Source organism: Lycium barbarum, chromosome 4 (genome assembly GCF_019175385.1).
Source record: "Lycium barbarum isolate Lr01 chromosome 4, ASM1917538v2, whole genome shotgun sequence".
NCBI classification, from domain to species: domain Eukaryota; kingdom Viridiplantae; phylum Streptophyta; class Magnoliopsida; order Solanales; family Solanaceae; genus Lycium; species Lycium barbarum.
The window spans coordinates 89,126,587-89,198,675 of NC_083340.1; positions in this window are offsets into that span (position 1 = coordinate 89,126,587).

Below are 72,089 nucleotides of genomic sequence, written 5' to 3' on the forward strand. Positions count from 1 at the left end.
CATAAGACCCTCTAATAGTTTCGAATTTGTCATGAATAACTTCTAAAGTTGCGTCAAGTTGAGGAATTAATAAAATTTCACTTAAATCTTCAAATGTTAAAATGAAGAACAGGGCAAGAAACAAAAAAGGGAACCTTTACCAAAGGAGCAAGGTAGTTAGTAGTACAACTTGCATCATAAATAATGTTGGGGTTTTACTAGTATTCCTTCTCATTGACACCAACAACAAGCATAGGAGCAGAACATGCTTGGCTTGTATTCCTTTTCACTGTTCTGCTTATTTTGCAATGAAAATAATTTTTTTCTTCTCAAATCTAATTGTCCAATTTCACATTCCAATAATTTTTTGCCCTAAAATCATTGCTTTAGACTGCAAAAATTGTAAGACTAAAGATTTGACCACAACAGAATCCGATTAAACACACGGATACCACAAAGAAATCAAACTAGAGTATCTCTAACCACTCCTTTAGACTGAAATCTTTAGCTTTTTCACATTTTTAATTTTGCAAAGATGGTACAAATCTGAACACGTTCAATCAACTGTTTCAAAATTAAATCGAAGAATTCAGAAAAGAGTAATTACAAATACCTCTCCCATGGAGTAATTAGTACTAAGATAGTACTGATTTAGATTCAGAGACAAGTCCACCGGAGTTATGGCCTAATTCTGCAAGAATTTCGAGAATTAAACCCTAATGCCAGATTTTGAAGCTTCCAAAATCACCATATGTGAAGAAATCCGCACCCATAACCCCAAAATCGGCTTCCATAAACCCTTCGCCCAAAAACAAGATTCGTTAGAAGATGGGTGTTTCAACTATGAGTTTAAGCAAGTGATCTATACCGTGAAATCTTCTCATCACCAAAATCAATTATGAAGATATTGATGAAAGAGATCAAATTGATGAAAAGACCAAACCCTAGACAGAGATGAAAGAGACAAATATGTTTTAACATTTAGGAGTGAGCCACTGTGTATTGTATTAGATGATACTAAAATAAAAAATTACAACACTAACGACGGATACTTTCCGTAGCAATTGCTTTTAAAGTATTTTGAAACTTAAAATTAATTAGCGACAAAATATTTGTAGCTAAATCTGTCGTTAAAATTTAATAAATTTAGCGTCCAACATTTTGTCGCTAAATCCGCAGCTAAAAAGTGGGCGTTAAACTTTTGCGCGCTATTTAGCGACAGATGTTAGTTTCCGTCGCTAATCCGTAGCTATACTACATGCCTATTCTTTTATTTTCATATTTTACGACAAAATCACAATTCTGTAGCTAATCTGTCGCTATCTAGTGACGGAAATTGTTTTGTCACTAAAATCCGTCGCTAAACGGTGTTTTTTTTGTAGTGATTATTAGTATAATAAGTGATAAATATCATGTATGGAGAGTTTCGGAATATTTCGAGATCGAGCAAATTGAAGAAAATAAGTTCGATGAAAATTTGAGAAATGCTGGAAGGATTTTTAGTCAACTTTGGAGGGGTATATCTCCATGTATAGTTGGAGTTTTAAGGCGTTTCAAAAGCCTAAAATGCATTTCGTCGAGTCTAGTTTATTATGTAACAAACCGTTCGTTGATAGGACAACGGAGGAGAGAATTATAGACGTTACAAACTGAACTGTCGCGTAGAAACAGCACTGCTACAGCACTGCTACAGCACTGCTACAGTACCGCTACAGTACCGCTACAGTACTGCAGCAGTACTGTAGCTACAGTACCACCGACCCAATTTATTATAAAAGGGGCTAAAACCCATTTTTTATTCATCAAAAATATGCTCCAACATTCCAGAAATTTCAGCAGAAAAAGGGGTCCAAAATCCCACTCAAAAATGAGAATTTTGAGTGAAAATTCAAGCAACGAAATACCAATTGAAGTCCGGGCAACGCGGAGACGCGATTATAGTTTAGATTGGTGTTGGATTTAGCTTGGGAACAAGTAAATGTTGAAGATTTGTCTACCTTCATAAAAATAAGGTATGAATCATTAAATCTCTTTCTTTATCAAGTTTGATTAAGGAATATTTGCAAGAAATAAAAGTTTTAGTTGTTGTGTTGATGTTTTTGATTTATAGATTGAGGGTTGAAGAGAAATTTGGATGGAAATACTTATATTTATCTTGTAGGATGTTGGGGATGTTGCTATTGATGTTCTTAGTGTTAATTTCAACTTCCTTACGAAAGTAAAGATTATTAAATAGTTGTATCACAAGTGGGTTGGTTGAGAAATTTGGAAAATAGTGTGTGGGTTGTTTTATGGCATATGTTGGTGTTGGAAATGATATTACGACTATTGGTATTGTTGTTGATGTTGTTGGTTAGCGAATTGGAATTTCGGGCGAGGCATATAAACAGAGGAAATGCTGCCGAAATTTCGGTAGCCAAGTGTTTCCTTAAGATTTCAACTCTAAGTATACTAATGAGAGTTTTGGTAAAAACGACCAATTTGCAGATTTTGACGAAATTGTGACGTGAATTTGGAATAGCAAAAGGAGCGGAAAGAGGTATGTAAGGCTTCACCCTTCTTTCTATGGCATGTCTTAGGTGTAATAAGTCGGGTACGAGCCTCGGGGACAACTCTGTTCCTCGGAATCCGCACCTAAAGTTTTCTCCTTTTTGTTCAATAGAATTGAATTAGAAAGTGTGCCAATTGTGGGAAAAACCTCCTAAACCCTTAGCACTTGTATAAATGGGACCCGATTACCCTAAGATCCTCACAAGTAACGCTATGACACGTAATATATGTAAATCGTATACGCTACCTCATCCGGCCCGAGGTGGGCCCGTTACTCTCGGATTTTCCTTATAGTCTTGCTTGACTTACTTGAAGTGAATCTAAAGGGAAACTTTAATCCCGATTTCGTTACCAAATGATAAGTACTATGACTCCTCTAACGAGGATACTTCCATGACGATAATGATAACAATGATGTTAGATAAGAGGATATGCCTATGATACGTACTACCAGAACGACTCTATGACTAAGATGACTAAGCTAAGTATCTTATGTAAACATGAAAATGATAAACTAATTTTCCTATGAACTGTCATCTATGACGCCCACGATTTCATTCTACGTTTACTTTAATACTATTCTCCGTTGACCATCTCACCTTAAAATATTCGTCCCTTCGAGGTGAGACAAGAGCGATCATGAGTATTCCATAATGTACTCGGAGGTCACCGACCTTACGTCACTCCGATGGCTACATGATTTTCCCTTGGGCTCCCTTGTGTGCTTATATGATGTATATTTATATAAAATATGTATATGTATATAAGATAAGTAAATGTATATAAGACATGTATATGTATACAAGCTATGTATATGAATACAAAAATATGTGTACGTATATAAGATGTGTATATGCATACAAAGTACATATATGCAAGCTATGTATATGAACCTGGGCTGGGGGGAAGGGATACATGGGGGAATGGGAAGGGAAACATGTTTCATTGCTACCTGATCAGCTGGCTTATCATCCCGGACGCTGGATATATGGGTGAGCCGGTGTATATCGGCGCTATGTGGGTGAGCCGACATTGTTCGGCGCTATGATATGACCTACCATGTCATGACCAGACATGCTATGATAAGATATGCTATGGTAAGCTATACTATGACATGATATGCTATGATCTACCACGACAGGACATGATATGACAAGCTATGCTATGCTATGATACGCTATGACATGCTATGCTATGATAAGCTATACTATGACATGATATGCTATGATCTACCACGACAGGACATGACATGACAAGCTATGCTATGCTATGATACGCTATGACATGCTATGCTATGGTGAGACATGCTATGACACGCTATGCTATGACACGACACGCTATAACATGCTATGCTATGATATGATGAACTATGATATGATATACTATAGCCTGACATACTATGACACGATATACTATAACGCGATATGCTATGACAAGACAAGATAAGATATGATAATACATGACATGGTATAAGTTCTATTTTCTATGTCCTATGACTCCATGACATTATTAATTATACACTATGTTATTGCTTGTGTTATCTTGCATGTCTTACATACTCGGTACACTATTCGTACTGACGTCCCTTCTTGTGGACGCTGCGTTTCATGCCGCGCAGGTCAGCAGACAGGTGGACTTGATCCTTAGGAGCCCTACCAGCGGTACTCTACAGCGCTCCAGTTATTCCGGAGCCTCACTTCAGTGGTACTATTTTGTGTATGTATTCTTGGGCACGACAGTACTCGGCCCTTTCTATGTATAAGCGTACTATGTGTAGAGGCTCGTAGACAGATATGTACAGTCAGTCAGGTATAGATAGATATATGGTGTTTTAGCATGTTAATGTTGTTGTATAAAGTGATAACGAAGTTTACTAGTCTATGTTCATAATGACGCTGCTAATGTTAATGTTCAAAAAAAAATATGGCACCGTTCATACGGCTTGCTAAGAGGTAAAGGGAAAACGATAGACAAGGGGTGCTCGGTACAAGTATCGGGTACTCGTCACGGCCCCTAATTGGGTCGTGACAGACACCACTAGTAGGCGGCATGATATGGTACCCCGGACGCGGGAGGCCTGGACGTGGCCTAATGTTATTGATTATCACTCCGTTCCGGTATGGACAGGCAGCTTACATATTATGCATCTATGATATGATGATGAGTATGAGTAAGACAACATGCATTACTTCTCTTATGATTGTCATTCAGATCCAGATGTTTCCTAATGATGTTCTCATGATACTATTGTTGTCCTTCTTCATTGTTTATGCCTCTCATACTCAGTACAATATTCATACTGACGTCTGTTTTCTTTTGACGCTATGTTCATGCCCACAGGTAGACAGGGAGGTGAGCTTGATCCAGATCCATAGTAGCTGCCAGCTGATTGAGAGCACTCCGTTGTTTGGAGGTCCTTGTGATTCTACTTTTGGTATATATGCATATTTTGGGCACGACGGAGTATTGTTCCGTCTATATATATATACAGTCTATCAGTAGAGGCTCGTAGATACGCAGTGTGGGTTAGATGGTCTCACAAGATGTTATTATATGTTTTTCCTATAATTCATGTATGAAGTTGATAAAAAGGGCCTTAGGTGAGTAAGATGAGTGGTAGAGCGAGTGGTGCTCGGTGGCTAGCCCAGGGTATCCGTCGTGGCCCCCAGCTGGGTCGTGACAGCTAAAGGATCAGGTACATCTCGTAGCATGATATATGAGGTAAGTTTAGACATCTTTGTGCTTTTACTTGAAAGTGGGAGCCCTATGTGGCTGAGATATGTCGTATATATTTATTGGCCCTGTAAGGCATTGCTGGTATTTGCTGCGTGCAGGTTTTGGGATAGTAAGAAATATAGAGGAAACTTTGCCGAAATTTTTCTAGAATCTAAAGGAGATAAGATATAAGCTTGTAATATGTCCCAACAGGAAAAGATGTTGTGCAAAAAGAAATGGCAGGACGAGATTAAGTTAGGAGTATCGTTGGAAACTACAAGGGATAAGTTAAATACCATTGAATTGACAGTAACAGTAGCTATAAGATCGACATTGATACGGTAAAGAGAAATGCTTGGTAGTACTAAAATATGACATAGAAGAGGAAGGGTAACTCCTATAGAGTGTGATACTGAAGTATTGATTGGATGGATAAGTACAAGTAAAATACAACAAGTCTATTAGCAAAATAAAGTAACAACATGACTAAGGCAGGGGTATGACGAATGTGAATCCATTGGTAAAAAAATTTATATGGTAAGTGTAATAAGGCTGATCAAAAAGAGTAATAGGTTAAGTATGCTTACTTCACGAGGTTTATTCTATTTCATAAGCGGGATTGCGAATGAGATCAAGAAGTGTCACTCTATAGAGTTGATTATGATCAGGGTATAATGAGAACGTAGCAAGAATTGTAATACAAAGTATAGCGAGGAAACGACTAAAGATGTGGCATGGTCTATATGAATAAAGAGTGAATGCAAGTGTGAAACCAACAAGCGAGCCATGGGGCAATAGATGAGAAAGCTTATAAGACCTTGTTAGGGGAAAAGTCCAGCATAGAGGTTTCGCAATGACATAAATGATAGCAAGTAAGCTTGAAAAAGGAATCAGAGAAATGTGATATGGAAAAGTAGTGGTAGTTTGTGATTTGTACAATTGAGAGCTTGAGTAATATCTTTAGCTGGATGTAAAAGACCAAGACTACGGAAAGATGAATAATGAAATAGGACGATCGTTAGAAAAAGGATTAACACAATAAGGATGAGAGGGGATGATCAGAATTAACAGAATAAGTTCTGATGCGACAAAGCGCTACGGAGTTAAGTATAGGATTCCTTGTGCGAGGAATAAAGGATTTATTATAAAAAGGGAGGTAATAAGATAAATTAAGGAGGAAAAATTATATTGGAATTTAAAGCACAAACGGTAAGGTCGTAATTAATGATATTGCGATTTATAAACGACAAGTAAGAAAGGGACCTAAGATTTTCTATAGTAGAACCTAAGACATGATAATCAAGGGAAAAATAAAGGAAGGAAGAGAGCATGACGAGATAAGTTACTATAGATAGAGAAAAGAGTTTAGGTATATATAATCACCGATCCTAGCCATGGTGGGGTACGCGAAACACCGAACCTTCATGGTCGGATATGCTATGTAAATGTTATGTGTATGAATATGTATATGAATATGACTATGGATACGATATGTAAATGAGTACGATTATGAAAATGGATACGGATATGGATACATGTATAGGTATAGATGTGTATGTCCACGAATCACACAAGAACGATTATGTAACTTGCAAGTATTTATGCATCGCAAATGAAACCAAGGGGTACTCAAAAAGAGGAGTAAGAGGTAAGCAAGAATAGTGTGGTCATGATACTTCGGGCCAGTTAAAGGAAAATATATGGTGAATTGAGTTGAAATGTTGAGTTGGGATTATCGTTAAGGATAAATAGGATAATTACTTGGGCTATGATAAAAGTACATGCTATATGCTTCCTACGGTAGCCCTGGGGGTGCGACAACTTATGAATGCAATAAGATCATTGAATGATGAGGGGCACGACATGATAGACGAGTCCTATTTATAATTGATTCGTTATAAGATCATCATAACCAGTATACTTGTACAGGGTCGATTCAACATTCGAGGACGAATGTTCCCAAGGGGGGAAAAATGTTACACCTCGAAATTTTTTTTGTTCATGCACAGTGAATAGACTGACAAAGGGCGCGACGTATACGATGTTTTGATAAGTAATAAATAACATTTGATGATTATAATTGAGATTTCAAAGACATTCGAAGTAAGAGAAGAAAGTTGCCAATAGGAGGCAAGGAATACCAGATGTATCGAAAAGAATTTACGAGTAACGAGACGTGAGCATTAAAGGAGAATAATCAAGTGATAGAAATTGTTAAACGAAAGAGGTATGTAAGACTAGTCCTGTTATATCCTGCATTTTATGCAATCGGATAATTTAAGACAATCGCGGGAAAACAACAAGCAAGGCAATATTTTATTTTGTTTGGCACATGAGTTGCTTATGAAAAGTCTAGAAGTGGAAATATGGAGAAAGACGAAGGGCAAATTTGGAAGTTGGAAAAATGTTTCATAAATTACAAGAATTTGCCAAGAATACAAAATGGGCTTGAACTATTTTTTTTGAGCAAAAGAGAGGCCCAACCGGCCATGCATAGGGTCCAAGCCCATATGGAATAAATTTTGGTCAATAAATAAGATGACTAAGTCATCTTTATCACATTAAGCTCTAGAATTTTCTAGAAAGGGAGAACAAGAGAAAGAGAGAGCTAGGTTCTAGGGCCTTTCGGCCAAGAGAGAAATCAACAAGAAAAATTGATAAAATTTCTCCAAAAATCATTTTCTACCAAGTAGGGGGTGCACAACAAGGTGGAGTTGTTGTTGGAGCAAGAAAGGTTCAAAATCATACAAGTTGCCAAGAGTTAGGCAAGTGAGAAGTTGAAGAAGAAAGGTAAATTCTAGTCTTGTTTTATGTGTTATACATGGTTTATATGTGTTGTAGTATGCTAAAATGGATGAAATTCATGAAGGAGAGGAAATTAGTATGTGGCCGTGCATGTTCATATATGAATAAGAATCATATTTCAATTATTTTGTTTAGTATTTGGTTGTTATGGTTGTGAATGATATGTGGAAGATGGAAGTTGAATGAATTTGGAGAGAATGTAGTTGTGCATGCATGAAGTGTGGCCGTGAGTGTTATGTGTGTGTGTGGCCGTGAGGTTGTGGTATAGTATGGAAGTGAATGAGTTAATTTTATGTAGTGGTTTGGTTGTTGTTATATTGTGAATCCTATGTTGCTAATGAATGTCTAGGAACCTTAGTTGAGTTGTAGAAGTTGGAGACTTATTTTAGAAATCATGCATATTGAATGTGATGTTCTTACGCGTATGAAAGACAATGATATTGGTATGGGGTTGTTGGAATATATATATATATATATATATATATATATATATATATATATATATATATTAGAAGATTGCATTGTTTTATTGGAGTTGGAAGGTTTTGAAGAAAATAGTAAATTTATATCATGTATCTTGAATTGAATGTATGGACCGCTAGTGTGATTGTTGAATTCATGTTGATAGTTTGGCCGGGTTTGAATTCCCGGATTGTGTTTGATGAGGATTTGACTAAATTGAATGTCGAGGATGGTATATTTGCAGAGGAAATGCTGCCGAAATTTCGGTAGCCAAGTATTACCTTAAGATTTCAACTCTAAGTATACTAATGAGAGTTTTGGTAAAAAACGACCAATTTGCAGATTTTGACGAAATTGTGACGTGAATTTGGAATAGCAAAAGGAGCGGAAAGAGGTATGTAAGGCTTCACCCTTCTTTCTATGGCATGTCATAGGTGTAATAAGTCGGGTATGAGCCTCAGGGACAACCCTATTCCCCGGAACCCGCACCTAAAGCTTTCTCCTTTTTGTTCAATAGAATTGAATTAGAAAGTGTGCAAAATGATGGAAAGACCTCCTAAAACCCTAGAACTTGCATAAATGGGACCCGATTACCCTAGAACCCTCACAAGTAACGCCATGACATGTAACATATGTAAATAGTATACGCTACCTCATCCGGCCGAGGTGGGCCCGTTACTCTCGGATTTTCCTTACAGCCTTGTTAGACTTACTAGAAGTTGAACCCAAGGGAATCCTTTGATCCCGATTTTGTTGCCAGATGATAAGTACTATAAGTACTCTAATGAGGAGACTTCCATGATGATAACGATGACAATGATGTTAGACAAGAGGATATGCCTATGATAAGTACTACCGGAACAATTCTATGACTAAGATTTCTACGCTAAGAATTCTATGTGAATATGAAAGTGATAAACTAATTCTTGAATCTTATTTATATCCCCTAGCTATGACTTTACTTTCTAAAGACTCCCAAGCCTATGAATTGTCATCTATGACGCCCACGATTTCATTCTACGTTTACTTTAATACTATTCTCCGTTGACCATCTCACCTTAAAATATTCGTCCCTTCGAGGTGAGACAAAAGCGGTCACGAGTATTCCATAATGTAATCGGAGGTCACCGACCTTACGTCACTCCGATGTCTACATGATTTTTCTTTGGGCTCCTTTGTGTGCTTATATGATATATATATATAAATAAAACACGTATATTTATATAAGATACGTATATATATATATAAAACATGTATATGTATATAAGATATGTATAAGTATAGAAAATGTGTAAATGTATATAAGACATGTATATGTACACAAACTATGTATATAAATATAAAGATATGTATATGTATGTAAGATGTGTATATGACCCTGGAATGGGGGAATGGGAAGGGAAACATGTTTCATTGCCACCTGATCAGCTGGCTTATCATCCCGGACGCGGGGTGCCCGGACGCGGGATATATGGGTGAGCCGGTGTATATCGGCGCTATGTGGGTGAGCCGACATTACTCGGCGCTATGATATGACCTACCATGTCATGACCAGACATGCTATGATAAGATATGCTATGGTAAGCTATACTATGACATGATATGCTATGACCTGCCACGACAGGACATGATACGACAAGCTATGCTATGCTATGATACGCTATGACATGCTATGCTATGGTAAGACATGCTATGACACGCTATGCTATGACACGACACGCTATAAAATGCTATGCTGTGATAAGATATACTATAATACGATATACTATAGCCTGACATACTATGACACGATATACTATGATGCGATATGCTACGACAAGACAAGATAAGATATGATACGATATGATACGATATGATAATACGTGACATGATATAAGTTCTATTTTTCTATGTCCTATGACTCCATGATATTATTAATTATACACTATGTTATTGCTTGTGTTATCTTCCATGCCTTACATACTCGGTACACTATTCGTACTGACGTCCCTTCTTTCATGCCGCGAAGGTCAGCAGACAAGTGGACTTGATCCTTAGGAGCTCTACCAGTGGTACTTTACAGCGCTCCAGTTGTTCCGGAGCCTCACTTCAGTGGTACTATTTTGTGTATGTATTCTCGGGCACGACAGTACTCGGCCCTTTCTATGTATAAATGTTCTATGTCTAGAGGCTCGTAGACAGATATGCACAGTCAGTTATGTACAGTTAGACATGTGGTATTTTGGCGTCTTAATGTTGTTGTATAAAGTGATAACGAAGTTTACTAGTCTATGTTCATAATGACGCTGTTAATGTTAGCGTTCAAAAAACAAAATATATGGCACTATTCATATGGCTTGCTAAGAGGTAGAGGTAAAACGACATACAAGGGGTGATCGGTACAAGTATCGGGTACTCGTCACGGCCCCTAGTCGGGTCGTGACAAGTCCTTTCTTTCTAAGGCATGACTCTTATGGTATGAATCCTTCTATCCTTCCATGATCTTCCTGCATATCGGGAATTATGAATCTACGACTATAAAGAGCTTCTTATGCGATAAAGATGAGAAATATATCATGAATACGATAATAATGATGGTAAGTTTAAGCCTAGAGATTCTAAAGCAAGATATGATGTCCATGAAGTTAAGGATCCTACTTACAATCCCTTGATATTGTTCATGGTGTACACTCACCTTAAAATGTTAGTTCCTTCAAGGTGAGATACGATGAATATGATTATTCCATAATGTAATCGGGGGTTCTCGACCTTATGTCACCCCGATATTGGTATAGATTGTCTATAAGCTCTAATGCATGTTCTATGACCAATGTTCTGAAAAATTACGAGTCTATGTTCATAGGGGTTTCATATGAGATAAAGGTAAGAGATATGCTATAGATACAATAATGGTAATGATGAGCCTAAGTTTAGAGATTATAAAGCCTATCATTCGATATTTTTATGAAGTTCATGCTACGAATATGATATGCTTTTCATAGGTTGTCTTTAAATTCAAATGCATGCTTTATGGAAAGTTATGATAAGCTTATGAGATGTATGTGATGGCAATGATGATGATGAGATATACCGAGCCTTGTTATGGTCGGGTACGGAAGACATGTATGTGATATTGTCGAGCCACTACGTGGCCGAATACGGATGATGCTTTATGTGTATGAGCAGATACGGTACTACGATATATATATATATATATATATATATATATATATATATAGATTATACGATGATGTATGAGCTATGACGATACCTGTACTATGATTATATATGATATAGGCATGAAAGGTATCCACCCTTAAAAGTTACACGGGTTATATCTTCATCTTATGTCTTATGATTTCTCTATTATGTTCATTTCACTCATGCCTTACATGCTCAGTACAATGTTCATACTGACGTCCGTTTCTTTGGACGCTGTGTTCATGCCCACAGGTAGACAGGGAGACGGTGCAGACCTATAAGAGCTATCAGCAGATTCACAGGAGCACTCCATTATTCCGGAGGTGCTATTTGGTTTATCCTTTTGTGTATATATATGTATATGTATTTTGGGCACGACGGGGTCTTGTCCCGTCCATATGTCTAGTAATCTAGTAGAGGGTCGTAGATACGTTTGCGACGTTACTATTGTATCAATATTATTATTTTGATAGCCGAGAGGCTTATGTATATAAAAGTAATTATGTTTCCAAATGAAAAATGGTTTTTCCTATGATTTTAGCATCATATTAATGATTGTACGCTTAATGAGCATGATAAGTAATAGAATGAGTGGTGCTCGGTGGTTAGCCCCGGGTACCCGTCATGGCCACTAATCATCAAAATTTAGGTAATGAAATGAAAGACAAGCTATATATACAAGCTAAGTAAAGAAGACTAATAGACAATTACAATGCTACCCTTAATTAAGTAAGGGACTTGTTTGGCTAGTTTTCTTAATGTAGTCTTCAATTCAAGAATTGGCCTTCAATGGCCAAACATGCCCCTTCTTGTATAGATGGCCCTCTAATCCACCTTGCATGCATGGCCTTCTTACAATCATAACCCTCTTTGCGCAAAGTAGCCATTTGCACAAATAGCCCTTTGCGCAAATAGCCATCTTCTGGTCTTGAATCACCTAAGCTTGCAATTGTAGCCACTTTAAGAGCAAGCCTTGGGCCTTGGACTCTTGAATCCTTTTCCCATGATATCTCCTATAGCTTGAAGGCCCTCCAATGACTCCATTTAAATGCTCCCAAAGCTTCATCCTCCATCATTCCGCTTCCAACACAAATCCTTGGAGAAGTTTGAGTAGTTGAGTCATTTGTGCCATTTAGGATCATATCACCCTTGACGAAGCAGCATTGCTCTTCCACTCTAGGACTGGCTCTCTTGGGAACTGAAATCGAACTACCTTCGTTCTGCAATCAACAATAGCATAACAAAAGGCCAACCATTCCATGCCCATAATAACATCAAAATCAATCATGTCTAATTCAATCAAACCTGTTAGGGTATACGATGACAAACTATCACTACACAACCTCGATATATTCGTTTAGCTATAATTGGATCACCAACTAGCGTAGACACCTCAAAAGGTTGAATCAACTCGGGCTCTATCCCAAACTTGCCAGCAATAATTGGAGTAACATATGATAAGGTAGAGCCTGGATCAATCAGTGCATACACATCTGTCACACCCCAATTCCACTAGGGTGTGATGGGCACCCGACCCCATATCCGGAGCCGAGCGAACCCACAGATTCTTATTACACACATAATTTCTTCAGATGCTGAAAATCAGATAAAAGTAAAATACATATTAAGCTTTCGAAATCCATCTTTTATCGTTCTCAATTTTAGGCAAAGTCCGTAATTATATAAAATTTACTACATAACACAGAATGACATATCGGCTGATGGAGCCGCTTACAGACTGATAACCAATACCCACGACTCTGTCTGCAAAGTCTCTAACATAAATCCAGAATTCATAACATACATATACAAACTCTGACTCGGCAACACTCCGGGAGCAAATGGAGCCTGCCAACTCTGCTGGAACATCTTCTGTAATAACTTTAACTCATCTGGGTGTACCTGCGCGGCATGAAACGCAGCCCCCGAAGAAGAGGGGTCAGTACGAAAAATGTACTGAGTATGTAAAGCATGGAATACAGAAAACTAAACCATAATCGAAACAGACAGTACAAACAGTAAGTACACTATCCAAAGTACCAACAATTATTTTTCGAACGCAGATCATATGTCAAAAAAAAAGGGTACCGATCGAGAGTACTAGAAGGTTTGTTTTCCACACGCAGAGCATATATGCCGAAGTCATATGTCAGAAGAAGTACGGGTCCGAAATGTCAGAATGTTGATTTTCCAGACACAGATCATGTATATCAATATCATAGGTCAGAAGAAGTACAGAGGGTACAGAATTCTAGAGAACTTACTTTCCAGACACAAATCGTATATTGTATGTGTGCGTATAACAGATCCCGGCCCTTCCGTGAGGGACGCGGTGGATAGAATCGTCAGATGTCAAAGCCAGATATCATATGCACATGTAACAGATCCCGACCCTTCAATAAGGGACGCGGTGAACAGAAATATCAATGCATGTCAGAACATATGCCATATCCGACCCCATTATGGGACACGGTGAACAAAACGTGGTCGCCACCCCGTCACTGGCACCACAACACAGCATACTCCAGAGTAGGGAATAGCTCCGTAGCATATCATATCGTATCATAATGTGCACATATCAAACATATCAGATGGCCATATCATATCATATCATCATATATCAGAATGTGTGTACATGGCACAACATACTCCACAACCCATGTACACGTATACCTGCCCCCTCACATCGAGGCACGACGAACAATGCAGTGGAATACGCGTGATAACATATCCTGGCCCGGGCTCAGTGAAGCAAGCATTGAGGCATCCACGAGTGGAGTAGTGAGAAACTATATGCATCATAAAACATTCGAAAAGGCTCGACAAAGTAATCCGAACGATAGGTCATAAAAAGAAATCAGACGATAGTCATAGTACGTACCTTTCGGATGTTACGACGGATTATGTCAAAGTAACAATGCTGAGATTATTTGTACATATCAAAATATCGTAGAATTCAATAGAATAGTTAAAACAATTATCGCTTAGTAGTCAGGGACTCGATAGCATAATTCAGTTGTCAAATCATATACATAAGAAATTGAGCAATAGTCATAATATATGTCTTTCAGATGTAACAATGGTTTATGTCAAATAGGCTTTCAGAAATCGTCTTCATATTTCAAAATACGTTATGGGGCTTACGAAATAATTCAAAACAACCGTGGGATAGTAGCAAAAAGAGTAGCCAAAAGTTTCCTTCAGATTCTACTTCAAAATAAGTCAAACGGAACAAATAAGAAAAATCCGGGAATAGTGGGCCCACCTCTGGTTAAATGAGGTGGCGCACATAATTTACGTATGTTATACTTCATAGCATTACTCGTGAGAGTTCTAAGGTAATCGGGTCCTATTTGTGCAAGTTCTAGACATTTAGGCACCTTTTCTAACTATTCATAACATATTCAATTCAATTCTACTGAATGAAAAAGGGGAAAATTCGAACGTAGATTCCAAAGAGTAGAGTTGTCCCCGAGGTCCGAATTCAATCCTATTACATCTAGGACATGCCAAGAGAAGAATAGGTAAAGCTTTAATACCTTATTCGCTCCTTACGCCTCTCCAAATTCAAATCCCGTTTCGTCCAAAATCTACATTTGGTCACATTTACCAAATATTAATCATAAGGCTTAAAGAATTCAATCTTAACCAATACTTGTCTACAGAAATTTGGGCAGCATCTCCCCTATACATACAACATCCCCGAGATTTAACTCGGCTCAAATATCAACAACCATACCAACAATAATACCAATAATCATCAACAATCGATTAAAAACGCATTCTAACATAAATAGTCTTCTTTTCCAAATAATGCAACAACTTCCAATCCAACTTACACTTTCAAATCAATATTAATATTTCCATATTCATACACTAATTTAAGATCATTCAAACATAGGCCAAGTGTCACGACCCAGCCCCGTGGGCCGCGACTGGCACCCTACCTGGGTACCCAGACCAAATCGCATATTCATTTCCGAGTCTAAACTTATTCCAGAATTTTACAAAAATTATATCAAACATAATTTATATCGAAAATATGTCTTAAGCGGTCATATCAAATCAAATTCACACAAAGCGGCGGAATAGGCATCGCCGGTCAAAATACAAATATATACATAAGGGCCATTTGGGGCCATCAGATCAAACAGACCGCTTTAAGACCCGAAAGCAAAATCATACAATATACACATAGGACCCTCGCCCCACAAAGATGACTACAGGCCTCTACGAATTCAAAACATAACATATGGCGAGACAGGGCCCCGCCGTACCCAAACTGTCAAATATCCAAAATATATACGGAGTAGAGGAGTCTGTACCAAGAGTGGACTCCGAATCGAATAAGAGTACTCCGAGAAAGCAAAAAATGGAGCCTACTGCGGAGGATCACCAAGATCTGAACCTGCGGGCATAAAACGCAGCCCCCGGAGAGAGGGGGTCAGTACGGAATATGTACTGAGTATGTAAAGCACGGAGTACAGAAATATGAATCAAAATCGAAAGCAAATCAGATGTCAAAGTCTGTATCGAAATCATATACATATATATTATGCAAGTAAAATCATGCAAACGCTTAAGAACGTGGTCGCCACTCCGACGCTGGCGCCACACACAGCATAACACCAGAAGGTTTCAAATCTCCGTACATCCCTGAACATAATCATAATCATCGGTGAGCGTATCGCATCCCGAGCCATATCACAGCATAACTCCAAACGGAACCCGGCCCTATGGCGAAGCCTTGGGAACCGTAACACAGCATACGGCCGAATTTGTCATTAGGCGCACGAATCAAAACCGGCCCGGGAACCGGCGACGAAGTCATAATAAGGCACGAACGGAGTCGTGAGCAAACAAATGCAAATCGTCTTTCAAAATAGTGTTTCAAAACAAAGTAAATTCATAAATCATATCATATTACAAAATAGTCGAATACTTAGTCGACATAAAGTTTCATTTCGCAAAACGTTTCCAAAATGGTCCATATAATTCAAAACATAGGTTAGCGTATCGAATTGCCCAAACCTACCCCGTAGGAGGATGTTCCAAAGATCCGAAGTAGTATGTACAAATTTATTATCAAAGGTGGCCCGAAGGGCAAATCGGGCATTTTGGGGTAGCGGGCCCACCTCGAGTCGAAGTGAGGTGGCGAACGTGTTTCTACGAGCATTTATATGCCAAAGGTCATACATTATCATTCCTAGGTTACCCGACCACATTTCGATAGGTTTCGGACGAATAGTGGCATTCTAGCCAAATTGGAGCCTTTAGGCTTCAATAGAATTGAATGAATAGTAACTTTTCTGTGGATCGGGTTTCGAGGAGCAGAAATGCTCCGAAAGGTCTCCTATTCGACTGACACATTAAGATATGCCAAATGAAAGAGTGGGAGGCTTTACATACCTCACAGACGTCGTAAGCTCTTCCAAATGTCTCGTCCCGTTTCGTCAAAAATCTGCAAATGGTCAAAGTTACCAAATGAGATCCTTAGGCTTAGAAATGCCTTTAACTTCACAATTGCCTACCGAAATTTCGGCAGCACTTCCCCTATAAATCTAACATCCCCGAGGCATAGCTCGGCTCAAATTAACCAACTACAACAGCCCACACATCAACAACCAAAACAAACAACAATAACACCATTCTAGTTTCAAAGTTCGACATGATTTCTTAAGTTGGCAACTTTCCATTCAACGTTCAAAATCCTGATTCTATATTCACATAATTGTATTCATTCAACCATCCAACACTAGTCAATCACATTCCACATTCAATCTAAGTCATACACGAAATTGCACCAAAATCAATTTATTTCCATAATTCTTCAAAACATCTAAAATGCACTACGAACATTCTAACTCATGTAGTTCCATTCCGAATTCATCAACATCGATATAGATTCACATCTAAAGTCCATAACACCCAAGATATACATTGATATACATAAAGATACCGAAGGTATACGCTTTCCGATAATATTCAAAATCATTTTTCAATGCCAACTTCATTCACCAATTAATCATTTACGATATAAGGATCACAACAACACATTATACCAACTTAAACAAGATCAATTCACACCAATTTTCCCATCTATGGCTCACGGCCAAACCTACTACAAACACACACCCACACGTTTCCATTTATGTCCAAATTACGGGATTCTCGTCTACTTCCAATCCTTAACCCATTCATAGCAATTCTATAACATTAGAGGGTAAGAATTCATACCTTTCTTGAAACCCCGACTTGTCGAAAACGTCGTCCTCGTGCCAAACTAATTATACCCCGTTGAAGAGGGCCTTGAGTACTTCACAAGTATGTAAAGAACAAGATTTTTAAGCCACAACACAAGCTAGGAAAATTTTCTTTTCTTTTTCTCTATGGTTCGGCCGAACCCTCTCTCTCTTGGTGTTCTTGATTTTATGATTTTTCTCTTGAATAATACCAAGTGTTGTATTGATATATATCCAATACTAGTCATGTGCATAGCACATGACTTTAAATTAGTGGGTTTGGGCTTGACAAGGGGCCGGCCACCCTACTAATCTTGGGCTTCAATTCTTTTTTTCAACTTTCTTGGCCCAATTCATAAAAGTCCCGATTTGTAATTCCCGAAACTAATTTCCGAAATTCCAATTTTACCCTCGGCCTTCCCCGAGGTCTTGACATTAATAATTCCATATCCAACATAGTCATATTCTCAAAAATTAATTTATGTCCTTCTAACACCCGAGTCATAGTTATTTCTCGATTTCCAATTGTACGAACACACGGGGCCTAACATTCTCCCCCCCTTAGGAACATTCGTCCCCGAATGTTAAATAAATCTTATAAAGGCTCACAAGCATAACGGGAAAACCATTTTATATACAAATAGCACACATGGTCCATCCGTTCATTGGTACAACAAATACAAAAGTTTAGATTACAGGAGGCGTAGGGAATAAATGGGGAAATCTCTTCTTCATCTCATCCTCTGCCTCCCAAGTCATCTCTTCACGGTTGTTATTGCGCCACAGAACCTTGACCGAAGGCACCTCCTTAGTGCGCAATCTCCTCACCTGACGATCCAGAATAGATACCGGCTGCTCGTCATAAGATAGCTGCTCCGTCACCTGAAGATCATCTACTGGGAATATCCTTGAAGGGTCACCAATACACTTCCGCAGCATAGACACATGAAACACCGGGTGCACGGACTCCAAATCGGATGGCAAGTCTAGCTCGTAGGCGACTGCGCCAATCCTCCGAACAATCTGGTATGGCCCGATGTACCGCGGACTCAGCTTGCCCTTCCTGCCAAATCTCATAACGCCCTTCATGGGCGACACCTTCAGGAATACCCAGTCACCACTCTGAAACTCCAACGGTCGACGCCGTTTATCAGCATAAGCTTTCTGTCGACTCTGAGCAGCTAACAATCGCTCCCGAATAAGCTTCACCTTATCTACAGCCTCCTGGATCACATCTGGCCCAATCAGCTTAGTCTCGCCCACGTCAAACCAGCCAATAGGAGATCTGCACCTCCTGCCATAAAGGGCCTCATACGGGGCCATCTGAATGCTGGAGTGATAACTGTTATTGTAGGCAAACTCTATAAGCGGCAAATGATCATCCCAGCTGCCCCTGAAGTCAATAACGCAGGCCCGCAACATATCCTCGAGCGTCTGAATAGTGCGCTCGGCCTGCCCGTCGGTCTGAGGATGGAAAGCTGTACTGAGGGTCACCTGGGTCCCTAATCCCTCCTGAAATGACCTCCAAAAATTAGCTGTAAACTGAGCACCTCGGTCAGTGATAATAGATACAGGGACCCCGTGAAGTCTGACTATCTCTCTGATATATAATCTGGCATAATCCTCAGCCGAAAATGTAGTCCGGACCGGAAGGAAATGGGCTGATTTCGTCAGCCTGTCCACAATAACCCAAATAGAGTCGTACCTGCGTAGCGTACGCGGCAACCCAACAATGAAGTCCATATTAATCATCTCCCATTTCCAGGCTGGAATCTCCATCTCCTGTAACAACCCACCGGGCTTCTGATGTTCAACCTTGACTTGCTGACAGTTCGGGCATTGACTAACAAATTCAGCAATGTCTTTCTTCATGCCGTCCCACCAATACAAACACCGAAGATCCCGATACATCTTAGTGGAACCAGGATGAACAGAATACCGGGCACAATGTGCCTCGCCCATAATCTGCCGTCGTAAGCCCGCAACAACCGGTACACAGAATCTGCCGTCGTACAATAATACTCCTTCAGGCGAGATCTCAAACTGGGTCTTTGTCTTATTAAGGGCCGCATCTCTGTACTGAATCAAAATAGGATCCTCAAACTGGCGCTGCTTTACCTCCTGAATAATAGATGACTCAGCAACTGGGCGAACAGAAATCCCAGAATCTCCAGAATCTACCAAGCGGACTCCGAGGCTGGCCAGCTGATGAATATCACGAACCAGATCCCTCTTATCAGATGGAACATCAGCCAGACTGCCTACGGACTTGCGGCTAAGCGCATCAGCTACCACGTTGGCTTTCCCTGGATGGTACAGAATATCAACGTCATAATCCTTTAGTAGCTCAAGCCACCTCCGCTGCCGCAAATTTAGCTCCTTCTGCTTAAAAATATACTGGAGACTCTTGTGGTCCGTATAGATATCAACGTGGACCCCATATAAATAATGCCGCCAAATCTTCAAGGCATGAATCACCGCGGCCAACTCAAGATCATGAGTGGGATAGTTCTTCTCGTGCGGTCTGAGCTGCCGGGAAGCATAGGATATAACTCGACCGTGCTGCATCAATACACACCCTATCCCAGTACCAGAGGCGTCACAATATACAACGTACCCATCAGACCCCTCTGGAAGAGCCAAAACTGGCGCTGTAATCAATCTCTCCTTCAGCATCTGAAAGCTGCGCTCGCAGGCATCTGCCCACTGGAATTTTGCTGCTTTCTGGGTAAGCCTCGTCAGTGGTGCTGCAATAGAAGAGAAGTCCTCCACAAACCTGCGATAATACCCAGCCAATCCCAGAAAACTGCGCACCTCAGTCGGTGTAGTAGGCCTGGGCCAATTCTGCACAGCCTCAATCTTCTGCGTATCGACCCGAATACCGTCTGCGCCGACAATATGACCCAAGAATGCCACAGAAGTCAACCAGAACTCGCATTTAGAGAATTTAGCATATAACTTATGCTGACGGAGAATGCCAAGTACCGTCCGCAAATGATCTGAATGCTCCTCGGCTGATCGCGAGTAAATCAGGATATCATCAATAAATACTATAACAAACATATCCAGGAAAGGCCGAAATACCCGGTTCATCAGATCCATAAATACTGCAGGAGCATTAGTCAGCCCGAAAGACATAACTCTGAACTCATAGTGCCCGTACCGGGTCCTGAAAGCAGTCTTCGGGATATCAGACTCCCGTACTCGCACCTGGTGATAGCCTGAGCGCAGATCTATTTTGGAAAAGTGTCTAGCACCCTGCAGCTGGTCAAACAAGTCATCAATCCGGGGAAGGGGATATTTATTCTTAATAGTCACCTTATTCAGCTGCCGGTAGTCAATACACATCCGCAACGACCCATCTTTCTTTCTAACAAACAATACCGGCGCTCCCCAGGGTGATGTGCTGGGCCTGATAAAACCCTTATCCAGCAAATCTTTCAGCTGCTCCTTCAACTCCTTCAACTCAGCTGGTGCCATCCTGTACGGAGGAATAGATATAGGCTGCGTGTCCGGCATCAACTCAATAGAAAAATCAATCTCCCGCTCCGGTGGAAGGCCAGGAAGCTCGTCAGGAAAAACATCTGGAAACTCACTGACGACCGGGACAGACTGAAGGGTAGGTACCTCCGCGGCAGTATCATGCACACGAACCAAATGATAGATATAACCCTTCTGGATCATCTTCTTAGCCTTGAGGTATGAAATAAACTTACCCCTCGGCGATGCAGTCGATCCGAACCACTCTATGACTGGTTCCCCTGGAAACTGAAAGCGGACTACCTTTTTCTGGCAGTCGACATTAGCATAACAGGAAGACAACCAGTCCATACCCATGATGACGTCAAACTCAAACATGTCTAGCTCTACCAAATCAGCCTTAGTGGTACGATCATAAATGGTCACAGAACAATCCCTATAGATCTGTCTTGCTACAATAAAATCCCCAACTGGCGTGGCTACCTCAAATGGCTCTATAGGCTCAGACACTATCCCAATCTTACTAGCAACGAGCGGGGAAATATATGATAAAGTAGAGCCAGGGTCAATCAATGCATATACAGATCTGGAGAAAACCAGTAATGTACCTGTGACGACGTTTGGCGAAGCCTCCTGATCCTGGCGGCTGGCCAAAGCATATATGCGGTTCGAGGGACCGCTAGATCCTGAAGCGCCACCGCGGCCTCGACCGCGCCCTGCCGGTGCTGGAATACCCCGCCCTCCAGGGCGTGCAACAGATGGAACAGAAGAAGAACCGGCGGCTGACCCTGTCTGCTGAGCCGCATTACCCGAACCACTGGCCAATGGGCAGTCTCTCATAAAGTGGCCCTGACCGCCACAAGTAAAACAAGCTCCCGTCGCTCGGTAACACTCCCCGGGATGAGACTTCCCGCAATGTGGACAACGGGGTCTAGGTGGTCTGGCCTGACTGGGACCCCTGGATACCTGCGATCCTGCCACTCTGGAGCCCTGACCGGCCCCAGACGATCCCATACTGTCGAATCTCCGGCTACCTGACTGAGTACCCCGGCCGGAAGGAGGGAAATATCTATCAAACTGCTGCTGCTGCTGAGGCTGTCCGCCTCGAGAATCTGCTGAATAACCCGCGGATCTAGCCCTCTTGGGCGGCCTCCTGTCTCTATCTCTGCCAGCAGGATCAGATCTGCGACGGTCCTCCATACCCATCGCATAGGCCTGAAGCCGAGAAATATCCATGTCTGTCTGCAGTGACACGGCCATACAACTGTCTACCAAATACCGGTCCAATCCCATAACATAGCGGTGCATCCGATCGGACATATCTGCTACCACGGCCGGTGCATATCGGGCCAGAGAATCAAACTCAAGGCTATACTCGCGAACACTCTGACCCCTCTGCTGCAGACGTAAAAATCGATCAGCCCGTGCCCGCCGCAACTCTGGTGGCAAAAAGTGGCGGGTGAATGCTGTCACAAACTGATCCCAAGTGGCTGGAGGGGCACCCTCTCCCCTAGACAGCTCCCAAGTCTCATACCAGTGGGTAGCCACATCTCGAAGCCTGTGCGACGCCAGCTCAACCGACTCGGTCTCAGAAGCCCTGACTAGGTCCAGTGAGCGTCGCATCCCCCGAATAAAGTCATGGGGGTCCTCGTCGGGCTTAGACCCGAAGAACTCTGGAGGGCCACATAGCAGAAACTCCCGAACTCGCAGGCTGCCCCGCCTGTCATCATCATCATCATCCCTACGCCCGCGTCTGCGAGCCTGTCCTGCCACCAGCGTAGTCAGTAACTGCACAGCCTCCCTCAGGGTCCGATCCTCCGCCCCTGGCTGAGGAGCTGGAGCCTCAGGTGCGGGTACACGAACCTCTAGAGCTGCCGATGGCCCTACTCCAGGCTGTACTGGTGGGGGTGTAGCAGACCCCTCAGACTGTGGCACATCCTCAGGCAAATCATAAACACGAGCCCGGGTAGCTCGCTGTGCCTGGCTAGCCTCTCCAATCCTCGCCTTGCCCTTCTGGGCCGCCGTTGCCTTCTTCGGAGGCATCACTGCAAACACGAAGGCGAGTCAGATCAACATCATCCTAATAGCACAGCTCTATCGCACGATCTAAGATTACAAAGAGAGTAACGTCCTAAATTCCCTGTAGCTTCCCGTTTATAGATGTGGTGCACAACACATCGATAAACAAGACTCTACGAGACACGGCCTGTAGACATTCCAAGGACAAACCGCTCTGATACCACTTTTGTCACGACCCAGCCCCGTGGGCCGCGACTGGCACCCTACCTGGGTACCCAGACCAAATCGCATATTCATTTCCGAGTCTAAACTTATTCCAGAATTTTACAAAAATTATATCAAACATAATTTATATCGAAAATATGTCTTAAGCGGTCATATCAAATCAAATTCACACAAAGCGGCGGAATAGGCATCGCCGGTCAAAATACAAATATATACATAAGGGCCATTTGGGGCCATCAGATCAAACAGACCGCTTTAAGACCCGAAAGCAAAATCATACAATATACACATAGGACCCTCGCCCCACAAAGATGACTACAGGCCTCTACGAATTCAAAACATAACATATGGCGAGACAGGGCCCCGCCGTACCCAAACTGTCAAATATCCAAAATATATACGGAGTAGAGGAGTCTGTACCAAGAGTGGACTCCGAATCGAATAAGAGTACTCCGAGAAAGCAAAAAGTGGAGCCTACTGCGGAGGATCACCAAGATCTGAACCTGCGGGCATAAAACGCAGCCCCCGGAGAGAGGGGGTCAGTACGGAATATGTACTGAGTATGTAAAGCACGGAGTACAGAAATATGAATCAAAATCGAAAGCAAATCAGATGTCAAAGTCTGTATCGAAATCATATACATATATATTATGCAAGTAAAATCATGCAAACGCTTAAGAACGTGGTCGCCACTCCGACGCTGGCGCCACACACAGCATAACACCAGAAGGTTTCAAATCTCCGTACATCCCTGAACATAATCATAATCATCGGTGAGCGTATCGCATCCCGAGCCATATCACAGCATAACTCCAAACGGAACCCGGCCCTATGGCGAAGCCTTGGGAACCGTAACACAGCATACGGCCGAATTTGTCATTAGGCGCACGAATCAAAACCGGCCCGGGAACCGGCGACGAAGTCATAATAAGGCACGAACGGAGTCGTGAGCAAACAAATGCAAATCGTCTTTCAAAATAGTGTTTCAAAACAAAGTAAATTCATAAATCATATCATATTACAAAATAGTCGAATACTTAGTCGACATAAAGTTTCATTTCGCAAAACGTTTCCAAAATGGTCCATATAATTCAAAACATAGGTTAGCGTATCGAATTGCCCAAACCTACCCCGTAGGAGGATGTTCCAAAGATCCGAAGTAGTATGTACAAATTTATTATCAAAGGTGGCCCGAAGGGCAAATCGGGCATTTTGGGGTAGCGGGCCCACCTCGAGTCGAAGTGAGGTGGCGAACGTGTTTCTACGAGCATTTATATGCCAAAGGTCATACATTATCATTCCTAGGTTACCCGACCACATTTCGATAGGTTTCGGACGAATAGTGGCATTCTAGCCAAATTGGAGCCTTTAGGCTTCAATAGAATTGAATGAATAGTAACTTTTCTGTGGATCGGGTTTCGAGGAGCAGAAATGCTCCGAAAGGTCTCCTATTCGACTGACACATTAAGATATGCCAAATGAAAGAGTGGGAGGCTTTACATACCTCACAGACGTCGTAAGCTCTTCCAAATGTCTCGTCCCGTTTCGTCAAAAATCTGCAAATGGTCAAAGTTACCAAATGAGATCCTTAGGCTTAGAAATGCCTTTAACTTCACAATTGCCTACCGAAATTTCGGCAGCACTTCCCCTATAAATCTAACATCCCCGAGGCATAGCTCGGCTCAAATTAACCAACTACAACAGCCCACACATCAACAACCAAAACAAACAACAATAACACCATTCTAGTTTCAAAGTTCGACATGATTTCTTAAGTTGGCAACTTTCCATTCAACGTTCAAAATCCTGATTCTATATTCACATAATTGTATTCATTCAACCATCCAACACTAGTCAATCACATTCCACATTCAATCTAAGTCATACACGAAATTGCACCAAAATCAATTTATTTCCATAATTCTTCAAAACATCTAAAATGCACTACGAACATTCTAACTCATGTAGTTCCATTCCGAATTCATCAACATCGATATAGATTCACATCTAAAGTCCATAACACCCAAGATATACATTGATATACATAAAGATACCGAAGGTATACGCTTTCCGATAATATTCAAAATCATTTTTCAATGCCAACTTCATTCACCAATTAATCATTTACGATATAAGGATCACAACAACACATTATACCAACTTAAACAAGATCAATTCACACCAATTTTCCCATCTATGGCTCACGGCCAAACCTACTACAAACACACACCCACACGTTTCCATTTATGTCCAAATTACGGGATTCTCGTCTACTTCCAATCCTTAACCCATTCATAGCAATTCTATAACATTAGAGGGTAAGAATTCATACCTTTCTTGAAACCCCGACTTGTCGAAAACGTCGTCCTCGTGCCAAACTAATTATACCCCGTTGAAGAGGGCCTTGAGTACTTCACAAGTATGTAAAGAACAAGATTTTTAAGCCACAACACAAGCTAGGAAAATTTTCTTTTCTTTTTCTCTATGGTTCGGCCGAACCCTCTCTCTCTTGGTGTTCTTGATTTTATGATTTTTCTCTTGAATAATACCAAGTGTTGTATTGATATATATCCAATACTAGTCATGTGCATAGCACATGACTTTAAATTAGTGGGTTTGGGCTTGACAAGGGGCCGGCCACCCTACTAATCTTGGGCTTCAATTCTTTTTTTCAACTTTCTTGGCCCAATTCATAAAAGTCCCGATTTGTAATTCCCGAAACTAATTTCCGAAATTCCAATTTTACCCTCGGCCTTCCCCGAGGTCTTGACATTAATAATTCCATATCCAACATAGTCATATTCTCAAAAATTAATTTATGTCCTTCTAACACCCGAGTCATAGTTATTTCTCGATTTCCAATTGTACGAACACACGGGGCCTAACACCAAGAATATTCCAAGCCATATATTAACAACATTATTCATACAATTATAAGAAACCATACTAATGTCACATTAACTTCTTCAACAATCCCACAACAACTATAAATTAATTTCAAGTCATCAAACCTTCATTCTCTTCATGAAATCTACAACAATAACAATCAAACTACTAAATAAAATTCAATTCATCACATCCTACCATCATCACTCTTATTCGGCCATAGCATACACATTCCTATTTCATGAATTTCATACATTTCCACATACTACAGGATGATTATATACATATTTTATCCAAAATTTTCTTCAAACCTCAATCCATAATTCAACAACCTCAACACAACAAAATATAACCTTTATTCTAGCAATTATTTCTTAATCCATGTTGATAAAGAAAACAAAATTAATGATTCATACCTTGTATTTACCAAAGTAACAAGATCTTAAATTTTCACTAGCTCCAAAGCTCTCCCAACTCCAAAATGAAATCATAATCGCGTCTACGCGTTGCCCGGACTTCGATTGGTATTTCGTAGCTTGAAATTCCTCAAAATCCACATTTTTTTGAGGTAAACATGCCCTCTTTTAGTTGCAGATTTTTCTGGAATTTTGGGACCTTTTTTTGCTGGAAAATGAAGTATTTTCGTCCCTTTAAAGAAAAGGCCAAAGTCGGTACTGTAGCTACAGTACTATAGCAGTACTGTAGCAGTACTGCTGAAATGCTGTTTCTGCATCGACAGTTCAGTTTGTAACGTCTATAACTCTCTACACCGATGTCCTATCAATGAACGGTTTGTTGCATCACAAACTAGACTCGATGAACTTCATTTTAGGCTTTTAAAACACCTTAAAACATCACATATACTATGAGATATGCGCCTCTAAAGTTGACTAAAATTTCGCCCAACATTTTTTTCAAATTTTCGTCGAACTTATTTTCTTCAATTTGTTCGATCTGGAAATATTCCGAATCTCTCCATTGCTACGGTAAGGTACCTGTCATATTTATGCTCTGAAAACGCGGGGTATAACAACATCATAGGAGGAGACTGATAATATACCTGTGACAACATCAGGAGACGACTCACTGTCCTGTCTACCAGCTAATGCATAAACACGATGTTGAGGCCCACTTGAGCTAGATGCTCCACTCCTCCCTCTACCATGTCCTGCTGGTACCAGACAACCTTGCCCCTAAGGGCATGCTGCCGAAGAAGAACCAGATACAGACCTGTGGGCTGAACCTGTCACGACCCAACCCCGTGGGCCGCGACTGGTGCCCTACTTAGGCACCCCAAACAGACTCACAACCCAGATCATCATATTAGAACTCATTCAGACTTAACATACGTTGTTCAAACTGAAAACTAATAGCAGACGTCACACAAACATTGATCGAACACTTATCTTAAGCGGCCGCCCGTGCAGAACAGTCATATCAAAATCAAAAAGGTGGCGGAATATACCTCGCCCAAATGCACACACACACGTACAAACTCATGGGCCGTCTTGGCCATAGTAGCATACGGGCCGCTTAAGAACGCAAAACAGATCCACATACAAACACACCGGACCCACGACCCACAAACATGACTACAGGCCTCTAAAACAAAACAGAACATACGAACATATGACGGGACAGGGCCCCGCCGTACCCACACAGCCACAAATGTACAGAAACACACACAGTAAAAGGTATGTACCAAAAGTTAAGCTCCGGATCAAGGGGAGCTCTCCAAATAGCAGAATAGGTAGCCTAAACCGGAGGATCGCCCACACGAGCTTCTGTACCTGCGGGCATGAAACGCAGCCCCCCAAAGAACAGGGGGTCAGTACGGGAGAAGTACTGAGTATGTAAAGCAGAGGGTACAGAAATCACAATCATAACTGGAGTCAGAAGGAACAAACACACACGTCAAAGTAGCAAATCAAACCTGTACGGAAGATAATGTACAAATGCAAATAAAAGTCATGTATAGGGCTTAGGAACGTGGTCACCCCCCGACGCTGGTGCCACAACACATCATACTCCAGAAGTTTTTCAAATCTCCGTACAGTCTCCAGACAAATCGCATCACACACATATCACATCATCAGAACATATCAAATGCCATATCACATCATAACTCCATAGACGGTAACCGGCCCTATGGCGAGGCCTCGGAAACCGTAACACATCATACTTCTGAATATGGTATAGCGCGCACGATCACAAAGCCGGCCCGGGTACCGACGAACGAAATCATAGCGAATGGCACAAACGGAGTAGTGCAGAAACCATATGCATATCAAAAATAAATTACAGGACTCGACATATAATTACATATAAGCATATACCGACGCCAAAAGGCTCGGAGTAGGAGTCAGGGCGATCAAAATTAATGTATAGAAGTTACGAAGTTCCAAACAGCAAAACCTTTGAAAAGCGACTCCCAGATCATTTTCCGAAAATCTAGTATCATTCATAGTGCAAAACGTTCCATAACGATATAGGAAATTTCAAACGGACCTTTGAGTCATAGGCAAATGATTACTTTTCATATCGAACGAAAATGAGCCACACAAACCAAATAAGGGAAGCCTCGGGGCTTGCGGGCCCACCTTGAGTCAAATCTAGGCGGCGGACACAATTCACAGACTTTAGGCTCCATAAAGCCATCTATAAAAGTTTTGGAGAGATTCGGACACAACAGCAAAAGTTAGGAAGGTTTGAACATTCTTTCAACCAAATATAAGGAATAGGTTTCAATTGCGCTGAATGAATAGTGCCCAAACCTGCACTTGGATTTCCAAGAGTAGAATTATCCCCGAAGGTCCGATCTTAACCTAGTATGACTAGGACATGCCAAAAGAAGGAAAGGTAGGCTTTACATACCTGGATTGCGCCTTACGCTCGTCAAATCTCAATTCCCGTTTCGTCCAAAAACTGCAAATGGTCACTCTTACCAGTTACTATTCATGAAAGTTAACATCTTAATCTTTGGGCTATACTTGGCTACCGAAATTTCGGCAGCATTTCCCCTATAAATCTAACACCCCCGAGACTTAGCTCGGCTCAAAATAAATAAACAACAACAACCCAAACATCATCAAACAACATAAACCACAATCAAGTCATTCTAACTTTAAAGTTCTACCTTACTACACAAGTTGACAACTTTCATTCAAACATCACAATTCCAAACTTATGCCCACATTATTGTATTCATTCACCCATTCAAGATTATTCAAACCCATCCCAATTACACTCCAAACAATATACAAAATTTCCCAAAGTTCATTACTTCCCATATTTCATCCAAAACATCAAAAACTTATGGCGAACATTCTAACTCGCATTGTTTCATTCCAAATTCATTAACATCAACCATAAGTCACATTTAACGTCTTTAGCATCATAAATATACAATGATATACACAAATACACCAAAGGTATATACTTTCCCATAATGTTCCGAAATCATTTTCCAACGCCAATTCAATTCATTAAACGATCATTTACGTCATAAATGTCACAACGACGCAACAACCAACTAAACAAGATCAAATTCACATGGCCTTCTATTTCCTATAACTCACGGCCCCAACACTAACCACACACACACATACGGTCCCATCTACACATCAAAGTTACGGAATTCTCGTCTATTCTCAATTCTTAACACATTCATATCAATTCCATAACATTAGAGGGGCAAAATTCTTACCTTTTCTTAAGTTTCCGACTTGTCGCAAACGCGCACCTTCCGCCAAACTAATTGTACCCCGTCGGAGAGCGTCTTGAGTACTTTACAATATGTGAAGAACAAGGATTTTTGGATCAAACACAAGGCTTGGGAATTTTTTTTCTTTCTCTCTTTCCCTATTCGGCCGAGAGCCTCTTTGTGGTGTTGCTCACTCTTCAATTTTTTTTTTGTTTTGTTCTAGATAATTACCAAGGCAACTTGATATATATCCATTATATGACCACATGCATGGCACATGATCATAAGGAATTGGGTTTGGGCCTTGGCCTTTGGCCGGCCACCCTTTATCTTTGGGCCTCAATTCTTGATCAATTTTTTTCTTGGCCTAATTCATTAAAAGTCTCGTTTTGTAATTCCCGAAACTAATTTCCAAAATTCCAAATTTACCCTCGTCCTTCAGCAATGTCTTGACATTAATGATTTCATAACCAACATAGTCACATCAACTAGAATCAAAATATTTCCTCATAACACACAAGTCTTAATTATTTCTCGATTTCCAATTATCCGAAAACACGGGACATAACAGAACCATACCCCCACTCTCTCTCATCGGACACTGTCGCATCCTATGACCTGGCTGGCCACAAGTATAACAAGATTCTGATCCCAGCCGACACTGACCTGCGTGTAACTTGCCACACTGGGCACACCACGGCAAAATGGGTCTCATCTAGCTTGAATTCGGTCTATGCTAAGAACCCAAAGCTCTAGAACTGTGACCCGCTCCGAAATAAGAAGACCGATCAAATCTCGGACCTAAAAACTGTGGAGGTGCACTCCCTTCCTAATGGAATGGATACCGGGAATACTGCTGTCTCTGTCCTCCTCTGAACTCACTACCGATAACTAAAGATCTATCCCTCTTACCATGGCCCTGGTCACGCTCACGCTCTGTCCTCCATTGACGCTTACGATTTTTCAGATTCTGTGCATATGCCTGTATACGGGAAATATCCATGCCCGGCGTAATGCAGCTGTCGTACACTAACCTATCAAATATGGCCCTAGACCATCCACGAAATGATGAACTCTGTCCTCCATCTTAGTTACCATGGCCGGGGCATATCTAGCCAAAGAATCGAAGTGTAGAGAATACTCTTGAACACTCATGATGCCCTGCTCAATACGCAAGAACCTATCTGCTCGGGCCCGTCGGACTTCTGGGGGTAAATAATGGCGAATAAAAGCATCTGAAAACTCTCGCCAAATGGCTGGAGGGGCATTCTCTCCCTTAGACAGCTCCCATGTCTGATACCACTGCACTGCAACATTGCGGAGCCGATAAGAAGCCAACTCCACTGACTCGACCTCATCAGCGTGCATATCCCTCAAGGTCCTCTGCATACTATCAATAAAGTCCTAAGGGTCCATATTTTGCTTCAACACGGAGAACTCTGGAGGATCTTACCCGAGGAAAGTCTTAACCCTCACACTACCAGCTCAGTCTGCCTGGTCAACACCAACTCCCTGCCGCTGAGCCTGGGCGGCTACCAATCTGGTCAATAACTATACCGCATCTCGTACATCCTGGCCCGGAGCATCTGGCTGAGGAACTGGGTGCACTGGGGCAGGTGCTGGAGGCGGGGTATGTGAAGTCTGCGATGGGCTCTCACTCTGAGACTCGCCCCGAGCTCTGGTAGCCCGATGAGTACGGCTAGTGGCCTCACCGGCCTCTCTCTTGCCCTTCTGGGCGGCTGTAGCTTTCTTGCGAGGCATCACTAAAATCAGAACAAATTATGAGAAGGCAAACTCTTATCACATGGCTCTATCACACGATCTAAGAGAGAAAGAATGACAATTTTCTAAATGTCCTGTAGCCTCCTGTTTATAAGTGTGGTGTACAACACACCCATAAACAAGACTCTACTAGACATGGTTTGTAGACAACCCTAGGACGGAACTGCTCTGATTCCACTTCTATCACGACTTAAACCGATGAGCCAGGATGAGTACCAGATCTCTAGTGACCAAACACCCGTAAACTCGTGTCTGGATAATACTGAATAACAATGGCCCATAATTAACTCAAACTGAACATATATTGACTCATGGAGGGATAACATCATGAACTCTATACAATCTTTTTATATATATAAACTGGAAAGAACAATGCAAGCCGACTAGGCTGCCACATATACTGTGCACAAAAGAATAGAAGCCAACAAGGGTACATCATCGGTCAAATACATACAACTGTCTACAGACCTCTACTAGAATAAAACCTATAGAAGGGACGGGACAGGACCCCGTTATACCCATATGCAGATAAATCTGAAAAGAATGGCATACCAAAATAGACTGCAGCTCTGGATCAAGTGGAGCGCACTGACCATCGCTGGATAGAGGTCCTACTAAGCTGGACCGCCTGTCGGTCTACCTGAACTTGCGGGCATGAACGCAGCCCCCCGAGCAATAGGGGAGTCAGTACGAATAATGTACTGAGTATGCAAGGCATAGGAGTAACATAACCATAAGAATCATGAACGAAATCTGAAACTCAAAGCCAAACTGATTGTCTGAATGCATCTGTATGACTGAGTATCTGAAAGTATTTGCATAAATCTGTATAACTAACATTTCCCCTACGGTGTATAATATGCATGCTCTCAATGATAGTCATGTTCATGTATATATATAGGTCATAGTTCTGAAGAACGTTCAGCACAATCCATTATATTATATCCCATCGGCCTCTCTGCGGCCATCATCATCATCATCATCATCATCATATACATTGCTACGGAACGTCCAGCCCGATCAATATATCATCATCATGGCGCACCAGCTGATCAGGTGGTAATGCGTATATAATGCCTATCCCCTTCCCCATACCCCATATACATATAATATACGCGTATATAACGCCTTCTGGTCAGGGTTCTGTCACGACCCAACCCCGTAGGCCGTGACTAGTGCCCTATCTGGGCACTCAAACACATTCTAGTATATAGCAAAAGCCGACAAGGCTTTATTTCAAATTTAGTTAATTTCCGGAAAAAAAAAAATTGGCAGAGTTTCCTTTGTTTTACGGACTATCCAATATGCCCTGCACGCAGAAAATACCAACAAAGGCCACACAGGGCCAACAAAACAATATTTAAATATATGCGGACCGGCCGCCGCGGCGAATGGAATCCCCGAACACAACATAAGCACACAACTGTACAGAAAGATCCCAACCCACAAACATGTCTACAGACCTCTAAATGGACCAACGGAACCATATGGCGGGACAGGGCCCCGCCGTACCCATGAACGAGAATATACACATATAGAAGTGACAGACTGTACCAAAAGATGGCTCTGAATAAAAGAGCGCTCCAAAAATAGCAGAAGGAGATCCTAAGCGGACGGATCAGCAAACCTGTCGTCGTTACCTGCGCGGCATGAAAACGCAGCCCCCCGAGGAAAGGGGGTCAGTACGAAATATGTACTGAATATGCAAAGCCTGAATTACAGAAACAAGATCATAACCGGTACAGAACGTACAGAAAGTAAGCAGAAAATCCAATGTATCAAACACATATTTTCAAAACATGCAGAGTGTGTACAGAAACATATGTCATATCAAATCCGGCCCCTGCCAAGGGACTCGGCAGACAGAACGTGGCCACCCTCCCGACGCTGGTGCCACAACACAGAAGAATCAGAATAGGGGCATAACCCCGTAACATAATATGGCATATCAGATGGCCATAGTAAATCATATCAGAACAAACGTACATGGCACAGCATACTCCACAAACCCATGTACGCGTATACCTGCCCCCTCACATCGAGGCACGGCGAACAATGCAGGGGATTACGCTTGACAACATATCCTGGCCTGGGCTCAGTGTGGGAATCATTGGGGCATCCACGAATGGAGTAGTGAGAGACTAATGCAATTAAAATATCATAAATGTTTTCAAGCACTCAATGAGGCATATCAAGGGCAAACAAATCCAATGAAGTCGGACGGGATCATAATAAAAGCATTTCGGACATCATAATAAATTACAGAAGTATAAACTTCCTGAAGTCGTTCCGAGTGTCAAAATAATTTATCAGACTTAATAGAATATTTAAAACCATTTTCGTTAGGTAATTAAAAGGGTAGTCGAAACGTTTCTTTCAAAAATCGTTCGAAAAGGAGACTTTGGTACATTAAGGGCAAAACCGGGAATAGTAGGCCCACCTCGGAACAAGCAAGGCGGTGGGCTCAAATTACGCCCTTTAAGCTTATGGGGTCACCTATAAAGGTTCTACGGACATTCTATAGCTTTTCAAGGAGTTTAGAGAAAGTTTGCATAATTTCAGGAAAAGCATATCAAAATGGTTCAATTCTACTGTAGGAAAAACTGAGATTTTCTCTTGTGGATTCCGATGGCCAAGAAGGTCTTTTGAGGCCCGAATCCGATCCTAAAACACTTAGACATGCCAAAAGAAGAATTGGGGCAGCTTTACATACCTTTTGAGCTTTTTAAGCCTATCCAAGCTCACTCTCCGTTTCGTCGAAAATCTGCAAATGGTCACATTTACCAATTGTAAGTTATAGATGCTACAAATTCAATTCAACTCTTATTTGTCTACCGAAATTTCGGCAGCACTTCCCCTATACATATAGCATCCCCGAGAATTCAACTCGGCTCAAAACCATCAACAACAACCCAAACAACAACATCAACATCAACAACAAACATTAGAAACACAATATGGCAACACTAGTTCTACTTGCCGACATAGTGCCATTATCTTCATTTCAACTTCAATTTCCAAACCAATTTCAATGATTTCACATTCATTATCAAACTAGATCACCACAACATAGTTTAGAAGCATTTCATATGGTTTCCTTATATTATACACACGATATACATAATATACAAACTTTCCGCCAAAGTCGTAACTCATTCAAAACTTCTAATCTTTGGCATACATATTCATAATATGTTTCTAGCTTCCAACTTCATCAATACTCATCATAATTTTCAACTTAATAACTTCATTTTCATAATGTCGTAAAATCGTTCTACAACGACATAAACTTCTACATTCCATTTCAATACTAACTTATATCATTCTATCTTCATTTACATTGTAAACATCACAATAACACACTAACATACTAAACAACTTAATTCATTACCATTCCAAGTCCACATACCCTACGGCCATATGCTCCATTCATCAACTTCAACCAAATTCATTTCACTTCCAATTCCCATATGCATTTCATCACAACCATAACTAGAATATAACATGAATTTAACACATTATAGCTATACAATTCATACATACACACGGCTACATATCATATTCCAAACCCACTTTACAAACTTCCATTTTTCCATACAATCAAAACATTTCTATATGCTACAACACAAACAAGACTTTATAACACAAGAATAAGGAATAAATTCTCACCTTTTCCTCAAGTCTTCTTCACTTGAACTTGTGTTCACTTTGATGAAATAAGGTCTCCTTTCTCCAAACCAACTACACCAAGTTGAAAAGGGCACTCACTTTAGTAGGAATCCAACAAGAACAAAATTTTAGAAGCAAGATTTTTGGTGGCAAATTTTCTATGGCCAAGCCGAACCCTCCCCATTTTTTCTCTTGTTTTTGCTTTGTTCTTTCATGAATCTTCTAAGAGATGAAGATGATATAATATATGATATATACACTATGGTCCCTTAGTTAATTTTTACACATGGAAAAATTAATAAAACATGGGCTTGGGCCACTAAGTTGGCCGGCCACCCTTCATCATTGGGCCTAATGTTTCTTTCAATTATTTGGGCCCAATGGATTATAATTCCCGTTTTGTAATTCCCGAAACTAATTTTCGAAATCCCAAATTTGCCCTTAGCGTTCCTCGACACTTCCATATTAATATTCTTTCATAACAACTCAAGGGTTACATAAATTCAATTATGACCTTATTTCATACAAGTCCAAATTATTTCCAATTTTCCAAAGGTGTGAAAACACGGGATATAACATCCTCCCCCCCTTTAGAACATTCGCCCTCGAATGTTAAATTAATCTTATAGGGTTTGAAAATACTTTGGGGGAAGTTTTCTGTTTATAGACAGCACATATGACCCTCATTCATCATTGAAGTGGAAGTAAGCAAAGATTCGAGATTACCTGTGGGCATAGGGAACAAATGAGGATATTTCTTCTTCATCTCCTCTTCGGCCTCCCAGGTCATTTCTTCCATATTGTTGTTCCGCCACAACACCTTAACAGAGGCTACATCTTTGTTCCGGAGCTTTCTTACCTGGTGGTCTAGAATGGCTACGGGCTGCTCCTCGTAAGATAACTGCTCCGTCACCTGAATATCATCTGCAGGAAATATTCTGGAGGGATCACCGATGCATTTGCGGAGCATAGATACATGGAATACCGGATGTACCACTTCCAAAGCAGATGGCAGATCTAACTCATAGGCGACGTTACCAATTTTCCGCACAATCAGATAAGGCCCAATATAACGCGGACTAAGCTTACCCTTTCTGCCGAACCGCATTACGCCTTTCATAAGTGATACCTTCAGAAATACCCAATCACCAACCTGGAATTCCAAAGGACGACGCCGTTTGTCAGCGTATGATTTCTGTCGACTCTGGGCTGCCAATAGTCGCTCCCGAATAAGTTTCACCTTATCAACGGCCTGCTGGATCATATCTGGGCCGATTAATTCTGTCTCGCCAATATCAAACCAACCGATAGGTGACCTGCATTTCCTACCATATAAAGCCTCGTACAGAGCCATCTGGATGCTGGAATGGTAGATGTTATTATAAGAAAATTCAATCAATGGCAAGTGATCCTCCCAGCTACCTCTGAAATCAATAACACAGGCTCGCAACATATCTTCAAGCGTCTGGATAGTGCGCTCGGCTTGTCCGTCACTCTGAGGATGAAAAGTTGTGCTCAGGCTCAGCTGAGTCCCTAATCCTTCCTGAAAAGATCTCCAGAAGTTCACCGTGAACTGAGCACCTCTGTCAGTGATAATAGATATAGGAACTCCATGAAGCTTCACTATTTCTTTAATATAAAGCCTGGCATAATCCTCGGCGGAGTAAGTAGTCCTGACGGGGAGAAAATGGGCTGATTTCGTCAGCCTATCAACAATAACCCAGATGGAATCATACTTCCGTGGAGTGCGAGGCAACCCTGTAATGAAGTCCATATTAATGATCTCCCACTTCCACATCGGAATTTCCATTTCCTGCAACAGTCCACCCGGTTTCTGGTGTTCAATCTTGACCTGCTGACAATTGGGACACTGGGCGACGAACTTTGCGATGTCCCGTTTCATGCCATCCCACCAGTATAAGCATCGGAGATCATGGTACATCTTCGTAGACCCAGTATGGACCGAATAGCGAGCATAATGTGTCTCGCTCATAACCTGCTGCCGAAGGCCTGCAATATCAGGTACACACAACCTGCCCCTAAATAATAAAGTCCCGTCCGGAGTGAACTCGAACGGAGTCTTCTCCTTATCATAGGCTGTGTCTCTGTATCGTGCCAAAACAGGATCTTCATATTGATGCCGCTTGATATCTTCCTTAATAGATGATTCAGAAACCCCTTGGACAGAAATCCGTGTACCTCCAGAATCGGCCAGACGAACCCCAAGATTAGCCAACTAACGAAGGTCACGCACTATCTCTCTCCTGTCTGGCTGTAAATCTGCCAAGCTGCCCATAGATTTCCGGCTAAGCGCATCTGCCACGACATTAGCCTTTCCCGGATGATACAGAATATCCACATCATAGTCTTTCAGGAGCTCCAGCCACCTCCGCTGCCGCAAATTAAGCTCTTTCTGCCTGAAAATATACTGGAGACTCTTATGATCTGTATAGATATCAACATGAACGCCATATAAATAATGTCTCCATATCTTCAGGGCATGGATCACCGCTGCAAGCTCCAGATCGTGAGTAGGATAATTCTTTTCATGCTTTTTCAATTGTCGAGAAGCATAAGCTATAACTCTGCCGTGCTGCATCAATACACAGCCCAATCCCACGCCAGAAGCGTCACAATAAATAACATATCCATCGGGTCCCTCTGGAAGAGTCAGAACTGGGGCTGTAGTCAGCTTCTCTTTCAGCAACTGGAAGCTTCGTTCACAAGCATCAGTCCACTGGAACTTGGCTCCCTTCTGAGTTAGCCTTGTCAAAGGCGCTGAAATCGAAGCAAACTTTTTCACAAATCTTCTGTAATAGCCAGCTAACCCCAGGAAACTACGTACCTCTGTGGGCGTCGTGGGTCTGGGCCAATTTTTCACGGCCTCAATCTTCTGTGTATCCATCCGGACACCATCAGCTGCAATAATATGCCCCAGAAATGCCACTGAAGCCAGCCAGAATTCACATTTAAAAATTTTTGCATATAATTCCTGATGCCGAAGTACCCCCAATACCGCTCTCAGATGATCTGCGTGCTCTGCCTCGGACCGAGAATAAACCAGAATATCATCGATAAATACAATTATGAACATATCCAAGAATGGCCTGAATACCCGGTTCATTAAATCCATAAATACTGCAGGAGCATTAGTCAGCCCAAAAGACATAACTCTGAATTCATAATGCCCATATCTGGTCCGGAATGCTGTCTTAGGAATATCGGCCTCTCGTACCCATACCTGATGATAGCCTGACCGAAGGTCTATCTTCGAAAAATATTTGGCGCCCTGCAACTGATCAAAAAAATCATCAATTCTGGGGAGGGGGTATTTATTCTTTATGGTTACCTTATTCAGCTGTCGATAATCAATACACATACGCAACGACCCGTCTTTCTTAGGCACAAATAATACCGGGGCTCCCCAAGGCGAAGTACTGGGTCTAATGAAGCCTTTTTCTAACAGATCCTTCAACTGCTCTTTCAGTTCTTTCAATTCTGCCGGTGCCATTCTGTACGGGGGAATAGATATCGGCTGAGTATCTGGAAGCAAATCAATAGTAAAATCTATCTCCCGCTCTGGAGGAAGGCCTGGGAGCTCATCTGGGAACACATCTGGAAATTCATTAACCACGGGAACTGATTAAAGAGTCGGCGTTTCTGCTGTCAAGTCTTGTACCCGAACCAGATGATAAAAATAACCCTTTCTGATCATTTTCTTCGCCTTAAGGTATGAAATAAACTTACCTTTCGGCGATGCTGTATTACCGGCCCATTCTATAACTGGCTCCCCGGGAAACTGGAAACGAACTACCTTATTTTGGCAGTCAACATTAGCATAACAGGAGGCTAGCCAGTCCATTCCCATAATAACATCGAACTCGACCATATCTAACTCCACCAGATCTGCCTTAGTGTCACGGCCACATACAATTACAGAACAGTTTTTATATACCTGCTTTGCTACAATAAAGTCCCCAATCGGTGTGGCTACCTCAAACGGCTCTATAGGTTCAGACGTTATACCAATTTTACTAGCAACCAGAGGCGAAATATATGACAAAGTCGAACCTGGATCAATCAATGCATACACAGACCGAGAGAAAACCCATAATGTACCTGTAACGACATTAGGCGATGCCTCCTGATCCTGGCGGCTGGACAGAGCATAAATGTGGTTCGAAGGACCGCTAGTACTAGAAGCTCCACCACGGCCTCTGCCGCGACCCACTGGTGCTGAAGTACCCGGCCCCGTAGGGCGCATAGCCACTGATGAAGATGAAGACCCGGCGGCTGATCCGGTAGGCTGCGCTGCACTACCCGAACTACCCTTATACGGGCAATCTCTCACAGAATGGCCCTGACGGCCACAAGAAAAACATGTACCGGTGGCTCTGTAGCACTCCCCAGGATGGTATCTGCCACAGTAAGAACACTGAGGCCTAGGTGGCCTCGTCTGACCAGAACCCCTGTCTGTCCGCGAACCTGAAGTCCTGGAGCTCTGACCTGTTCCTGAATAACCTGGGCTATCAAATCTGCGACCTGTAGGCTGTGGAGGTGCGCTCTGTGCCGGCTGGGATAGATGTCTGCTAGGCTGCTGCGGCTGCTGAGGCTGCTGAGGCTGCCTGCCCCGAAAATCTCCAGAATACCCAGATGATCTGGCCCTCTTGGGCTGTCTCCGATCCTGGCTCCTATCAGGCTGACACTCCCTATGCCGGTCCTCTATGCCCTGGGCGTGGGCCTGAATCCGGGCAATATCCATGCCGGGCTGAGCAGCCAATACCAAACAGCTGTCGATAAAATAACGGTCCAGCCCCATAATATACCTGTGCATCCTGTCAGCCATAGTAGCTACCACAGCAGGTGCGTATCAGGCCAATGAGTCGAACTCCATACTGTACTCTCGAACACTGCGACCCCTCTGTCTCAGCAATAAGAATCTGTCAGCCTTGGCCCGCCGTAACTCCGGAGGCAGAAAATGGCTAAGAAAAGCCTGAGAAAAATCATCCCAAACTGCTGGGGGAGCGCCGTCGCCTCTGGATAACTCCCATGACTCGTACCAATTTGCCGCTACATCATTCAACCGGTACGAAGCCAATGTGACTGACTCTGTCGCGGAAGCATTAATAAAATGTAAGGTGCGCCGCATCTTCCTGATAAACTCCTCGGGATCCTCCTCGGGCTTTGTCCCGAAGAACTCTGGAGGGCCACAAGTCAAGAACTCACGGGCTCTCGAACTGTCACGCCTGTAAGCCCGGTCACCTCCCAGTTCGTGCCCCTCAACCTGTCCTGCCACAAGTCTGGTCAATAGCTGGACTGCCTCTCTCATAGTCTGATCCTCAGTCCCTGGCCATGGAGCTGGGGGCTCAGGTACTGGAATCTCGGGAGCTGGCGGTGGAGCCGCCCCTCGACCTGCAGCTGCTGCTGCTCCAATATCCTCTACGTGTGGCGGTATGGAAGAGCCCTCTGCCGGGGGCAAAATATCAGGAGCAATATGAGCATGGGCCCTGGTAACCCTCTGAGCCCGACTAGTCTCTCCCACAGCTGCTGCCTTGGCCTTTTGGGCCGCTGTCGCCTTTTTTGGAGGCATAACTGCAAATGTAACAATTCGTTAGGGAGGAATCATCCTGATAACACAGCTCTATCGCACGATCTAAGACAGAAAGAAGGGTAGTATCCTAAATGCCCTGTAGCCTCCTGTTTATAGGTGTGGTGCACAACACACCGATAAACAAGACCCTACTAGACACGGTCTGTAGATATTCCGAGGACGAACCGCTCTGATACCACTTTTGTCACGACCCAACCCCGTAGGCCGTGACTAGTGCCCTATCTGGGCACTCAAACACATTCTAGTATATAGCAGAAGCCGACATGGCTTTATTTCAAATTTAGTTAATTTCCAGAAAAAAAAAATTGGCAGAGTTTCCTTTGTTTTACGGACTATCCCATATGCCCTGCACGCAGAAAATACCAACAAAGGCCACACAGGGCCAACAAAACAACATTTAAATATATGCGGACCGGCTGCCGAGGCGAATGGAATCGCCCGAACACAACATAAGCACACAACTGTACAGAAAGATCCCAACCCACAAACATGTCTACAGACCTCTAAATGGACCAACAGAACCATATGGCGGGACAGGGCCCCGCCGTACCCATGAACGAGAATATACACATATAGAAGTGACAGACTGTACCAAAAGATGGCTCTGAATAAAATAGCGCTCCAAAAATAGCAGAAGGAGATCCTAAGCGGGCGGATCAGCAAACCTGTCGTCGGTACCTGCACGGCATGAAAACGCAGCCCCCCGAGGAAAGGGGGTCAGTACGAAATATGTACTGAATATGCAAAGCCTGAATTACAGAAACAAGATCATAACCGGTACAGAACGTACAGAAAGTAAGCAGAAAATCCAAAGTATCAAACACATATTTTCAAAACATGCAGAGTGTGTACAGAAACATATGTCATATCAAATCCGGCCCCTGCCAAGGGACTCGGCAGACAGAACGTGGCCACCCTCCCGACGCTGGTGCCACAACACAGAAGAATCAGAATAGGGGCATAACCCCGTAACATAATATGGCATATCAGATGGCCATAGTAAATCATATCAGAACAAACGTACATGGCACAGCATACTCCACAAACCCATGTACGCGTATACCTGCCCCCTCACATCGAGGCACGGCGAACAATGCAGGGGATTACGCTTGACAACATATCCTGGCCTGGGCTCAGTGTGGGAATCATTGGGGCATCCACGAATGGAGTAGTGAGAGACTAATGCAATTAAAATATCATAAATGTTTTCAAGGACTCAATGAGGGATATCACGGGCAAACAAATCCAATGAAGTCGGACGGGATCATAATAAAAGCATTTCGGACATCATAATAAATTACAGAAGTATAACCTTCCTGAAGTCGTTCCGAGTGTCAAAATAATTTATCAGACTTAATAGAATATTTAAAACCATTTTCGTTAGGTAATTAAAAGGGTAGTCGAAACGTTTCTTTCAAAAATCGTTCGAAAAGGAGACTTTGGTACATTAAGGGCAAAACCGGGAATAGCGGGCCCACCTCGGAACAAGCAAGGCGGTGGGCTCAAATTACGCCCTTTAAGCTTATGGGGTCACCTATAAAGGTTCTACGGACATTCTATAGCTTTTCAAGGAGTTTAGAGAAAGTTTGCATAATTTCAGGAAAAGCATATCAAAATGGTTCAATTCTACTGAAGGAAAAACTGAGATTTTCTCTTGCGGATTCCGATGGCCAAGAAGGTCTTTTGAGGCCCGAATCCGATCCTAAAACACTTAGACATGCCAAAAGAAGAATCGGGGCAGCTTTACATACCTTTTGAGCTTTTTAAGCCTATCCAAGCTCACTCTCCGTTTCGTCGAAAATCTGCAAATGGTCACATTTACCAATTGTAAGTTATAGATGCTACAAATTCAATTCAACTCTTATTTGTCTACCGAAATTTCGGCAGCACTTCCCCTATACATATAGCATCCCCGAGAATTCAACTCGGCTCAAAACCATCAACAACAACCCAAACAACAACATCAACATCAACAACAAACATTAGAAACACAATATGGCAACACTAGTTCTACTTGCCGACATAGTGCCATTATCTTCATTTCAACTTCAATTTCCAAACCAATTTCAATGATTTCACATTCATTATCAAACTAGATCACCACAACATAGTTTAGAAGCATTTCATATGGTTTCCTTATATTATACACACGATATACATAATATACAAACTTTCCGCCAAAGTCGTAACTCATTCAAAACTTCTAATCTTTGGCATACATATTCATAATATGTTTTTAGCTTCCAACTTCATCAATACTCATCATAATTTTCAACTTAATAACTTCATTTTCATAATGTCGTAAAATCGTTCTAAAACGACATAAACTTCTACATTCCATTTCAATACTAACTTATATCATTCTATCTTCATTTACATTGTAAACATCACAATAACACACTAACATACTAAACAACTTAATTCATTACCATTCCAAGTCCACATACCCTACGGCCATATGCTCCATTCATCAACTTCAACCAAATTCATTTCACTTCTAATTCCCATATGCATTTCATCACAACCATAACTACAATATAACATGAATTCAACACATTATAGCTATACAATTCATACATACACACGGCTACATATCATATTCCAAACCCACTTTACAAACTTCCATTTTTCCATACAATCAATACATTTCTATATGCTACAACACAAACAAGACTTTATAACACAAGAATAAGGAATAAATTCTCACCTTTTCCTCAAGTCTTCTTCACTTGAAATTGTGTTCACTTTGATGAAATAAGGTCTCCTTTCTCCAAACCAACTACACCAAGTTGAAAAGGGCACTCACTTTAGTAGGAATCCAACAAGAACAAAATTTTAGAAGCAAGATTTTTGGTGGCAAATTTTCTATGGCCAAGCCGAACCCTCCCCTTTTTTTCTCTTGTTTTTGCTTTGTTCTTTCATGAATCTTCTAAGAGATGAAGATGATATAATATATGATATATACACTATGGTCCCTTAGTTAATTTTTACACATGGAAAAATTAATAAAACATGGGCTTGGGCCACTAAGTTGGCCGGCCACCCTTCATCATTGGGCCTAATTTTTCTTTCAATTATTTGGGCCCAATGGATTATAATTCCCGTTTTGTAATTCCCGAAACTAATTTTCGAAATCCCAAATTTGCCCTTAGCGTTCCTCGACACTTCCATATTAATATTCTTTCATAACAACTCAAGGGTTACATAAATTCAATTATGACCTTATTTCATACAAGTCCAAATTATTTCCAATTTTCCAAAGGTGTGAAAACACGGGATATAACAGGTTCAATATGCATATGAACATATGAATGCAATGCATGGATAAACTGAATACATTGAACGCTCAGAGTGACATAAGGTCGTACTATGTCCGATGAACATCCTTTGAGCTAACATCATCCATATAAGAAATCTCAAGACCCATGAATAGAAGGAACAATCATAAACGGGGTATAGGAATATCAAAGACTGAAGTACTCCTAGTGCTTCTAAGAGTAGAGTAATATGGAAGCTTGTTTGCTCGCTTGCTAGTTCATATCATAAGATCATGCCAAAAGTGAAGGAAAGGATAGCCTTAACATACCTTCACGTCGCATTAACTACTAATGTTTCCTCCCAAGCCCGTAAAATCTACATTTAAGAGGATTCACAATGAAGTTAAGTCTTGAAAACATGCTTAAGCTCAAACTACAGCGACTTCTGAGGTTAACGAAATTTGGGCAGTACTTCCCCTATTTCATCAACTCCCACCATATGGCAAACGAACTCCCAAAAAACAATAACAACATCCATAATACCACAATTAAGAAGTTATGTTCAATTTAATCCCAAGTTTAGCCAAAATCCCCTTTTTGATTCACTTCATAGTCATCGTCTTTATTACACCATTCATGGCTTCTCCACTTTAATTCTTTTCCTCTCTAAGGGGTACTCAACCTTTACATCAACTCAACCATAAGAATAATATGGAAAACATACCTTATAATCAAGGAAATTCACCTCACTCAACTCCCTCCAAGATCAAACTCACCACAACTTTGAAGGGAAGCAAGAACAATCACTTTCCTTGGATTACCTTTGAGTTTTGAAGTTAATTCTCTCTTTGGATGATATGGAAAGGTGTGGAGTGATTGGGAACCTTCAAGAACCCTTAGGAAGCCTCTAGAAAGGTAGGGAAATAATTGTGGAAGGTCGGAAATGAAGTTGGGGTCGTTTGAAATTTAAAAAGGTGGCAAAATCACACCTCGACTCACATGGCGGAGAGTATGCGACCTCGCACACTAAGTGTGCGGCCGCACACTCTCTCCACCGCTTAGGGGTGGTGTTGGACAGTGAGTACACCCAAAATGGGAAGTTGGAGTGCAGTGTGGGGCTCAGCACACTCAATGTGCGACCGCACACTACCCTACTTTCCCCGATTTCGCGAAATCGCATTCTTTTCGATTCGTTTGACCTCCAATCCTTATGGAACCTTCTTGGAACTTGTATAGAACTTAATTAACCATATAAGGGGCCTTATATATGTCCCTCAAAGTGATGCTAAGAAATGTATAACACACATGGTGTGAAAGCTTTCCAAACATGACTCAACCGAAACTTTCTCGGGCGAATTTACTTCCATTGCTTCATATAACTCCGAAACCTAAAGGTATACACTTAGCGTTATCGAATACCCTTCTTAAAATTACAAGGGCTTCATGTCCACTTTAGGTTTACATTGGCACATTCATAATGCGAGCGACACGAAATTTCCTAGGTGTAAAAAAAAAAAAAGAATCCACTCAGACGCTAACCTATCATCATTCACACTAGTTATCCAACTAGCACCACAATATTGGAAGAAATATATTTTAAAAAAAGGCAAATATTTTGTCCTTTTAAGATACCCAAGTATGCTTATGATACTCTCCAATGTTCGCTTCTAGGATTATGAGTGTTACATCCCGTACTTTCATATGTTGGATTTTTTTTTTCGTAAGTTAATCGACATAGGTTCAAGGACAAGATTATTTTTGAGGTTATAAGAATTTATGCTATGTTAACAAGTGATAAGTAATTGTCGTGAAGGTCAGAGGTTAAGCGAATCAGAGAGTATAAGTTTTATCAATATTATACTTGTAATTTTGAGCTATGGTTCGAACCGCTGGCACCGGAGAATTTTGGTCATATTCAAGTATGCAAATAAAGAGATCGGTGGATAAAAGGATGAGGTCCCTAAATGATTTAGGACTTTAAAGTGTGACTACGGTGATGGAGAATAATATTTTTATGTGTGCCAAAAGAGGCTACAGAGTAGTACCATATTTTGTGATCGTGATAATGAGTATATGAGGTGTGTTGAAAATAATTATTATTTAAATGAATTGAGATCAAGAAATTAATTAAGTGGGTAGTGGTTATTTGGGAAAATGTCCACGTGTATTCATAGTATGAGATCACTAAGTGACTAAGTACATATAAGTGGTTTGCTGTTGACACCTAGATGAGTACCTTCTTTTATCCTATTGGTAATTAATGCAAGGGACAAATATGAGTAAATGTTTCTACAGTCCATTAGAATAGGAGCACTTCTAACATCATAATTCTCACCTTAACTAGGAAATAATTTTCCCTCTTAAGAAATCATGGCAGAATGTTAGCTCCAATTTTGAGCAGCAACGTTTCAATCATTTTGAGATATATATATACATATATCTATTGCCTTCTCAATGTGTGAAGAAAAGGCACAACAAGTAACGTGATTTTCAGTCCCTTAATATCAACGTGAAGTTCCTAAGGAGCAAAGTGTAATATTTTTCTCAAGAACCACATACGAGTTTCGTGCACTGCTTCGATCTCGTTGTTCCATTTTGTCGTGTTGTTGAATCTGGGCCTTCTTCGAAGTGAAGTAAGGTGGAAGAAGAGTAGTTATTGGCATATAAGGTAATAATTCTCCTCTCCTTGATATAGTTAAATTCATCCCGGTCATAGCTAAATTGCGAGATGGGAACTACGAAATTAATTGCGGGAAATCGGATAAGTTATTGTTGTTGTTGTGTGGACTGTTTTGGAATGTATTTTTGAGTGGTGGTAGCTGGAATTCTATGTATTTAGCTTGTGTACGTTGTAGTTGATGTTGTGGTTCTTAATTTTGAGTTGAGGACGTGATAAAAATAAGGGAGATGTTGTCGGATTCATTATAGAAACGAGTTATCATTTGATATACGGACGTAGTTGTCATGTGGTGTTGCGGGCTGTTTTATAAAGGCTCTTGGAGGCTGTTTTGCTTGATTTTCATGGTGATGTTGTTGCTACTGTTGTTGTTGATATTATGGTGTATATCTTGGGTTGTTGATGGGATGGGAATATCGTGAAACTAAGGTCAAAAAAAGGGAGTTACGCAAGCATGGTTATGGATTGTTTTGTAAAGGGGTTGTAAGGTCAATCTTGGTCATTTTTGGCATGACTATCATGGCTATGGGTTGTTGTTATTTTTGTTAATGTGTTATTGATACATTGGGATTGATTTGGATATGGATTGAGGTGAGTTATATAGGGGGAACATTGCTTGGATTTCGTTAAGTTGTTTGTTAGTTTGGTTGAGTTTAAGAATGGTTCTAATGGACTAATTGAATGCATATTGTGTTGGATATAGAATTTCAGATTCAAAGGATAGACGTGGGATGAGTAAGTAAGTGACAAGGTATGTTAAGGCTATTCCCTTTTCTTCTTTTGGCATGGTCTATATGAAACAAACGGAAAACGAACGTATACACTCGAAAGAAGCTTCTATTCTTAAATACTAGAATGGCTAATGTTCTTGATTTCCAGAATTTTTATTATGTCCTGATACGTGTCTATGATTCCTGAAGTCCTATTTTGATATTATAATCCATAGTGACATTCGAGGGTATTATGCTTCCTGGTTATTCAAAGAGTTTCAGAAATAATCTTATGCGTCTCACTTGCATTCATTTGCTTCTATATATATGTATACACTATTTTACTTCACCGAGCAACGCTATAGTTGGACGGGTACGGCACGTAGATGTGCAACCACTGATCAGTTGGCTATTCACACCAAGTCCCTTACTAAAGGGCCGGGTACGGTATATATTTACATTTCACCGAGTCCCTTACTAAAGGGCCAGGTACGGTATATATTTACATTTCACCGAGTCCCTTACTAAAGGGTCGGGTACGGTATATATTTACATTACTAGTCTTTGCCTTCGGGGCTATTTACATTATTGTTCTCTGCCTTCAGGGTTATTCACCGTACAGATTGTTTCTCATACTTTCATTATGATTTATGATTCATTCCTTATGATTACTGCAGCCTTACATACTCGGTACATTGTTCATACTGACGTCACTTTGCCTGGAGGCACTGTGTTCATGCCACGCAGACCCAGATTATTTTGCCAGAAAGATTATACAGGAGACTGACTGTAGGGTTGTCACGACCCAACCCCGTAGGCCGTGACTAGTGCCCGATCTGGGCACCCAAACCCATCTATCAAACGTATTCAAATATATAGCAGAAGCCGACAAGGCTATATTCCAAATACAGATAACTTCCAGAAAAATTTCGGCAGAGTTTCCTTTGTTTTTCGGACTAACCAGAATAACCCTGTACACAGCAAAGACCAACAGAGGCCACACAGGGCTAATCAAAGCAATGCACAAACATATGCGGACCGGCCGCCTCGGCATATGGAATCGCCCAAACAACATATACACATAAGCATACAGACAGACCATAACCCACAAACATGTCCACAGACCTCTAAACTAACCGACAGAATCATATGACGGGACAGGGCCCCGCCGTACCCAAATAGTCAGATATGCAGAAATATATACATGGCGAAAGATATATATACCAAAAGTGGACTCCGAATCAAGGGAGTACTCCGAAATAGCAGAAGTAAAGCCTACAGTGGTGGATCACCGGCGTCTGCACCTGCGGGCATGAAACGCAGCCCCCCGAAGGAAGGGGGTCAGTACGAAAGATGTACTGAGCAGGTAAAGCATGGAGTACAAAAATATAGGCCGCAACTGAAAGCGAACAGAATACCAAAGAGAGAAATGCCGAACAGTATATCAAAATGTTTATCAAAATCATATATACATAATGCAAACAAAATCATGCAAAGCTCAGGAACGTGGTCACCACTCCGATGCTGGTGCCACACACAGCATAACACCAGAAGCTTCAAATCTCCGTACATCCCCGAACACACACATATGAGCGTATCACATCACAGCCATATCACAGCATAACTCCAAACGGAACCCGGCCCTATGGCGAGGCCTCGGGGAACCGTAACACAGCATACGGCCGAATCATCATAGAGCGCACGAATCATAACCGGCTCGGGAACCGGTGAACGAAGTCGTAATAAGGCACGAGCGGAGTCGTGAGCAAACAATCCAATTTGTATATCAAAATAGCCTTTCAAAACTTGATTACTTCATAAGTCAATTCATTAACCAAAATAGTCAAATAATTAATTAGTACGAAAGTCTATTTCACAAAATATTTCCAAAGTGGTACATATGGCTCAAAACATAACTTAGTATCTCATGGTGTTCAAAACATTATTTCATAAAAGATAAATTCCAAATTCAAAGATTCTTTATCGAAGCTTATCAAAAAAAAAGAGAGCCTAGTAGGACAAATAAGGCATCTCGGGGTTAGCGGGCCCACCTCGGGTCAAGTCGAGGTGGCAAACATAATTTATGAGCATTTCGGGTCTATAAGATCATACATAAAGATTTCAAAGTAATCCGATTGCATTTTCATAAGTTTCGGACGTTTGATTGCTTTCTAGCCAAAATAGAAACATTAGGCTTCAATTGAATTGAATCAATAGTAGCCATTCTATAGATCGGATTTCGAGGAGCGGAAATGCTCCCGGGGTTCCGATATCAACCTAACATACTAAGACATGCCAAAAGAAGAAGTGGGAAGCTTTACATACCTTATAAACGTCTTATGCTCACCCCAAACTCAAATCCCGATTCGTCCAGAATCTGCAAATGGTCAAAGTTACCTATTAGAGATTCTTAAGCTTAAAAATCCCATTAACTTCATTTTTTGCCTACCGAAATTTCGGCAGCATTTCCCCTATATATCTAACACCCCCGAGACTTAGCTCGGCTCAAAATACATCAACAACAACAACCCAAACATCACAAACAACACAAACCACAACTAAAGCACTTTAACTTCAATATTCTTCCTTACTATATAAGTTGACAACTTTCATTAAAACTTCACAATACCAAACTAATGTTCACCTTATTGTATTCATTCACCCATTCAAGGTTATTCAAGCACATCCCAATTAGGTTCCAAACACTATACATAATTTCAAGAAGTTCCTTACTTTCCATATTTCGCCCGAAACATCAAAAATTCCGACGAACATTCCAACTTACATTGTTTCATTCCAAATTCATTAACAATAACCATAAGTCACATTTAAAGCCTTAATATCATAATTATACAATGATATACACAAATATACCAAAGGTATATACTTTCCCATAATGTTCCGAAATCATTTTCCAACACCAATTCAATTCATTAAGCATTCATTTACGTTATAAAGGTCACAACAACGCAACAAACAACTAAACAAGATTAAATTCACGTGGCTTTGCACTTCCCATAGGTCACGGCTACAACACCAAACACACACACACACACGACTTTGCACACACATCAAAACTACGGGATTCTCGTCTATTCTCCATCCTTAACACATTAATTCCAATTCCATAACATTAGAATAGCAAAATTCATACCTTTACTTGAATTTCCGACTTTCCACAAACGTGCACCTTTCGCCAAACTAATTATACCCCGTCGAAGAGCATCTTGAGTACTCTACAATTATGGGAAAACCAAGATTCTTGGATCAAACACAAAGGCTTGGGAATTTTTTTTTCTCTTCTTTCCCTAGTTCGGCCGAGAGCCTTTTTTTGTGGTGTTCTTCAATTTCTTTTGTTTGGATTGAGTTTCTTGATAATTCTAGAGGAAGACTTGGTATATATCCACTTAAGAGAGCACATGTATGTCACATGATCATAAAAGAAATGGGTTTGGGCCAAGCCCTTGTGGCCGGCCACCCCATAACCTTTGGGCCTCAATTTTTGTTCTAATTTCTTGGCCCAATTCATTAAAAGTCCCGTTTTGTAATTCCCGAAACTAATTTCCGAAATTCCAAATTTACCCTCGGCCTTCCCCAATGTCTTGGCACCAAAGATTTCATAACCAACATAGTCATATTATCTAGAATCAAAATATTTCCTTATAACACACAAGTCTTATTCATTTTTCTCGATTTCCAAATATGCGAAAACACGGGACATAACATTCTCCCCCCCTTAACAACATTCGTCCCCGAATGTTAAATTAGTCTTATAATATAACGGGGGAGTCTCCTTTTATAGTCAGCACACACAATTCATTCGTCAATCAATACAACAAATTTGAAGGGTTTAGATTACCTGTGGACATCGGGAACAAATGGGGGTATTTCTTCTTCATCTCGTCCTCCGCTTCCCAAGTCATCTCCTCCCGATTGTGGTTGCGCCACAGGACTTTAACGGAGGGAACTTCTTTAGTGCGTAGTCTCCTCACTTGTCGATCCAGAATAGATACAGGCTGCTCGTCATAAGACAATTGCTCCGTTACCTGAATGTCATCCACTGGAAATATCCTGGAAGGATCACCAATACATTTCCGCAACATAGACACATGAAACACCAGGTGTACGGCCTCCAAGTCGGATGGTAAATCTAGCTCGTAGGCGACCTCGCCTATCTTTCGAACGATCTGATACGGCCCAATGTACCGGGGGCTCAACTTACCCTTTCTACCGAATCTCATGACACCCTTCATAGGCGACACCTTCAGAAATACCCAGTCGCCAATCTGGAACTCTAGTGGTCGACGTCGTTTGTCTGCATATGCTTTCTGCCGACTCTGTGCAGCCAATAATCGCTCCCGAATAAGCTTTACCTTATCTACTGCTTCCTAGATCACATCTGGCCCGATTAACTTAGTCTCGCCCACGTCGAACCAACCAATAGGAGATCTGCATTTTCTGCCATAAAGGGCTTCATACGGTGCCATCTGAATGCTGGAGTGATAACTATTATTATAGGCAAACTCAATAAGTGGCAAATGATCATCCCAGCTGCCCCTGAAATCAATAACGCAGGCCCGTAACATATCTTCCAGCGTCTGAATAGTGCTCTCGGCCTGCCCGTCGGACTGAGGATGAAAGGCTGTACTGAGGCTCACCTGAGTCCCTAATCCCTCCTGAAATGACCTCCAGAAATTTGCCGTGACCTGGGCCCCTCGGTCAGTAATAATGGATACAGGGACTCCGTGAAGTCTGACTATCTCTCTGATATATAATCTAGCATAATCCTCAGCCGAATAAGTAGTACGGACTGGGAGAAAGTGGGCTGATTTCGTCAATCTGTCAACAATAACCCAAATAGAATCATACCTGCGTGGAGTGCGCGGTAACCCAACAACGAAATCCATATTAATCATCTCCCATTTCCAGGCTGGAATTTCCATCTCCTGTAATAACCCACCGGGCTTCTGGTGTTCAATTTTAACTTGCTGACAATTCGGGCACTGACTAACGAACTTGGCAATATCTTTCTTCATACCGTCCCACCACTACAAACACCTGAGATCATGATACATTTTAGTGGAACCAGGATGAACAGAATACCGTGCATTATGCGTCTCGCCCATAATCTGTCGCCGTAAGCCTGCAACGTCCGGTACACAGAGTCTGCCGTCATATAATAATACCCCTTCAGGCGAAATTTCAAACGGAGTCTTTGCTTTACTAAGGGCCACATCTCTGTACTGAACCAGAATAGGATCTTCGAACTGACGCTGCTTTACCTCTGCCATAATAGATGATTCAGCAACTGCACGAACAGAAATCCCAGAATCTCCAGAATCCGCCAAACGAACTCCAAGGCTGGCCAGCTAGTGAATATCACGAACCAAATCATTCTTACCAGATGGTACATCAGCCAGGCTGCCCATAGACTTGCGGCTAAGTGCATCCGCTACCACATTGGCTTTCCCAGGATGGTACAGAATATCAATGTCATAATCCTTCAGTAGCTCAAGCCATCTCCGCTGCCGCAAATTCAATTCTTTCTGCTTAAAGATGTACTGGAGACTCTTATGGTCCGTATAAATATCGACATGGACCCCATAGAAATAATGCCGCCAAATCTTCAAAGCATGAATCACTGCGGCCAACTCAAGATCATGAGTGGGATAATTCTTCTCGTGCAGTCTGAGCTGCCGGGAAGCATAGGATATGACTCGACCGTGCTGCATCAACACACAACCTATCCCAATACCAGAGGCGTCACAATAGACAACATACCCATCTGATCCCTCTGGAAGAGTCAAAACTGGTGCTGAAACTAACTTTTCTTTCAACATCTGGAAGCTGCTGTTATGTCCCGTGTTTTCGTATAATTGGAAATCGTGAAATAATTACGACTTGTGGATTATAAGGACATATTTTGATTTTAGTGAATATGACTATGTTGGTTAGGGAATTATTAATGTTAAGACCTCGGGGAAGGCCGAGAATAAATTTGGAATTTCGGAAATTAGTTTCGGGAATTACAAAGCGAGACTTTTGTGAATTGGGCCAAGAATTAGAATATAAAAATTGAGGCCCAAATGTTTAGGGTGGCCGGCCAAGGCCAAGCCCAAGCTTCATTTTAAGTGGTCATGTGTTTATCACATGACCCTTAATCAATATATATCCTTATGTTCCCTTTGAACTTTCAAGAAAAACCAAGATAAACACAAAAGAAATTGAAGAATGCCTCTCTTGAGGCTCTCGGCCGAACCACATATTCCTCAACAAAATATTTTTTCTAGCCTTTTGTTTTGATCACAAAATCGTGTCCCTTTGGTAATTATAGTAAGCACAAGACGCTCTTCGACGTGATACAAATTGTTTGGCACAAGAACCACGTTTGCGACAAGTCGGAAATTCAAGAAAAGGTAAGAATTTTGCCCCTCTAATGTTATAGAATTGATATGAATATGTTAAGGATTGGGAATAGACGAGAATCCCGTAATTTTGATGTAAATAGAAAGCCGTGGGTGTGTGTGTATAGTGTGTATTGGTCGTGAGCCATAGGGAGAAGAAAGTGAGGTGAATTGATCTTGTTTAGTTGGCATAATGTGTTGTTGTGATCCTTGTGTCGTAAATGATTGATTGATGAATTAAATTGGCGTTGGAAAATGATTTCGGATATTATCGGAAAGCGTATACCTATGGTATCATTATGTATATCATTGTATATTTAGGGTGCTAGAGACTTTAAATATGAATTTATAATGATGTTAATGAATTCGGAATGAAACGACGTGAGTTAGAATGTTCGTCGTGAATTTTTGATGTTTTGAAGAATTATGGAAAGTAATGGATTTTGGGGCAATTTCGTGTTTGGCTTGGATTGTAGTTAGGATGTGATTGTATAAGTTTGAATGAGGAAATGAATACAATTATGTAGATGTAGAATTGGAGTTTTGAAAGTTTGAATGAAAGTTGCCAACTTAGATAACAAAGTAGAATTTTGAAGCTAGAATGGTTTGATTGTTGTTTGTGTTGTTTGTTGACGTGTGGGCTGTTGTGATTGATGTATTTTGAGCCGAGCTAAGCCTCGGGGATGTTAGATTTATAGGGGAAATGCTGCCGAAATTTCGGTAGGCAAAAGTGGAGTTAAAGGCATTTTTAAGCCTAAGAATCTCAATTGGTAACTTTGACCATTTGCAGATTTTTGACGAAACGGGACTGGACTTTCGGGAGAGCTTACGACGTCTGTGAGGTATGTAAAGCTTCCCACTCCTTTATTTGGCATATCTTAGTATGTTAGGCGAATATGAGAACTTCCGGAGCGTTTCTGCTCCTCGAGACCCGATCCACAGAAAAGTTACTATTCATTCAATTCGATTGAAGCCTAAGGGCTCTATTTTGGCTAGAATGCCACCTATCGTCCGAAACCTATCGAAATGTGATCGGGTCACCTGGTAATGATTATGTATGACCCTTTTGGCCTGCTAATGTTCGTGAATTATGTTCGCCACCTCAATTTGACTCGAGGTGGGCCCGCTAACCCCGAGACGCCCTATTTGTCCTATCGGGCTCTCCTTTGGAATAAGATTTGATATGAATCCTTTGATTTTGAAACGTTCTGCTATGGGCTATGTTTTGAATATTATGATATGCTAAGTTACGTTTTGAGCCATACGTAATATTTTGGAAACGTTTTGTGAAATGAAACTTTGTATCGACTAAGTATTCGATTATTTTGTACTATGAAATGACTTATGAGACTACTAAGTTTTGAAAGGCTATTTTGAAATATGGATTGCATTTGTTTGCTCACGACTCCGCTCGTGCCTTATGATGACTTCGTTCACCGGTTCCCGGGCCGGTTTTGATTCGTGCGCCTTATGATAATTCAGCTGTATGCTGTGTTACGGTTCCCGAGGCTTCGCCATAGGGCCGGGTTCCGTTTGGAGTTATGCTGTGATATGGCACGTGATGCGATACGCTCACCTATGATTATGTTTGTGTTCGGGGATGTACGGAGATTTGAAACCTTCTAGTGTTATGCTGTGTGTGGCGCCAGCGTCGGAGTGGCGACCACGTTCCTAAGCGTTTGCATGATTTCATTTGCATTATGTATACGTATATGATTTCGATATAGATTTTGATCTACCCATTTGTACTCCACTTTGACATTTGATTTGCTTTCGGTTTTGATCCATATTTCTGTACTCCGTGCTTTATATACTCAGTACATATTTCGTACTGACCCCGTTTCTTTGGGGGCTGCGTTTTATGCCTGCAGGTGCAGATATCGGTGATCCTCCGCAGTAGGCTTCACTTCTTGCTATTCCGGAGTACTCCTATTTGATCCGGAGTCCACTTTTGGTACAGACTCTTTTTGCTTTGTATATATTCGGTATATTTGACTATTTGGGTACGGCGGGGCCCTGTCTCGCCATATGTTTTTGTTTCGAACTCATAGAGGCCTGTAGTCATGTATGTGGGGTGAGGGTCCTGCATATGTTGGTCTGATTTTATTTTCTGGTCTTAAAGCGGTCCGTTTGTCATGATGGCCCCAAATGGCCCTTATGCTTATATTTGCACTTTTGACCGGCGATGTCCATTCCGCCGCTCAGTTTGTATTTGATATGATATTTTGATTTGGCACGACCGCTTAAGACATATTCGATATCAATTATGTTCGATATGATTTCGAAAAATTATGAAATAAGTTTGGATTTGAAAATGAATGTGTGATTCGGTCTGGGTACCCAGGTAGGGTGCCAGTCGCGGCCCACGAGGCTGGGTCGTGACAGCTGCGCTCGCAGGCATCGGTCCACAGAAATTTCGCTGCTTTCTAAGTAAGCTTCGTCAGTGGTGCTGCAATAGAAGAAAAATTCTCCATGAACCTGCGATTATCCCCGGCTAATCCCAGAAAACTGCGCACCTCTGTCGGTGTAGTAGGCCTGGGCCAATTCTGCACAACCTCAATCTTCTGCGTATCGACCCGAATACCGTCTGCGCCTACAATATGGCCCAAGAATGCCACAGAAGTTAACCAAAATTCACATTTGGAGAATTTAGCATATAATTTCTGCTGACCGAGAATACCAAGTACCGTCCTCAAATGATCCGAATGCTCCTCGGTTGATCGCGAGTAAATCAGAATATCGTCAATGAACACAATAACAAACATATCCAAGAAAGGCCGAAATACCCGATTCATGAGATCCATAAATACCGCTGGAGCATTAGTCAACCCGAAAGACATAACTCTGAATTCATAATGCCCGTACCGGGTCCTGAAAGCAGTCTTCGGGATATCTGATTCTCGCACTCGCACCTGATGATAACCTAAGCGCAGATCTACCTTCGAAAAATATTTAGCACCCTGCAACTGATCAAACAAATCATCAATCCGGGGGAGGGGATATTTATTCTTTATAGTCACCTTATTCAGTTGCCGATAATCAATACACATCCGCAGTGACCCATCTTTCTTTCTCACAAATAATACCGGTGCTCCTCAGGGTGATGTGCTGGGTCTAATAAAGCCCTTATCCAACAAATCTTTCAGCTGCTCCTTCAACTCCTTCAATTCATCCGGTGCCATTTTGTACGGAGGAATAGATATAGGCTGCGTATCCGGCATCAACTCTATAGTAAAATCAATCTCCCGCTCAGGCGGAAGGCCAGGAAGCTCGTCAGGAAATACATCTGGGAATTCATTAACGACCGGAACAGACTGAATAGTAGGTGTCTCAGCTGTAGTGTCGTGCACACGAACCAAATGATAGATATAACCCTTCTGGATCATTTTCTTAGCCTTGAGGTATGAAATAAACTTACCCCTCGGCGATGCTGTAGATCCGAACCACTCTATAACTGGTTCCCCTGGAAACTGAAAACGGACTACCTTTTTCTGGCAATCGACATTAGCATAACAGGAAGACAACCAGTCCATGCCCATAATAACATCAAACTCGAGCATGTCTAACTCTATCAAATCCGCTTTAGTGCAACGATCATAAATAGTCACAGAACAATCCTTATAGACCTGCCTCGCTATCACAAAATCCCCAACCGGCGTAGCTACCTCAAATGGCTCTATAGGCTCAGACACTATCCCAATTTTACTAGCAACAAGCGGGGAAATATACGATAAAGTAGAACCAGGGTCAATCAATGCATATACAGATCTGGAGAAAACCAGTAATGTACCTGTGACGACATTCGGCGAAGTCTCCTGATCCTGGCGGCTGGCCAATGCGTATATGCGGTTTGAGGGACCGCTAGAACCTGAAACACCACCGCGGCCTCGACCGCGTCCCGCCGGTGTCGGCGCACCTCGTCCTGCAGGGCGTGCAACAGATGGAGCAGATGATGAACCGGCGGCTGACCCTGTCGGCTGAGCCACACTATCAGAACCGCTAGCCAACGGACAATCTCGCATAAAATGGCCCTGACCACCGCACGAAAATCAAGCTCCAGTAGCTCGATAGCACTCCCCAGGATGAGATTTTCCGCAATGAGAACAACGGGGTCTGGGTGGTCTGGCCTGGCTGGGGCCTCTAGACACCTGTGAACCTGCCGCCCTGGAGCCCTGACCAGCCCCAGATGGTCCTGCACTATCAAACCTCCTGCCGCCAGACTGAGTACTCCGGCCGGACGGAGGAAGCTGTCTGCCTGTCTGCTGCTGCTGAGGCTGTCCGCCTCGAGAATCTCCAGAATATCCCGCGGACCTAGCCCTCTTGGGCGGCCTCCTGTCCCGATCTCTGCTAGAATAATCAGACCTGTGACGGTCCTCCATACCCAGCGCGTAAGCTTGAAGTCGGGCAATATCCATATCTGTCTGCAATGACACTGCCATACAGCCGTCGATCAAATAGCGATCCAACCCCATAACATATCTGTGCATCCGATCGGACATATCTGCTACTACGGCAGGTGCATACCGGGCCAGGGAATCAAACTCCAGATTATACTCACGAACGCTCCGACCCCTCTGCTGCAGATGTAAAAATCGATCAGCCCGCGCCCGTCGCAACTCTGGGGGCAGAAAGTGGCGGGTGAAAGCAGTCACAAACTCGTCCCAAGTAGCTGGAGGAGCACCCTCGCCCCTAGATAGCTCCCAGGACTCATACCAGTGAGCAGCAACATCCCGAAGTCTATGCGAGGCCAACTCGACCGACTCGGTCTCTGAAGCCCTGACCAAGTCTAGTGAGCGCCGCATCCCCCGAATAAAGTCATGGGGGTCCTCATCGGGCTTAGACCCGAAAACCTCTGGAGGGCCACACAATAAGAAATCTCGAACCCGCAGGCTGTCACGCCTGTCATCATCATCATCGTCCCTCCGCTCGCGTCTGCGAGCCTGCCCCGCTACCAATGTGGTCAGCAACTGTACAGCCTCCATCAGGGTCCTGTCCTCCGCCCCTGGCTGAGGAGCTGGAGTCTCGGGAGCGGGTACTCGGGCCTCTGGAGCTGCTGAAGGACCTGCTCCAGGCTGTACCAATGGTGGTGTAGCGGACCCCTCAGAATGAGGCACGACCTCAGGCAAATCATAAACACGAGCCCGGGTAGCTCGCTGTGCCTGATTGGTCTCTCCCATCCCCGCCTTGCCCTTCTGGGCCGCCGTTGCCTTCTTCGGAGGCATCACTGCAAACACAATAACGAATCAGATCAGAATCGTTCTAATAGCACAGCTCTATCGCACGATCTAAGATTCCAAAGAAAAGTAACCCCCTAAATGCCCTGTAGCCTCCTGTTTATAGATGTGGTGCACAACACATCGATAAACAAGACTCTACGAGACACGGCCTGTAGACATTCCGAGGACAAACTGCTCTGATACCACTTTTGTCACGACCCAACCCCGTAGGCCGTGACTAGTGCCCGATCTGGGCACCCAAACCCATCTATCAAACGTATTCAAATATATAGCAGAAGCCGACAAGGCTATATTCCAAATACAGATAATTTCCAGAAAAATTTCGGCAGAGTTTCCTTTGTTTTTCGGACTAACCAGAATAACCCTGTACACAGCAAACACCAACAGAGGCCACACAGGGCTAATCAAAGCAATGCACAAACATATGCGGATCGGCCGCCTCGGCGTATGGAATCGCCCAAACAACATATACACATAAGCATACAGACAGACCATAACCCACAAACATGTCCACAGACCTCTAAACTAACCGACAGAATCATATGACGGGACAGGGCCCCGCCGTACCCAAATAGTCAGATATGCAGAAATATATACATGGCGAAAGATATATATACCAAAAAGTGGACTCCGAATCAAGGGAGTACTCCGAAATAGCAGAAGTGAAGCCTACAGTGGTGGATCACCGGCGTCTGCACCTGCGGGCATGAAACGCAGCCCCCCGAAGGAAGGGGGTCAGTACGAAAGATGTACTGAGCAGGTAAAGCATGGAGTACAAAAATATAGGCCGCAACTGAAAGCGAACAGAATACCAAAGAGAGAAATGCCGAACAGTATATCAAAATGTTTATCAAAATCATATATACATAATGCAAACAAAATCATGCAAAGCTCAGGAACGTGGTCACCACTACGACGTTGGTGCCACACACAGCATAACACCAGAAGCTTCAAATCTCCGTACATCCCCGAACACACACATATGAGCGTATCACATCACAGCCATATCACAGCATAACTCCAAACGGAACCCGGTCCTATGGCGAGGCCTCGGGGAACCGTAACACAGCATACGACCGAATCATCATAGAGCGCACGAATCATAACCGGCCCGGGAACCGGTGAACGAAGTCGTAATAAGGCACGAGGGGAGTCGTGAGCAAACAATGCAATTTTTATATCAAAATAGCCTTTCAAAACTTGATTACTTCATAAGTCAATTCATTAACCAAAATAGTCAAATAATTAATTAGTACGAAAGTCTATTTCACAAAATATTTCCAAAGTGGTACATATGGCTCAAAACATAACTTAGTATCTCATGGTGTTCAAAACATTATTTCATAAAAGATAAATTCCAAATTCGAAGATTCTTTATCGAAGCTTATCAAAAAAAAAAGAGCCTAGTAGGACAAATAAGGCATCTCGGGGTTAGCGGGCCCACCTCGGGTCAAGTCGAGGTGGCAAACATAATTTATGAGCATTTCGGGTCTATAAGATCATACATAAAGATTTCAAAGTAATCCGATTGCATTTTCATAAGTTTCGGACGTTTGATTGCTTTCTAGCCAAAATAGAAACATTAGGCTTCAATTGAATTGAATGAATAATAGTCATTCTATAGATCGGATTTCGAGGAGCGGAAATGCTCCCGGGGTTCCGATATCAACCTAACATACTAAGACATGCCAAAAGAAGAAGTGGGAAGCTTTACATACCTTATAAACGTATTATGCTCACCCCAAACTCAAATCCCGATTCATCCAGAATCTGCAAATGGTCAAGGTTATTGTATTCATTCACCCATTCAAGGTTATTCAAGCACATCCCAATTAGGTTCCAAACACTATACATAATTTCAAGAAGTTCCTTACTTTCCATATTTCGCCCGAAACATCAAAAATTCCGACGAACATTCCAACTTACATTGTTTCATTCCAAATTCATTAACAATAACCATAAGTCACATTTAAAGCCTTAATATCATAATTATACAATGATATACACAAATATACCAAAGGTATATACTTTCCCATAATGTTCCGAAATCATTTTCCAACACCAATTCAATTCATTAAGCATTCATTTACGTTATAAAGGTCACAACAACGCAACAAACAACTAAACAAGATTAAATTCACGTGGCTTTGCACTTCCCATAGGTCACGGCTACAACACCAAACACACACACACACACGACTTTGCACACACATCAAAACTACGGGATTCTCGTCTATTCTCCATCCTTAACACATTCATGCCAATTCCATAACATTAGAATAGCAAAATTCATACCTTTACTTGAATTTCCGACTTGCCGCAAACGTGCACCTTTCGCCAAACTAATTGTACCCCGTCGAAGAGCGTCTTGAGTACTCTACAATTATGGGAAAACCAAGATTCTTGGATCAAACACAAGGGCTTGGGAATTTTTTTTTCTCTTCTTTTTCTAGTTCGGCCGAGAGCCTTTTTTTTGTGGTGTTCTTCAATTTCTTTTGTTTGGATTGAGTTTCTTGATAATTCTAAAGGAAGACTTGGTATATATCCACTTAAGAGAGCACATGTATGTCACATGATCATAAAAGAAATGGGTTTGGGCCAAGCCCTTGTGGCCGGCCACCCCATAACCTTTGGGCCTCAATTTTTGTTCTAATTTCTTGGCCCAATTCATTAAAAGTCCCGTTTTGTAATTCCCGAAACTAATTTCCGAAATTCCAAATTTACCCTCGGCCTTCCCCAATGTCTTGGCACCAAAGATTTCATAACCAACATAGTCATATTATCTAGAATCAAAATATTTCCTTATAACACACAAGTCTTATTCATTTTTCTCGATTTCCAAATATGCGAAAACACGGGACATAACAAGGGTATTCCCAGGCTATCAGCTGGATTGGTAAACTCCATTTCATTCGGAGTATGGGCGATTCAGAGTATTTCTTTATGATTTGAGTCAAATGCATTATGGGTATATTGGGGCCCTGTCCCAACTTATATTTTGATATCATGTTCTACGTTAGAGTCTTTTGCAGACAGAGTCATGTACATAGTATGTCATCCTTGTAATCGGCTATGTAAGTCGATATAACATTTTGAATTACTTTACAGATTTCATATGATTACAATTTTACTTGGTTTAAGAAAGACGAAAAGGATGTTTTGAAAAGCTTAAATTATGCATATCATTTCATGATTAAGAGTCCATTAAGATTAGGAGTATAACGAGAACCAGTGGGCTCGATCGGCTCAAAGTAAAGGTCGGGTGCCCATCATGCCCTATCGGAATTGGGGTGTGACAAATTGGTATCAGAGCAGTTCGTCCTAGGGGTTGTCTGCAAAGTCGTGTCTAGTAGAGTCTTGTTTATGGTGTGTTGCGTGCCACATTTATAAACAGGAGGCTACAGGGCATTTAGAATGGTTACTCTTTTTTCATAGCTTAGGATCGTGCGATAGAGCCAAGAGATAGGAAATAATATCCCTTATATACTGACCTTTGATTTCAGCAGGAGAGTGGTGTCGACAAGAGAAGGTAAATAATGATACTGGGAGTTACTGTGGTAGGATATTTCATTGAGGTTACGTTATCAGAATTTGTATATACAGAATGGTGAACTAGTCATCATCAAGGTAAGTTATTGTAAGTATAGTAAGAAGATGGATTGAATGTATATATATTGATGATAAGTTCAGTTATATGGTGTGAACAGAAGAAGCTGAAGGAATCAGTAAAAAATATAAGTAGCGGTAAGCAGGGTGTATGTCAGATATGGTATGAATGTTGCAGGTATGATTGAAACTTGGAGTTAAAGATTGAAAGGGAAAGTAAACAGGAAAGTATAACAGGTACAGTTGAGTTTGACATTCGAGGTAAGTTCATTATTTTCAATCTGTTGTTGATATTAAGAGCCTTGTGTGGCTATGATATATATATATATATATTTATGTTGGCCTTATGAGGCATTGTTGGTATTTCCTGCGTGCAGGTTTTGGGATACTGAGAAATACATAGGAAGCTCTGCCACAATTTTCCTAGAAATAAAAAGAGAATGAGATATAAGTTCATAATATGTCTTGAAAGGTCTTGTCAACAGTAATGATAGGATTTGACTAAGTTGCTAGTACGGCTGATTTCGAGAAATAAGTTAACTGTTGAATTGATGGTAATAGTAATTATGAGGTCGATATCGATATGGTAAAAAGAAATGCTAGGATAATTTGAAAGGGCTTGTGATACCAAGAGATGATTTAGAAAAGGCTGGTAAATCTTAATGGAGTGTTATATTGGGGTATCGACTGAATTGATAAGCAGGGATAAATTACGACGAGTTTATAGTTAAAAGAAGTAATAGTATGATTGAGACAAGAGTACAGAGGAAGAAGAATTGTGACGAATATGAATGTATTAATAAGACAGCTTGTGAGGTATTAAGGATAAGATTGACCAGAAAGGGTAAAAGGTTAAGTACGTGTTACACCTCGGAAATTTCTCCGTACTTGTATGATGAGTGGAATGATGAAAAGTTGAGTGACTGATGTTTTATTAAGTCGGGAATGGCTAATTAAGAATTTGTGGAAATAAGAAAGTCGCGGAATTTTTTTCAGCCAGTGGTCGTATATGGCACTATACTACCCGTAAAGTGATTTACGGACCGCATAGTGCAGTCGTCCTCCAGCTTGTCAAAAATCTCAACTTTTTGTAAATTGTGAAAATGGTTCAATACGACTTGGAGGACGGCCCGTAAACTGGTTTATGGACCGTAAACCTCAGTCGTAAATTGCCATTATCCCCAGCCAAACTTTCTATTTCTGGGATGATTAAAAACGACCATGGAGGACGGACCATAAACCACAATACGGTCCGTAAACTGCAATTTACGACCACTGTTCATCCCGACAAGAATTCATTAAAGATCAGATTTGTGATTTGTAAAGGGGACATAAGCCTCATTTCAACTCATTATTCATTCAACTAACTCAAGAAACTTCTAGACCTCTCCACATACTTCATCTAGAGAAATCCCAAAGAATTAAAGGGAATATCAAGACCAACAACACTAATTTCATGAACTCAAGTGTAAGAACACAATAAAGGATCATCTAAGTGAAGAAATTTCAAAGAAGGTGGAACTAGGGTTTTGGCTAAGTGAAGTATTTCAACTTAAGGATTGTTCAACCATCATCCAAGGTAAGTTTCATGACTATTCCATGTTTTTTGAAGCATTGGAAAGCTTAGACACTTGAAAGGTAGAAGAATATAGAAATGGGTCATTATTGAGTGAATAGTGACATAAATGAATGATAGTGGAATTGAACTATGAATATTGAAGTGCCATGAGTACAAATACGTTATAAATGATGTTTATATCATAAAACAAGCATTAAATGCATGAAAACGCAAAGACGAGTCATAAGGTTAAATATGGGGGAAATTGGAAGAAAATGGTGGATTTTGCTAAACGCACGTAAATGACGATTGTCGATTATGACATTGTGAATAATATTATGAATATTGGGAGTTGATATAGAATGTGAGAAAAGTAGTATGAACAAAGGAGACGCTGCCCAACTTCTCCTAGAATTTGCGACGCGTTCTTATAGTTAGTTTACTAATGTTGATACGAATTCTCTTATGAAGGTAACGACGTGATATCGACGGAGAACAAGCGAGCGATATCTTAGCTAAACAACCAAGGTATGTGAGGCTAGTCCTTCTTTCTAATGGCATGAATCTTTTAGCTTGAATCCCTATTCTTTCCATGAGTTCTTACATTCTAAGAAGCTAAAAGCTTATACCTATGAATGTCTATATGAGATAGGTTATACGATATGATGGCACTAGAATGATGATGATGTTATTCCTTGCCTACACTCACCTTATGTACTAGTCCTTCCAAGGTGAGGCGGAATGTCCATGATGGCTACATAATGTAATCGGGGGATTACGACCTTACGTCACCCCAATGGAGTAAAGTTGATCATGAGTCTTATATACGCATTATGATAAGTTAAGTATTTTATGATAAGCATATTACTATGAGCATTTACATTGAGCATGTCATGAGCATTTCACACCGGGCCTAGTTGGCCGGGCAGACACCGCTTCGGCGGGCGGCGATACGGATACACCACGACCTACGGGCGTGGGCAGACACCACTAGTGGGCGGCATGAGATGGTACCCCGGACGCGGGAGGCCTGGACACGGGCTAATATTATTGATTATCACACCGTTGTGACATGGACGGGCAGCTTGCATATGATGCATACATGTTATGATGATGAGTATGAGTAAGATAGCATGCATTACTTCATTTAAAATTATCGGTCGGATCCAGATGTCTCATGTTGATGTTATCCTCATATTATTGATGCCTTCTTTCATTATGTATGCCTCTCATACTCGGTACAATATTCGTACTCACGTCCTTTCGTCGGACGCTGTGTTCATGCCCACAGGTAGACAGGGAGGAGAGCTTGGCCCAGGTCCTCAGTAGCTGTCAGCTGATAGATAGCACTCCATCGTTCGGAGGTGCTTATGGCTATTCTTTTGATGTACATTCATATATGCATATTTTGGGCATGACGGAGTCTTGTTCCGCCTATGTATTCATTATGTTAGCAGAGGCTCGTAGATACGCAGTGTGGGTTAGATGGTCTCACAAGATGTTTTCATATGTATGCATATTATTTTGATGGCCGAGAGGCAAATATATATAAAGTACTTATGTTTTGATAAAATATGATTTTCCTACAATTGGTGTGTAAAATTGATAAAAGAGTATTAAATGAGTAAGATAAGTAATAGAGTGACCGGTGCTCAGTAACTAGCTCCGGGTACCCGTCGCGGCCCCTAGCTGGGTCGTGACAGAAGTGGTATCAGAGCAGTTCGCGCTAGGAAGTGTCTACGAGCCGTGTCTAGTAGAGTTTTGTTTATGGTGTGTTGTGCGCCACGCTAATAAACAAGAAGCTACAGGGCATTTAGGAAAATGACCATCCTTCTTCTCATGAGATCGTGCGATAGAGCCATGCCTAGGATTATGTTATTCCTAAAAGTGCGTTATGGTTTCAGAAAAATGCCGCCGAAGGGAAAAGCTGCAGCTGCCCAGAAAGGCAAAGCTACGACGAAGAAGCGGGCAGAAAGGGAGCCTCCGGCGGATGTAGAGGAAAGTGAATCGCAAAGTGAGGCCACACCCAATGTAGCAGAGCAGGGGGGAGCCTCAGCTCCGATTCCTCCACCGGGTGCTTCGGGTCAACAAGTGTCCGAGGCCATACATTTATTGATGCAGTTGGTTGCCGCTCAGGCACAACGACAGAATGCGGGCCTAAGTGATCGTTCAGCTAGCACAAGAGCTCGTGATTTCCTTACTCTAAATCCTCCAGAATTTTTTGGGTCGAAGCCGGACGAGGACCCACAAGGTTTTATCGATGAGATGTTGCGAACGCTGAAAATTATGCATGCTTCTGAGACTGAATCTGTAGAGTTGGCCTCATATAAACTTCGCGACGTGACGGTGCTATGGTACAAGAATTGGGTGATAACAAGAGGAGAGAATGCACCACCTCCCGTGTGGCAAGAGTTTGCAAATGCCTTTATTTGTCACTATTTGACACCTGAAGTCCGCCGAGCTAGAGCGGACAGGTTCTTGAATTTGAAACAGGGAAGCATGAGTGCCCGAGAGTATAGTATGCAATTCAACTCATTGGCCCGGTATGCTCCGACTATGGTGGCTGACATGGGAGACCGAGTCTATAGATTTGTGAGTGGTTTAGGACCACACTTGTTTAGAGATTGTCTGACAGCCTCTTTGCAAGACGGGATGGATATTTCCCGGATACAGGCCCATGCTCAGAACCTCGAGGAACGACAAAGACAACAGAGAAGTGATCGTGAGGGTGACAGAAGACAAGGTAAGAGGGCTAGATCTATGGGGGAGAACAGTGAGTACCGAGGGGGACCGAGGCAGACATATTCTAGGCACTCAGGTCAGTCAGTGACTAGTGCACCTCCTAGATTCTCAGATAGGAGGGTTGATCGTTCTACTCAGTCAGGCCAGGGGCAGAGTTCGAGGGCTTCAGATTCGCAGCCTAGGGGAGACTTTAGCTAGAGGAGACCTTCAGTACCGCGGTGTAGCCAGTGCGATAAATTGCATTCCGGACAGTGTCGTCAGGGTTCGGATGCTTGCGAGCAAGTTGGCCATATGATGAGAGATTGCCCTTCAACAAGAGATAGAGCTGGGACTCAGCCCACAGGTTCAACAGCGGGTTCTTCTTCAGCCCGCCCGACAGCACAGACTCCTCAGACTACAGCAGGCAGAGGCAGAGGTAGAGGGGGAGCATCCACTTCAGGTGTTGTTCAGCCCCGTGTGTATGCTTTAGCCGAGAGACATGATCTTGAGTCTTCCCTAGATGTTGTCACAGGTACCCTGACTATATTTTCTCGTGATGTATATGCTCTGATTGATCCAGGTTCTACCTTCTCATATATTACTCTGTATATCACTGATTGTATTGGGGTAAGACCTGAGCCAATTAAACCCTTCGAGGTATTCACTCCGGTTGGTGATCTTGTAATAGCGAGGCAATTATATAAGGACTGTGTAGTTATTATATGTGATCGTCAGACAAAGGCTGATTTGATTGAACTTCAGATGATAGATTTTGACGTAATTATGGGTATGGACTGGTTGGCATCGTGCTATGCTAATGTTTGTTGCCGGACAAAAGTAGTTCGATTCCAATTTTCGAGAGAGCCCGTACTTGAGTGGAAGGGTAATACAGCTTCCCCAAATGGTAGCATTATTTCCTACCTTCAGGCGAGAAAGATGATAGCCAAGGGTTATATTTGTCATCTAGTTCGCGTTCATGACACGGAAGCGGAAGTGCCAACTTTCCAGTCTGTCCCGGTAGTGAATGAATTCCCAGATGTGTTTCTCGACGAGTTGCCATGCCTTTCTCCAGAAAGGGAGATTGATTTCGCCATCTATATGTTAACAGACACCAAGCCCATCACTATTCCTCCGTATCGAATGGCTCCAGCAGAACTGAAAGAGCTAAAAGCACAGCTAAAAGATTTACTTGAGAAGGGGTTTATAAGGCCTAGTTCCTCGCCATGGGGAGCCCCAGTTTTGTTCGTAAGGAAGAAAGATGGATCGCTACGAATGTGCATCGACTACAGGCAGTTGAACAAAGTGACGGTGAAGAACAGATATCCCCTTCCTAGAATTGACGACTTGTTCGATCAGTTGCAAGGTGCTAAATGGTTCTCCAAGATAGATCTGAGATCGGGTTATCATCAGGTGAGGATCAGAGAAGAAGACATTCCCAAGACAGCCTTCAGAACGAGGTACGGCCATTATGAGTTCCAAGTAATGTCGTTTGGGTTGACAAATACCCCGGCGGTGTTCATGAATTTAATGAATAATGTGTTTAGGCCGTTTTTGGATCTTTTTGTGATAGTGTTTATTGATGATATCCTGGTATATTCTCACACAGAATCAGAACATGCAGATCATCTAAGAATTGTTCTTGGTGTTCTTCGAGATCGGGAATTGTATGCAAAGTTTTCGAAGTGCGAGTTTTGGCTAAACTCAGTGGCATTTCTAGGCCATGTTATTTCAGATGATGGTATCCGAGTCGACACTCAGAAGATAGAAGCTGTAAAGACTTGGCCAAGACCTACGACGCCTACAGAAGTTCGTAGTTTCCTTGGGTTAGCAGGATACTATAGAAGATTTGTAGAGGGCTTCTCATCTATTTCAGCCCCATTGACAAAGTTAACCCAGAAGTCGGCTAAATTCCAGTGGAGTGATGCCTGTGAGCGTAGCTTCCAAGAGCTGAAAAATAGGTTGACCTCAGCGCCAGTGCTAACACTTCCAAAAGGATTAGATGGCTATGTTGTATATTGTGACGCCTCCGATGTGGGATTAGGATGTGTATTAATGCAGAATGGGAAAGTTATTGCATATGCTTCGAGACAGTTGCGAAAACATGAACAGAATTATCCCACTCATGATCTTGAGCTAGCTGCGGTCATTCATGCATTGAAAATGTGGAGACACTATTTATATGGTGTGCACGTGGACATCTATACGGATCACAAAAGCCTTCAATATATTTTTAAACAGAAGGAGGTGAACCTGCAGCAAAGGAGATGGTTAGAATTACTGAAGGATTATGATGTGAACATTCTATATCATCCAGGGAAGGCGAATGTAGTAGCAGATGCACTTAGCCGCCGATCGATGGGTAGTTTATGTGGAGTTCCTTCGAAAAAGCGAGAAATGGTTCGTGAGGTCCATCGGGTAGCAAGTCTCGGCGTACGGCCAATTGATTCAGGAGATGCAAGTATTATCATCAATGACCCCACAGTTTCATCATTGAATCTAGAAGTGAAGGAACGGCAATATGAATATCCTCAGTTATGCCACTATCGAGATCTATCTCAGGAAAAGGAAAAGTCTCCATTCGAAGTTTCCATAGAAGGGGTTCTTAGATATCGAAGTCGGCTATGTGTACCGAATGTGGCAAACTTGCGCCAACGGATTTTAGAAGAAGCACATTATTCCCGGTATTCTATTCATCCAGGTGCAACCAAGATGTACCACGATCTCAAATTGATATATTGGTGGGATGGCATGAAGCGAGACATAGCAGAATTTGTAGCACAGTGCCCAAATTGCCAGCAAGTGAAGGCCGAGCATCAAAAGCCAGGAGGGCTATTGCAAGCAATGGAAATTCCTACGTGGAAATGGGAAGAAATTAACATGGATTTTGTGGTAGGATTACCCCGTACGCGAGGGAAGTATGATTCTATATGGGTGATCGTGGATAGACTCACGAAAGCAGCTCATTTTCTTCCCGTTAGAACCACATATTCAGCGGAAGATTATGCTAAATTGTATCTCAAGGAGATTGTACGACTTCACGGTATTCCTTTGGCCATTATCACCGACAGAGGGGCACAGTTCATAGCCAAGTTTTGGAAGTCCTTTCAAGAAGGTCTAGGTACCCAAGTTAAACTCAGCACGGCGTTCCATCCGCAGACTGACGGACAAGTCGAGCGCACTATTCATACCTTAGAGGATATGCTACGGGCATGTATATTGGACTTTGGCAGTAGTTGGGATGAGCATTTGCCTCTTATTGAATTTGCCTATAATAACAGTTATCATTCCAGCATTCAAATGGCCCCGTATGAAGCCTTATATGGAAGAAAATGCAGATCTCCAATTGGATGGTTTGAAACCGGAGAAGTACAATTGATAGGCCCCCGACTTGATCCAACAAGCAGTTGAAAAGGTTAAAGTGATTCGAGACCGACTATTAACAGCTCAAAGTCGCCAAAAGTCTTATGCAGATAATCGCTGACGAGCTTTGGAATTTCAGGTGGGCGATTGGGTGTTCCTGAAGGTATCGCTGATGAAGGGAGTGATGAGATTTGGCTAGAAGGGAAATCTAAGGCCCAGATATATCGGACCCTACCAAATCATTTGCAAGGTGGGTCGAGTAGCCTACGAATTGGACTTTCCTTCAGAGCTCGAATCCGTGCATCCAGTATTCCATGTTTCGATGCTCCGCAAGTGTATTGGAGACCCAACAAGAATAGTTCCGGTTGATGATGTGCAAGTAACAGAGAAGCTAACATACGAGGAAATGCCCATTGCCATTTTGGATAGACAAGTACGAAGGCTCCGGAATAAAGAGGTTGCTTCAGTCAAAGTTCTATGGCGAAACAATAATCGGGAAGAAATGACTTGGGAAGCAGAGGAGAAGATGAAATCTATGTACCCCCATTTGTTCCAATCCCCAGAAGAGATTCAAGATGAGACGTCGATGGTGTAAGGTATGTATGTTTTAGTTTTATGTTTTTGGTCGTATGTGGCCATAAATGTGTTGATATTGTGATATAGCCCTGTGAGGCGGAGATATTGTGGGTTGTTGTAATAGAAAGGTAGTATCCAAATTACAAAGGAAACTTTAGCAAATTTTTTCCGGAATCCCCGAGTGTCGAACATTCGAGGACATATGTTCCAAAAGGGGGGAAGAATGTTACACCTCGGAAATTTCTCCGTACTTGTATGATGAGTGGAATGATGAAAAGTTGAGTGAATGATGTTTTATTAAGTCGGGAATGGCTAATTAAGAATTTGTGGAAATAAGAAAGTCACGGAAAATTTTTCAGCCAGTGGTCGTATATGGCACTATATGGCCCGTAAAGTGATTTACGGACCGTATAGTGCAGTCGTCCTCCAGCTTGTCAAAAATCTCAACTTTCTGTAAATTGTGAAATTGGTTCAATATGACTTGGAGGACGAGGATGGCCCGTAAACTGGTTTACGGACGGTAAACCTCAGTCGTAAATTGCCATAATCCCTAGCCAAACTTTCTGTTTCTGGGATGATTAAAAAAGACCATGGAGGACGGACCGTAAACCACAATACGGTCCGTAAACTGCAATTTACGACCACTGTTCATCCCGACAAGAATTCATTAAAGAT